This window comes from Coloeus monedula (genome assembly GCF_965178545.1).
Source record: "Coloeus monedula genome assembly, chromosome: 3".
Lineage (NCBI taxonomy): Eukaryota > Metazoa > Chordata > Aves > Passeriformes > Corvidae > Coloeus > Coloeus monedula.
The window spans coordinates 42,984,803-43,056,891 of record NC_138783.1 but is presented as its reverse complement, the minus strand read 5'-3'; the positions used below and the strand labels follow the sequence as shown (position 1 = coordinate 43,056,891).

Below are 72,089 nucleotides of genomic sequence, written 5' to 3'. Positions count from 1 at the left end.
GTGGTTGTTTCCGACAAGCTGCAGAGCAGGCTGAGGGCACAGCAGTCACCACCCACTCCTGGGCTCAGTAGCTACAAGGATGGTCCTCCCAGTAAGGAGCACTCTGGAATTCAAGTGCTGTTTCTGTCACCCACGTGGAGAGCAAGACATCAACTCCATGCCACCATTAGCTGTGGGGCTTCAACATGAACCCTGGTCACCATCAGTATTCCTTTTGCAACATGAAAAGATGTAAGTGGTGAGGTAAGAGGCAGGGATATCTCACCATTGCTTTGTGCTGAAATAAATGCTGGGCTTTAAACATGGGCCTTTTTTTTTGTATGGAAGCCTGCACAAGAAGCAGCTAGAGGCTGTGATTGAGGCTCTTCCACATGCCCTGTCCTCTGCCACTCAACCTCCCCCCTGGGTACCAGCACTGAAGCCATGGTGGGCAGGTCAGTGAAGGGAACTGAGCTAGCTGAAAACTGAGTCCTCAAAAGTCCACAGGCTTCTCTAGAGGACACCTACACAACACATGCTTTGTGTTTGACCTAATATTGTGTTGTCAAGCAATACCTTTTAGAGGTAGCATCTCACTGCACTTCTGTTCTTTGCATTGTGACAGATACAACCTTTTGCTTGATGAATTGCAGTAGTGAAAAGGGGACAGAAGCCTAAGCGTATGAATCACGAATAGGATGAAAGACATCTTTTACAGCAAAGAGAGGCAAACTGGATGAACACCTATTGATTTAGCTTTATTTATTATTTTGCAATATGCCAAGGTACAGGACCTGTTCTAAACACCTAATACAGAAAACATTTACTGAAAACTTCATCAGGTTTTTTAAACAAGGAATTTTAATATAAAAAACCTCCTCATCTGTTTCCTGCACCGATCGAAGTTTTATTTTAGATAGTTGTAGGTATTCTTTTCAGAAAGTTTATCAAAACTCTTTTCCTGACAAACAAAGTGAAACAAAATGACAAACATGGATATGAACAGCAATGTTCTTGTTTGCATTTAGATAAACATTATAAACACAGCTTAAGTAGTAGTGATTCTGAGAATACTTAAATGGCTTCTAGTTGTAAATGCTATGCTCCAGTTAGCTTAAATAGTTACTTTCTGTGCATCATTAGATTGCATTAGACACCCTGTACTTCTACACTCAAATCAAGGCCAGGCTTGAAAGCATCAGGCAAGGTGTGGATTTTGAATGGGATCATTATTTCCAGAATATTGGGCCAAACTATAATCTGGTGGAAACAGGCTGGAGAATTTTGAAACAATTGTACAAAAGATCCAACTTGAAAATAAATTTGAATCAAAAAGTTAAATACAGTACACACCTATCCAGAGGTCCCAAGAGTGAGTGGATACAGTTCCTACTCTTCCTAGGCACAGCTCCAGATCCTTTGGAAATTTGAAGCCAGTATTCCCACTGGGAGCCTCTGAGCCTGACGCACCTCAGTGGCAGAGAGGTCTGCCCATACATCTGCCTTTGCTGAGCCAGGCTAAATCCATCCTCATTTACATCCATCAAAATCTGCAAGCTGTCTGGCAATAGCACCACAAATGTGTTCTCCTGCAAGAATTTAAATAATAACTACATTATAGAAATAATTTAAGGGTAAATTTATATTGGCATTTAGGATCATTTTAAAGGCCATTCAGCCAAGGCTGATTTATTCGAACAGTTCTTATTCTTTTATCATGTGCTGTAAGTTGTTTCAAATTCAAGAATAAAACGTGATACTGAAGTAAGGAAAGTTAGAGAAGAGAACTGGTCTGTTCAAACTTAAAGGACACAATTTTTATAACCAAAAATCATGGATAAAAAATAAATTAAAAAGTAATCAGAAGCCTAGTATAGAATAGAGAAGAGAAACTGGGAAAGGATTTTCTCCAGAAAGCATTCTCAAACACTATCTGAATTTCTCTGTATTTTTATATCTGACATGAGGGAGAGGATAAGCTTGTGAGTCCAAACCAGAAACTAGAGCAGAAGCCTAAGTACAATTTTAAAATTGTTTCTTCTTTTTGCAACTGGTGAGACAAGTCATAGAGAGGGTAAAAAGAAATGTTTTAGATGATGAGTGAACTCTGCTTTTGGATTCTTTCTGGAGATTTCCTGTGCCTGGAATAAAAAAGGAGAAAGCCTCATTTGCTCCCATATAGCACCTCAGCTCACACACAAGGGTCTGACCCTCTCCTGGCCCATCTGTCAGTAAGTGCCTACAGGACAATTACCTGCAGCACCAGCTGCAAACACTCTTCTTGTTTCACATGGCTCTGCTGGCTCTAACTCTCTCCTTTGCTGCATCCAGGTAGGACTAACCATAGGCTAACCTGGATGCTGATCCTGTAAATATATGACAGCAAGGGACTTGCAGAAAAGCTCCAGCATCAACAGCCAACACAAGCTTTTGATCCCATGCGCATTTCAAGTTTTCCTGGCTGCAGTGCTGCTCAGCGATCACACAAACCCCAGCTGCCTTCAGGCATAGGCACTTAATTCAGCTTTCATTGCCAACAAAGGGGCAGGGGCAGGCACCACTTTTGTGTGACGCCATCTAATAACCTCCCCAGTGTCAGGGAAAGCTGGGCCACCCTGCTGCATATCCAGCTCAATCCTCGCCCAGTGACTGCCCACGTCCCACCCCTGAAACAGAGGGAGAAGGTCTGAATAGAGGAGTGTCTTTACATTAGACATATAGCAGAATAAATGGAGGGAAGCACAGGGTAACTGTATTCCTCACCTTCCTCTCACCTTCTCTGAAAGGCAATGATATATTTTCTGGCACAGCCACTGCATTCACATTATTTTGTTTCCATCCTCTTTGTTGCAAAATTCAGTTTTGCCTCCATTGCTGTACAGGGCTGTACCTTGCAAGGAGTCTGAGGTCTGTTTCTCATGAGCTACCACTGCATGGCACAGTCTGTGCATAACACACTGCCCAGCTCTTGCCAAGAGTTCAGCAAAGCAGAGCTTATTACATCTTCCTTCCCTAGTCAGGCATAACGTTAACAATTAAAAAATTAACATAATAATAAATTAACATAATACAGAATTTCAAACCCATTATCTTGTTAACTATAAGAGTTTATGAGATTCAGTGCGTGCCCAGCGGGACATGGGATGTTCTGTCTTGCCTCTACTGCTCTTATTTCTAAAATGATTGTGGGCATAAAAGGCCTGGGGTCTTCATCTCCTGGACCTTGTCACGTACAATGATGGAATTCCAGTTCATGCATTGCCCTGTTGTCCATCCTCCAGGAACAAGAAGATACTGCTTCTTCTTTCACAGTTTATGTCCCTCTGGGCCCAAAACCTCTTCTATTGAGAATGCTATTTAAAGGCTTCTGGGTTGTAGATTCCCTTCACAGGCTCATACATCCACCTTTTGGACATGGCTGCTCCTGAGATCTTTTTGAAGCTGCCCCAAGATGTTTAAAACCTATCAAAATGGCTGGTGCTTTAAAACCTCAAAGGTATTTTTTCTAGATTGCTTCATGCTATTCCCACAATGACAATCTTCTTCATTTCTTATGACTTCCATGCAGATCTTACACATCCAGTGGAAGAGAAGCAGCAAAATGGTAGTATGTAAAGTTTAAATGCTGCTTTGATTACAGCTTTGTTCACTGTCCAATACAAGTCAGCAGCCAGAAGGTAAATGTCCAGATACACAATTCTCTATCACAGATGACATAATGAGTCATTTGGACCTCATAATTCTGTTGGACAAAGATTGAAGAGAAGCAAAGGCTCAGTTTATATTTATTGGATAATATATTCAAATATACTGAAATATATTTTTCTCATGGGGAAATAGTAGAAAACTTATTATGTACTGCAGAAAATAATAAAATCATAAGCATTTTACTTTTTATGCATAATTAAGCTAGTCACTGTGTCTGTTCCTGTGGTGTGCAACATAAATCATTGATAAGCAATTAAAATATAAAAAAAGCTTTTGAAAGCATTAAGCTAACATAAAATTATTCACTTGTCACATTAAACGAACATTTATCCAATTCCTACAGCTTAGCAGAGTGGCCTCCAGCTATCTACTACATTTTGATACCTCTGAGAAACAATTTTATCCTTATAAAGTTCTAAATACCTTAAGACTTAAAATGAAACTTCTTATTTTCTTTATGCAAATGATCTCATCAAAAGTTCCAGTTGCACTCAGGCTGTTCACACAAACCTCAGGAAATCAGTGATCCTTTTTGCCTTGCTGCACTGTTGGGGTATCTGTTTTTTGAAGTCTTTTAGTGGGGTTATCTCCTTTTTGCAGTCTTCTGGCTAGTATCAACCACCTCAGTGAGGAGGAATAACTATCTTGTGTGTGATTTCATCATTTCCATTAAACTGATAATTTGAACATTTTTGTTTTAATTGACTCAATACCAGACTGGACCAGCCTGGAAGGTCCAAAGAAGCAGCAGAGGCTCAGTGCATCCCAGGGGGCTCACAGTGACTGTGTAATTGGCTTCTTGGGTCTACCTGCACTGCTAGAGGTAAAGAAAGTGGAGGCTGCCACCTAAATCCATTCAGGCATAGTCTATAGCTAAACTCCATTCTGCTGGTAGTGCGTGTGGACACGCACTCAGGAGCCTTCACAGTGGATTATGCTGATTTCTGCTTGAACACTACGCTACTAAAGCCTCTAAAATCCATTGATGTCTTTCCAAAACCCACAGACCCAACTGGAATAACAATTTTTCAGTGCATTTTCATCTCTTTAAAAGCTTGAATCCAAGAGCTCTGAGGCACTAAACAAATCCAACCACTGGATAATAGAAATGTGTCAGCCCTTTTCAAACGTGAGGAAGCAAATGCATTGGTAACTTGATGCAGGTCCCAAGTAAAAAGTAAAACAATGCCAGAGAGGCCCATGTGGCACAAAGCCATACACCTTCCTTGCCTCATTATAAATTCAGGTTCTGCCCCAAAAAAGATAAAGTAAAAAATGTTTATTAAATCAACATAACCCTAGTCTGACTGCTGCTCAAAAAGAGTGAACAGTCATTGCATCATCTGTGCCAGAACCTGGAATACTGTGCTCCTGCCTGAAAACAGTGTCACAGGGTAGCTGGAGCCACTCTAACTCAATGCACGTTCCCCACCTCTGTAGCCAGCACACAGCAGTGTGAGATCTTTGGGCTGTGAAGAAGAAAATAGGAAGAGGAAGCAAACTGGGAAGTAAAATGTGGATTTGTTTTATGAGAAAAAATAGAAGAGGCTTTAGATTGAAGAAGAGGAAAACACATCATAAGAAAAAAGGAACTGAGAAAGAAAAGAGGGAAATTATAAAAGTGGGAGGGAAAATATCCAGACTTACACTGCAGGCATTCAATTACACTAGTACAAAATGGGAGTCCTCTGCTCAGAGTGCCTTTGCAGACAATGGAAGGACAATCTCCTCTGCAAGAGGGACTCAGACTCACTCCCCCATAGAGGGAAATTAAACTGAAAGGGGTAAAAGAATGTGAACAGCAAGAAGAGAGCACTGGAAGTGTGGTGTGATTACAAAGTATTTGTGAACTGGCTTGGGACGTAATCAGCACCACAAAAAAGACCTTGACCTGCAGAAGATAAAAATACCCTGTCCATGAAGTTGTAGGTTAAGCAGGAAAGCCTGACAAGCAGAGGCCATATACCCTAAGCACAACTGAACTATCTTTTTGCTCATACATAGCTCACATTTAATTAAGTTATGATATTGCCAAGCCTTTGGCATACTGCCTGCTATATAAACATTACTGGCACAGATATTCTGTAATTCCATTACAGATTTACTAATGCAAATGGAGGAGCAGGCAGGCATGAGACCAGCTGGAAATTTCATCTGAAACCCACCTCTGGTTCAGACAGAGAAATGTAATGTGCCAAGATGGCAGCGGTGTCTTCACTCACAGGAGCCACCCAAGGTCTCTGCTTTACGGTATTAGAGACAAACATCCAAGTCATTCTTGTATCAGCACAGCAGCTCAGAATGATCCCCATGCACAACAACATCTGAGCTTGAAGGAGCTGCTGTTGGATTATTAGGTTTGCCATTGGTGGGATTCAATTATTCCTGCAGTATTTATGTTATACTAATGCAAAGGGGCTCCAGCTGGGACCAAACCTCCGTTTTACTGGGAGACAGTTTCTTTCTCAAAAGGGGCTTGCAGTTTCAGCTGATGATACACAGACAGAGCGGAAACACAGCATCAAGAAGAGATTTTATTATGGTTGCACAGAAATACAGCCAGCAGGCAGACACTAATTCTAAAATGACACTTTTATATTAGCAGACATCCAGTTAAAACATAACCACATGCCCTTCCATGGTTAAAACAGAAGAAAGGCAATTTTAGACCAATAAAATAAACAAAAAGTCATATATAATAATGACAAGAAAATGTATGTTAGACATGCAGAAATGTTACACTTTGGAAGCTAAAGGAATAGAGAAAAATACTTTACCACCAGAATTGGAAGACTCCTTAAAAAACATTTTATCACCACAATTGGAAGCTCATTAATTCTTACCTCCCTACTGTGCCGTTGTCCTGTACTATCTGTAATTGAAAGTACATGCTTTGACATACATAAACAAAAACCAGACAGACTGGGGCTCTTATCTTAGATTCTATAAATCCTAGAACAGTAGTTTTCACCACAAACAGCACAGTAGAGAACCTGGTTTTAGCTGCCCTTGTACTTACCTTAAGAATTAGAGCTTCTTCTTCCAAAGAGTAGCTGTCAGCTCAGGTGGGAGACTGGTTTGCAGTGCTTGGCCTGATTCACTTTTCTTACCAAATTTCCCTGACTTATGTGAGTTCTCAGAGAGCCTCCTGAAGGCCAGGAGGGAAGCCCTGCATGCTGTAATGGACAAACACCTGACTCAGTGTCCTATGGAAGAAATGGGATACCTTAGAGCTGGGGAATCATCATGCACAAAAGGTAACAGCTGTCCATTCTCAGGAGCTCAGGGTGGAAGAATTCACAAGAGCTGAGATTCAGACTTTCATTAACACTTGTGGTCTTGATTATTCTCTTACCAGTAATGTTATTTTACAGACACCAAGAACATGTTTGTCTAAGTCCTACAGGGCCTGTACTGCACAAAGAAGATGTAGGCGGCATTTCTGATACTCTGCCTTACACAAACACCATGAAATCACCTCTTCAAAGCAGGACACCACAGTTATTTGATTGTGATGTGCCGACCAGCTTTTCTAATGAATGGGTGTTTTTCCACCTGCCAACCCACAATGTCAAGAGCTTCTCTTTCTCAGAAGCATTTGTTTTCTGAAACAGTTGCATCTGGTCTCTTGTTTTCAAAGATATTTCAAGCCTATACAGTAAAGATACCATGGATTTTCCTGTGTCCCACTGAATGTTGAACTAGAAAAGCCCTTAAGACCAATGGGCTAAAGCAAAGTAAATTCAATGCAGTTTTGTTTGTTCAGTTTCAACTGACTTCCCTCAAAGTACCAATCATTAAATGACAAAGAAAATAGATATTTACCTATATTCACACCTTTTCACAGTATTTTAACTCACATACTTTAATAAAACCTCCCAACAGATAAAAAAATTATCTCTTAATCTGGTCCTTCTCCTATTTGTTCAAGGCACTGTTTTTTATTTGTCAGCTGCCAGGCCTGAAATTTTCTCTTGCATCAGCCCAAGGTATGTGTACCATTTATATTACCCAGTCTTGAAGTGCTTCTCTGACACTTTCTGGTTACAGAGTCAATAAAGATGGGGTTGGTTTCTAGTTCATTTAAGGCTGATTATGTGTATATAGATATGTAATGTACATATATAGGCATACGTATATGTGTGTATGCTACATATACAACATAGCATACAGATACTTGCAACAACACATTTAAATTCTAATGCAATTGAATTTTCATTTGCCTTTTAAAAGCCTGTTTCTACAAACTCAACAACTCAATCCAATCCATGCTGCACTCAAACTGCTGTCACTCAAAAAAAAAACCCCAATAAAACCAAAACCACAATCCTTTCATTAGAAGACTTCTGAAGTCCCCAAATTGACTTCTATAAATAAATCAAATGTGGTTTACAATTCCTAGCACATTCAAGGGGTCTTCACTCTTTCAGCAGTCCTTTAGGAGAAATTATTGCCTTCATCTGACATTACTTCCTTCCTTAACTGAACACTTGCCCCAGAGAATAAGCTTATTTTCTGATTTCTTAAAGGCATTTACACAACCAGTGCCACATATGGCCAGCATGTCTGACTTTACCCAATCCAACTGAAACCAACGTGCTTCCACTGCAATGAGCAATTCGCTATTTTCTGGCTTTATCCCAAAAGGTGACCAAGAGATAACAATGATTTCTGCAAAGCAGGAGTTGCCTGGCTGCTCCAGCTGAAATGCAAATAAATATCCTACTGCTCTCTAGGGAAAACATTCTAAATTAACAAAGCAAATAATCTAAAGATCCTAACAAGCAATTAGGCAGAAACAATGATATCAGAAAGATCAGTCTCTTTGTAATACACTGTTCTCACTCACATGAGAATAGTAATTGTGGTATGTGGAAGTACAAAACTGGAGTACAACCTCTACCCACACACAGTTTTACTATACAGAATTAATCTAATACATTTTCCTAATGTTGTACAGGCAGCTAATTAATTGCAGACCACGTAACCATCACAAAATTAACAAAATGCTTTTATGCAGGTAGTAAACACTGCTTGCTGAGAATATTATTCTATTCAGTAAACAGTGTTTGAACTTAACAACTGCAGGAAAATTCCATTTCTCTTACAAAGAGACCAGTGACCTTATTGAATAAGCAGTTCACTGTGCCTTTCACAACAGCTCTCAACTAGGATGAAGAGCACATTGTACAATCAGCATATACAAGGACTGAGAATCCACTCACCTGATGGCAGCTGTGATAAATTACTGAAAACTTTCCTGCTGAAGCTGAGAGAAAATAGGATATTCATTTTAAAGAAAAAATATTTTCAAGGCAGTATTTTCAGATTTTTGCCTGACTGCTGTTTTAAATGGAAACCCCAAGTAATTTTAATCGGGAGTCATTTAAATATATTAAACACCTCCCTCTGATGAAAAATAACGAATATTTTAACTATGTATAGGTAATTGTGTGCTTACTTAATTGCAGAGGAAAACACAGACCTATGCTTAATTGAAAGATAAGATACTGTAAAGCAATGTGTGCATATATATAGAAGTCCACATTTATAAATATATAATACATTTATTAAATTATTATACATTATTGTTAAAGTATTACATATACAGCTTACTAGATATAACATGCAATGATACCTATAAAATCTATAATCATGTTTATAAAGATTATTTCTGTTTTTGCTAGTCTTATTGCATTTCCATCTGCACTAGTTATTAAGACTGCTATCTATGATGCCTTAAAGCCAAAACCAGCAATATATTGATATAAAGGCAAAAACTGCAAACATTGGTGGAAACAGCTGGTAGCAAATTCACAGGGCAGAATGTTTAGCTCCAACACTGGGAAACAAAAAATCAACAGTCACACAATCAAGAGTTTAATATTCAGTGGCACCACGTAGTGATGTCACTCAGCTGAGCGAGGTAATTCCAGAAATCAGGAGGCAGCTTTAGAGCCACTTAAGCAAGACCATGTCCTCCCCTCCTCTGAGCAAACCAGGGTCACATGGAACAGCTGAGAAATCCCCGCCTGCTCAGGCAGCACCAGCCTGGGGGAAGCGGGGCACGCCAAGCTCCTGATTTCTGTCTCTGGTCAAAGATTCCCACAGATTACGTGGATGTGACTGGCTGCTTGGGTGAACTTCAGCCTATTTCATGATTAAAGGAAAGCTATTTTTTCAAACACTGAACCCTTTTCAAAGGCTGGAAACATTAAGGTACAGGGAGAAAAGAAACTCACAATTGGGAAATCTTAACTGGGACTTTGAAGTTGTAATACAGATGCTACTATTTAACCTTGAGGGGAAAAAAACCCAGAAACCCATATTATAGGATTGAACTAAGTTTTGATCTGCTTTGAGATCTTAGAACAAAGCAAAACTAAGGACTCTCTGTGAGTTAAAAGCTAGCATTAGTACATTTCTCTTTTACATTTACTTATCATTATTTGCATTACAGCATGAAAGTATTTATACGTAATTTCTCTACTTGTCTTTTCCATTAATTTACTTGAGTTTAGTAATGGTACCAAAACATTTTATTCTCAGCTCAAAGGCAACCTGCCAGCAGGAATTGTTGGCATGCTGGGACTGACCCCATTGAAAGCTGTTGCAGCAAAGTACCTCAGATGGATGTGTTAGAGGCCCTGTGGTACCAAAGGCACAGCACAAGGCACACCAACACATATAGAAACAGGATGGAAATGATGCACCAGCTTACTCAGGTGTAATAAAAAAGGGGTAAGTTTGCAATGAAAATATCAGTGCTCATGTGGAATAACTGACTAGACTTACATGCCTAAGTAAGTTTAGGAGATAATTACCAAATCCAAAGTGAGACATTTATACAACTTTCAAAGGATGAACGTCAAGAAAACTTTCACACAACCCCTTCAGAGCTTTGCCATTTGTAAGTAGAGCATCACCATTTACCAAAGCTCCATAAGCCCTTCCAAGTTCTGGCATTGCCTATAGGTCTGGCATAGCATCTTGGTTATGCCGGGAACCTTGGTGTTCCTGCCCCAAGCCTGCTCCAGATGTCAAAAGGCATCACTAAATCCCTAGGACAAACCTGACAAGCATCCTGGCAAACCCTGGAAGTACTCTAGGTGTTAGAAAACAGAAGATGCATTTCAATTGAAATACCCATTTTCTTACTGTTTAAATCACTTATAAATATAAAACAGGTTTTCAAATGTTTTAAAGAAAAGTCTTGTGCAAGTAAAAGAGCTTTTTTCTGTATGAAGAAGCTCCTGCTACAACCTAAAGAACCTTTGTGTTCTACATCCTAATAAAAAAACAAATCTTCAGAAATTTCCTTGCATGTGTAAGCAACACTGGGCATCACTGTAGTCTTGTATTTGAAAATGTGCATCTTCCTAAGAGCATTAAGCTTCACACTATGCCAGTTTGGACCACAACATGAGATACTCACTCCAGCACAGAATACACCAACATTATTTTGTATTTGTCAGAAACTAGGTTGCACATTATAAAATTAAAATTGTGGAAGAAACTAAGTACTGGAGAGCTGGTACTCCAGCTAAGTACTCCACACCTTTGTTTCATGATTCATTCAAAGGATGCCATTAAGAGTGCACAGTTTCATAGTCCCATATAGCAAAATAGCAAAGGAGTGCTAGACAAGTGTTTCAGTAATCTCACCTATGTCTGGATCTAAATAATAGCAAGATAAAATAATAACCACAAATAGAGAACACAAACACAAAATAGTCCATATTTTATTGCAGTAAAGAAGTTATACCTAATCTTAGAAGAAACAGGATTTATATATAGTGTCTGGCCATAAAAAACTGCATGTACAGCTCAAGAAAATAACGTATTACAAAAGGTGACTTTTTGAAAAAAACAAAACACTTTTAAAATGTTGTCTCTCTTGAAAATTCAGAATTTATTTTCATGCTTATGTTTTCTACAAAGAATGAAGTAATCCAAACTAACCATATTCTGGAGGATAATGAAGCACATATTAGAACATTCAAACACCTGCAGAATCAGGCAGCAGTTAAGGCTGACAGTCTCAATTGCTGTTTTAGATGTGGTTGTATCAATTCTGCCAAGAACTACTTATCTGCTTTGTAGAATGTTGCACTCTTGTAAAGCTCCAACAAAAGGCAGTCTATGCTGACTTGCATAACCATCTGTCCAACTTTTTTGCAAATCATCGCCTTATTGCAGTGTCTTGGGTAAAGACGGCTGTTTAAGTTGAGCTGTTTCCTGGATGTTTCCAAGAGCATATGTCTAACAACCATATATACACTACTTCTGTTGCTACATCTCTGATTTCTTGTCTAAGCTAAGCATACTTGATTAACATCAGCGGACTTGATCCCATAAGATAGTAACAATCTACATCTTATGTAAGTTTACAGACTCTGTAAAAGGCTGAGTGAACTCACATGATCCCTTTTTCAAAGTTACAGATTTTCATATTATATGGCACCTGCCTCTTGTCACACAGGTGCAAACTGCCTTAAACACAGTTTTATCCCCTGAAGTTCCTAATCCATTTAAGCATTTTTGATCTAAGACACAAAATGTTTTGAACAAGTCCAAACTAAAACATATCTACTCACTTCTGACGGTCTTTTTACTGAAAACCAAAACTTTTAAAATTTATTTTTTGGTCAGAGACTGTTAATAAATACTTTTTCAAAACGCTGTGTTGATATGTCACCTAGGACAGCAGATCTGATCTAAGACCTAAATCTGAGAATTTGAGAAACAGGGGGGCTGGTCAATCCTGTTCCATAGGGAAAAAGTCTACCCAGCTGCAGCCACTGCTGGGAAAGGCTCATGTGGAACAATACCCTCTCAGGTATGTGGTATAGTTATGTCAAAGACAGTATCTAGAAAACAAAACAGACGAAGGAATGGGGCCTGGAGAAGGAAATAAAGGCCCTGAGGCTTCTGGATGTAACTGGAATATTTCTTGCAGACAGAATGACGATGGGAGACAGCAAAGGTCAGCTCACCTGCCCTGGACTGGGCTGACCACTTGACCTGGTGAGGAAAGCTGGAGCTGTTCTAAAATGGCAGAGGGACTCTCTGGCCATTAGGACTGTGTTCCGTGGAAATGCAAGTAAGTCAGTGTTATAGCCATGTGTGGATACAGGGCTCAATTATCTTTTTATCAGCAAAAGGTGTGATGGTGAATTAAAAAATAAATTAGTCTTAGAACTGTGAAATTACATTAGTCTATTTGTACACACTAGCAGCACTTATTTCAGTATGTGCCTCCACAACACAGATACCCCGAAAAACTTTCTTCCGACTTTAAGAAGGATCATTCACATTCATAAGGAGTCAGAACGTCCTGCTGGCCTTTTAGCAGCATGCTTTTAGCTGAAAATTCCATAACCAATCCAGCTGCTCTTTCCCACTGAGGTAAAAGCAAGTGTAACATTCTGTCCATTTGCACTGACATGAAACAACCTGACTCAAGTGGCTCTTCACAAGGCATTACCATCACCTAACCTTAGTGCTATGAAGATTAAAAAGGAGATTAATCTTATTTTTCAAATAGTTCAGTATAAATTAAAAAGCGTGGAAAAAAATCACAGAGTGAGAAACTGCAGTCTTTTAGACAATTCTGTGTGAACCACTCTAAAGTATGATTTTATTTCATGGAAAACTAACCAAAATAAACTCTTACAGGTCTTTCTAATTAGACATAGTCTTGAAAACTATCATATTCCTAGCAAGAAAACCAAGCACCATTTTATAATTTAACAAAACTGGCTTGTCCTCTACTTACATGCAAGCACAATATTAGAAATAATTTCATTAATACTTTTAAAACTCTTTCCAATGAAAGAAAATTTCTGGTTTGAGACACTGCTTCCATGCAAAAATAAGTAATCTCTAATATGAAATCAATTCTCTCATCCCCCAAAATCTAGATCGGAAATTTCTTTATTCAGCTCACCCCATATTTGTAGCTCAGTTCATCGTCCTAGCAAAAGAGTTGGTAACTTCAAATTGACTGGCAAAGCTGCAATTAATGGGTCCAGTGACTGATTGGCATGTACTGGACCTCTGTGAATTGCAAATTATTTATTTCAAGTTGAATTTCATTTTTATAAAAGACAATCTTGAATGCATAACTTAGAATTTGTATATAAAATATTCTGTATTTCTTTTAACTTCAGATTTGAAGTTACCGAACATCTAATTTAACCCCTGTGGAGTCTGGAGGGAAAAGTCATTGCTTCACTGATTTGTAGTTTTGGAGAGGGGGAAAAAAAGCAAAATGCCAAAAATTACAATTAGCATGCAGGATGAGAGAGTCATGGAAATGGAAACAAAAATATTAATCAACACTGGAAGTAGGAGAGTTTAACAGCATGTTTGAATTCAGAATTATCTACAGCAGACTCCAAAAGCTTGTATAATAATTGTAAAACTCATCCTCTCTCTCAAACTTTTCTTCATCTTTGTAATAAGGCATGGATTCAGTGGTTACTCTACAAGTAGATTCTCCTCTACACGGTGTTCACCAGACTACAGGGTGCAGCCTAGTTGTACACAACCTCAAATTCAATGAAGATCTATATTTAACAGTAGGACAGAAATTAACTCTTTTTGTGAAAAATCATTCTGTTCAGTATGTTTTCTTAAATTTAGATGGACCACATTATGTCTATGATTTCTCAAAAGAAGAGTGAGAGGTAACGGCACAAAACAGGATTTGTTTTGAAAAAGAAGACAAAATATTCTAGATGTGCACTCAAGATCTACAGATCTCCGTAAACATTCCTTCACTGTCAGGACAGTAAAATATTCTGTCATCAGATGTTACAAGACTATTTGGAAAAAGAGTAAATAGCTTTCTTTTTTTCTTTGGGTTTCCCTCCATGACTGATGCAAATCCAAGCCTAGGAAAATTTAACTGCTGCTTGGCTTGTATCTGTTGCTGAGGGAAAAAATACAAAAAAGAACTGTTAAAAGAAGAATACTAAGTTGCAGGAAGCTTTAATTAACAAAGATAAGAAGTGAAAAGACTATAAATATTTGTAAGTTAATACCCTGTCTCAAACTATTTTTGCACAGATGTAGCTCCCAGACTGCTAAGACTCAGACCTTTTCAGCCTGGCATTACACAAACACCAACTGTTGTACAAACACTCGCACCACACAATAACAGCATAAGAATTTGTACCAATTTTCCTGGATTTATTCGTCCATCTGAGAATAAATGAATAATTTATAAATAGAAAAAGCAGTATCATAATTCAAGCTTCAGCATAAATAAGTATGGAAACACATTTTTATATACTAAACACTTGTTGACTAATAAACAACATTATTGTACAACTGCTTTCTGTTCCTAGCATGGATAATTACTGAAGTGTAAGAACCACAGGCAAGTAGATGCAACAAGGCATGTTGGTTTAGGCTTTTCGTTCAGAATTCTTTCAGTGTCTTCCTTATAATTCTGATGAAGCATCAATTTTGAAAATGTGAAAATCAGGTTGTCAGCTCAAATAAGGAAAAATATGTTTCATTTACATATGTGCACTTATTCCCATACTTCAAATTAAGCAGAAGAACAGTGTAAGAACTTTGACAAGTTTCTTTTTCTTATACACAGTCTTATCTTGAATGTGAACTCTGTTTCACTGGACTCTCCTGCTTTGAACAAAAATTGTCCCAATATGCAGAATCCTCAGGTGCGACTGGAATACCAGATGCAACTAAATCTTCAAAAGTCAATACTGTAAATTGTGGTTGGTTAGGCTCCATGGACTGTACCTAAAGAAAACACGTATTAGCATAACATGAATCGATAAATACCAATTTTCTTCCTGTAAAATTCTCTGTCCTGTTTAAACTGCGTATTTCTTACTGAAGAAGAAAGAAAACATTCTACATTTGAGACTAATGTCAATTCCCCTACTTTAGGCTATGCAGTAACTATTAGAAGCATGTAACAGGCCACACAGAAAAAGAGAGTTTTTCCTTGAAACACAGTTCACAAAACCGATGGAACAAGGGCTATACAATGCTCCAAGTGGGACAGAATGAGTGTTTAAGTCCATCAAAAAAGAAAAAGACCACCATCAAATGAACTGTACTTCATTCTCCAGCAGATATGATTATTTGAGACAATTGTGTGAGAACAGAGGTGTGCCTATTCATACTCTTTTCAATACCAGTAGTCACTGAGGTTTTGCATGCTTCTCTCAGACTTCAAATGCTACTTAAAAACTAGTGGTCACAATCAACCAGCAATTCCCCATGTTAAATCCACATTAAATGCAGACTGAGATATTAAGAAATGACAGTGTCATGGTCTCCATGTTAGTTTCATCACTCCAAGAAAAAAATTACATTTCAAAGAAAAAAAAGATTTGGTTTGTTTTTAGGGTGTTTTTTTGTTTGTTTGTTTGTTTTGAGGACACTACTGTGCAGCCTGCTGTATGCCATCTCCAAATGTAATTGTTTCCAGACAGGAGGGCATATAGTACAGCTTGCATGAATTAAACATAAATATAGCTGATTCTTCTAGATGCGCATTTGCTTGAGTGACATATTCTTAGTGTTTAGTATTTCATAAAATTCAGTAGGGCTCCTCTGCAGTGGTGTTCCTTGGTACATCAGACAAACTGAGTCATTTTCGATGAGCCTGTCTTTATGGCAATACAACCCTTTGGTGTATCAGCCACTCCTCCCAGTTCATTGTCACCAGCAAACCTGCTGAGGGTGCACTGCACCATCATCCAGTTCATTAATGAAGATGTTACACAGGACTGGACCCAGTATTGATCCCTGGGGTACATCACCAGTAACTGGCCTCCAACCAGACTCTGTACCACTATCACCACACCCTGGGCCCAAATGTTCTAGTTTCCAATACATCTCACTGTCTGCTTACCCACCACTCAGCATTTTTTCTAGGAGGATCTTATGAGAGACACTGCAAAATTTAGAAGGTACTAAAATATAGGTAGACAGTTACCCACTGCTCTAACCTCATCTACCAGGTGAGTCATTTCATTGCAGAAGTTTACCAAGTTGGTCAAGCATGACCTTCTCTTGGCGAAGCTATGTTGACTAGTCCTGATGATTTCTTTGTCCTTGCTGTGCCTGGAAATGATTTTCAGAATCAGCTGTTCTGCCACCTTTCCAGCAACCAAGGTGAAGCTGTGAGGCCTGTAATTCCCTGGGTCCTCCTTACTGACGATAAGGTGACATTTGTTTTCTTCCAGTCTTTGGGCACTTCTCCCAGTCCCCGTGATCAACCAAAGATTATTGAGAGAAGACTTGTGCTGCCACCTGTATGCCATAAATATTCATCAACTTACACCCATCCAGTTTGCTTAAGCATTCCCTGACCTAATCCTCTTCCTTCAAGTGCGCATCTTCATTGCTCCTTTCCTCTTTCATCCCTGCAACCTGGGATTGCTGACAGCCAGTCTTGCTAATAAAGACTGACGCAAAGGTGGCATTCAGCATCTCAGCTTCTTTCAACATTTGTCTTGTTGAGCAAAACCCTTCCCTTTGGCTTCTTTGCACTTACTGAAGTGCTTCTTGCTGCCTCAGAGATTGGTTGTCCATCTGATCACAGATTAAATTCTATTTGGGCTTTAGCTTTTCTAACTTCATCCCTGGATGCTCAGATAATATTTCTGTATTCTTCTCATGTTACCCATTCTTGCTCCCACCCTCTGTACGCTTCCCTTTCTCTGTCCAAGTTTGGCTAGGAGCTCCCTGTTCATCCATGTAGACCCTCCGGCTTTTTTGCCTGACTTCATATGTAGTGAGATGGAATTCTTTTGAGAGTGGAGGAGGTGATCCTTGAATGTTAAGCAGCTTTCTGAGGCTCAACTTTCCTGTGAGGCCATATCCCACAGGACCCCTCTTTGTCCTTTGAGGAGGAGAAAGTCTGCTCTCCTCATGTTAAGGGTTGTGAGCCGTTCTTGCTGCCCCAGCATCCTGAACTCCACCATCTTGTGCTCTTGGAGCCCTGCAGCCACACACAGATCTCTGATTCATCATGTTTACTCCTCATCCTGAGTGCAGTGGTGTACAGGCACTTCAGAGGCACTCCAGTATGTTGAGGTCCAGGAAAAGATTTGGGGAATTTATTCATAATTGTGCCTTGTAGACCCTACATCCAAGTAATGGAGGTGACTCAATCCAAAGTCAATTTTGAGGATTTTGTTATCCCTTCCTGTCACATCAATGAAGGTAGTTCAGTAAATAGGGAAAAAACAAAAATGTCTATTCTCCAGTATTTGAGCAGTAAGCTACTTCTAGGAATAAATACAGAGACAACAAAATGGTTTATGCTGCTTGTAGCAACACAGAAAAACTCTTTGTTGTCAATACAGACTGAAAGCAAAAGAGATTGAGCTGTCTCTCACTTTATGTCCTTACACAATGACATGGTGCTGAGACATTCCTGTTCATTGGACATTTTGGAGATGAGGTAAAGCTGCAGGAATGGTGCCTAGAGCCATGAAAGTGACATCACAGACACATACCAAATAAGCCTCTGAGCTAACAGATGTAGCTTGAACTTCAGCACGTGCTTGTCTGAAGGAAGTGTGTCCTGACTGAATTCACCACAACTCTTGTGAAATTTAGCAAGTGATAGACAGAACATAGTTTATATCCTACATAGGATTTATAAAGAATTTTAAACTCAGCCATCTTTTATTGAGACTTGCCTCAGACAAATGTCTAGATCTAGGTTAAGAGCACAGATAAATGTTCTGTTTCTTCAAGCATATAGCAGTCACTAGCATTTTTATAAGACTCTTGACACTAGAGATTTTTAATTACAGTAAACTGACAAAACAATTGGTCTTTCCTGGGAATTGCAGGTACATGCTATCATTTTGTGAAGAAAGCTGAAAATAGATGTTCTGCAAGCAGGCCATAATGAATTACTCCTGTGATTGCAGAGAGGGAACAGACACAAACAGTGACATCCTGAAACAACTGGGTAACATTTACACACATGTTAAGCTACAATGAACAACTTTTTCTTTCAACATATCCAGCAATAAATAGAATCCTTCTTATGGTTCTTTTACTAAGAGAGAAGGCAACATTCATTTCCTCCATGTTCCTGTTAGAAGGCAGCCTAAAAAGGCATGGTGCAATAGTACATAAATTTTCACTTAATTTCCTTACTGGGGAGTCTCAGAATGCTCTCTTGTCCTGCTTAAAATGACCTTTCTTCATTGAATTAAGATAATGAAATTTAGGTCATCATAAATTTAGTCAGTGGACAAGTAAGCCTTTGAGACTCCTCTTGATTCCAAGACTTTTCATCATAACCTTTGATATCACAGAAAGAACAGTCATGATAAGTTTAAGGTATGTGACCATGATGGTGAAGGTCAATACTTAAAAATCCTGGATTTCTGCCGAATACTTAGGTAATTGTCCTTTGAAATAATGTCCACCTTCTTTTCACCTCAGACTTACAGTTATCAGTATTCCTGTCAGAAGGATAATATGCAACCCCACCAGGAACTTAAGTATGTCCTGTCAAACAGAATGCATGTAATTTCTTTAAAAATATTTGTCCGCTGATTTATCACAGTAAATCCTCAAAGGCAGTTTAATAACTCTTTTCTCAGTCTAACCAATACTAGTTAAAAGGTCTGCCTCCCTTTTTTATCCATGAACATAGACTTTGTTGCCATGATAGACAAGTGTGCATTATCATTTTCCTGCTTTTATCCATTCCTATAACTAATTTTTTTTTTCTAGTTCCTGGTAAAATCTTTGTATCTAAATTACAGAAGACAACTAACCCATTTTCTCATGACCAACTACAACACCAGAGAAAGATCCGGCAATTTGTCACACTCTCCTTTGCTGACTGTCTGGCTGTTTTGGCTACAACTTGCCAGTCTGCCTCTCCCTTAAATTTGACTTCTATTGCTATTTTCACAACTGAGGTCTTTTTTAAATTACACAGAAAATCCTGAAAAGCTTTTAAGTAGCTTTGCTCTTTCTCTCAATAGAGACACCACATGGAACGAAGACTAACACTGCTGTTCTTCCCATCTGTTGGTTGTTGCTGCTTGTCTCAGGGGTTATCTTGTCGTAATGGTATTTGAGCGATGGATCTGCTCTGAGATACATACACTGACAGTCCCCCACTAAAATCAGCTTGGTGAGGTGTCATACAAGTTTAGCAGTCCAGATTGGTTCACTGTTTCCATTTCCCTCTGTGAAAACCATCTTTCCCACATGAGTACTAGCAGGCTGTGACAAAAATCACTTAATCTTCTCTTGAATGAACACACTGAATACATGCATTACAGACTTGACATTACCTGCTGCTGTCCTCTGACACTATTTCTCCTTCCCAGATTTTTCCTGAAATAGGCATAAGAGAACTAGGGGAAACAGTTCAGTAATACTGCTTGGTTCTGTTTAATACTGCGCCTAAGGTAAGTCTTCTTCTTGGCTCTATACATGAGATAACACACTTTCAGCTACAGCATAAGTTTACATTCAAGTGATAACCAAGACATGAAACTATTTCACAGTTTCTTACATCAGAATTATTCTGTACAAATCCCTTCTGTTTCCCAAGCGCCACTGCAACATGATGATGGTCATCCAAGCGGGTTTCCTAGTAAAGATGAAAAATGGCAATGTAAATGCGTTTTCTTTACTCTGTTTTCGGAGTACAGACTATATAAATACTTAGAATATGGTTCATAACAATAGCAGAACATAATTTAAAATACTTTAAAATAATGACATTCAAAAAGCAATAGTACTTTTTAGGAGTTTTGTTGGAGAGCTCAATGATGCAGATACATTAAAATGTTCACAGGGCTGAGGACTGGTTACTATGGGTTGCCATCACCTTACCCATTTGTAGATATTTACATTCAAGTTTGTCACCCGAGCTTTCTTTTACCAGTCCCTTTTAAGTCCCAAACTACATGACCCATCTTAGCTATCCTTTTCCAGTGAGATGAACTGTGAACTTCTGGAAGGTATTATGAAAAACAGCGTCAGTGTAAACTTAAACCAATGACTCTCTCTCCCTTCTTGGCTTCACACAGCATGTGAGACCCCAACTTTAAACTCCTGACACAGCAGTCTGAGAACTGTGATGTGTAAATATGAATCAATATTTTTAGACTTATAACTATATATTTAGTAATATAGTTTTTACCTATTTACTAGTTTTTTTTGAAAGTGTTTTCTTCTATAAAGGCTAAGAATTCATCCTAAACAATTTCAGGAAAAAGAACCCCAAAGACTTTTATATACTGTTTCAGAACAATGCTTATTCTATATCCAAGCCATAATTTCATTGACTTTAAAATATATATATATAAAGGGAGGAAATACATTTTTCCCTGCTTCTTTATCCAAAAGTTTTCACTTAATTTATGCACACTTTTTAAAGTAGAAATCAAGAATACCAAGAATGTTACCTAGGAAAGTGATCAATTTCAATATTGCCATTAATCTGAAAATCAGAAAATCATTGGGATATTATCCTTGGATGTAAGACTGAATCTCCAATTCTGGCTTCCTTGGGAAATATTCTAATGGCAGTATATCATAATATAAAGAAAGCACCATGATCTCCTCCTATTTCCCCTGACAGGTTGTTGGTTCCCTCGTTTTTCTCCCCTTTTAATCTACGCAAAACGATGTCTTTTAGAACAATGGTGTCAGTCCACATCAGGCGTCTCTATAGTCCATCTAATATATAGACTTTTCAAAGACTTCAGTTGCTAGGATACCATTTCAGTGATTCCCAAACAGCCCTGTATACACATAAAAAAAAAAAAAGTGCCAAGCTGCTCAGCTGAGATCTACTCAGCCCAGCTCAGCCAAGGCAGCAGCTGCTCCATTCATGTGTAGCACCAGTTCAACTGTAAAGCTGGGGGACTTTTCTGGCAAACGTGGGTGCCTTGGTGGAGAGGTGCTGGTGAGGAAATAGAACTGTGCTTTTACTTTGATCTCTTCAGCACCAAAACTGTGCCTATTTGACAGCTTTAGCAGTCAGAATTTTATAACCCTCACCTACTTCAAAAAAACCCTATCGAGCTCTTGTTGTCATATCTTTCTGCAAAGTGCTAGTAAGAAAATGAATATTTCAATTCTGTCTAGATTAAGAAAAATATTTAATATAAGAAACACTAACAAACCTACAGCATAAGCAATATTTTACATGACTGCAAGAGCTATAAATGTATTTCCTATTAAGTATTTTACTGGGTTTTCCACTCCTTTACTAGAGTACAAAACTGAAAATTAGTCAAGCATAAAGAATGCTACCTCAGAGATAAACACTTGTACTCAGTGTGCACATTTCTGTAACTTCCTCAAAAATAAGAAAGACTATGAATATTAGATGCTTGATCAGGTGTTGCTAAACCATTTCTATAGTTCTGGGGTGGTAGTGTTTTGTGTTTTTCTAGATGGAAAAATTACTACATCCCAATTTTAATTACTTCATTATCCACCCTTCTTTCCTTTTTTTTGCATTTTCCAAGAGGTCAAAGACATATCAGAACAGAGAGCGCAGTACAGCACATTCAGCAGCGGCTTACACCTGTAATCAGAAGTCTGCAAACAGCTTTAAGCACAGAATTTTCTTTTTGTGAAGTCAACGTATATTACTTCTTGTTTGTGCAACTAAAAACATATTATAGGTAGTATTTTACATACTGTTAGCAAAATATTTTTTGAGTTCAAAGTTGCATTTAATAGGCAGTCACTGTTTAAATAGACCTTCCCTGCAGAGACCCTGCCCAATGAGCGAAAAAGGTTCCATTTCATTTATTTCATGTATCCTCTGTGATCACAAAAGAGTTTTCAGCATCTTACAATAAAACATAACAAACTATGCCCTTCACCTATCTTTGCTGTTTCAGAGCAATGTAAATCCAAATGAAATACAGAAAGGAACGTCTTTCCTGGCCTTTACTAGTGGCCAGCAAAACTTTATGCTATGGAATTAATGAAACATAGTGAAAATATAAAAAACAGTGGATCAACTTGCTTCCCTGGAGATATTGCTATACCAGCTTATACAATTAATATTTTAAATGGCAATAGATGATTAAACAAAAAGAGGACAATCATACAGAATTCCTTCAAGGTAAAGAGTTTGTTTTGTTAAGATTCCTCTCTAAAAACCAGAAAACATGGAACGGACCAAAATTTGTTTTTACCTGCACAGAACAAAAGCCTTACTAGAGCACACAGAGATTTACAATGATTGCATTTCAAAGACTCGGCAGAATGATGTGTCTGGAATTCAAATCATTACGAATTCACTCAACAACAGACGGCTTATGAGGAAACTGTACCTTCCCAGCCAGCAGAAGTGATTGATGAGTGAATCCAGCTGGATTAGCTAGTCTTAGAAATATGTTTCTATTCTTATTTATTCCTAGCAATGCAACAGGATTAACTTCACTTACTGAGGGTGAAGGATGCCAACTACAGTTGCACACCAGCAATTACTAAATATGTTTCAAATTGACCCAGCTAATCTCTCTTTGAAATTCATGTTCTGCAAGTAATCTACTTGCATATAAACATATCAAGCAAATATTTGTTGTGAAAAAATGCAAAAAATTATTTGTGCAACAGTAGTCCTGCTAGGTGATTCTTAATCCCAGACTGAAGTTTAGGATAAATCATATGCTTCCTTTATAAAATAGTTATATCCAAAATTGAGGTAGATACCAAAACAGAAATATCATATGTCTCATTTAAGATATTTCTTTAATACTGATTGCAGTAAGTGCTATCCAGTTATTCTTCCTGATCAGCTGTACACAACTGGGACCAATAAAAAAGGGTCATGAATACATTTAACATTTTGCAAATCGGTAACTAGGAATTTTTTTCCATAGAGTCACAGAACAGCTTACATTGGAAGGGACCTCAAAAATCATCTCATTCCAACTCCCGTGCCTTGGACATGGACATTTTCCACTAGACCACCTAGCTCAAGGCTCCATCCAATCTGGCCCTCCAAGGATGGGCCATCCACAAGTTCTCTGGGAAACCTGTTCCTGTGTCAGTGTATGTTCCAGTGCCAATATATTTTTCCACATAAAAGATCTACTACAAATCTATCTTATAAACTTATGTTGATCTCTTTAAGTGACAGAACTTGTCATAACTGTCTTCAATCAACTTCTTTTTTTTTAACTAAAATTAATTACTACTTCACTCTCGTCGTAGTTGAACATAGTAGGCAGCTCATACCACACAGCCTCCTCACTGGCAGGGCACTATGAGACACTGGAGTCCTTGACTTTGTTTCAGTGTGTTATCAGCACTATTCTCATCCTAAATTCAAAACACAGCACTATGACAGCTACTAAGAAGAAAATTAACTGTACTGGAGATGAAACTAGGACAATTACCCAAGTTTATTTTCTTCAAAGGAAATAAATGGAGCATACAGAATTACCCATAATGATCATCATCATCAAGACTCCATCCTAAATCAACACCCTGACAAAATGCTGTTATCACTCTTCACTGGGCTAGCTGTCTTTTAGTTATTACTAAACAAAGCCACCTTTTTAAAATGAGGAAAGTGTGCACTATCTATATGAATAAAGCATATTCAACACATATAGCAGACATATCTTAAAATTAAACTGATGCTTTTAAATGAAGCCTTCTTTTCCTCCAACTCCTGAAACAGCTGAAGGGAATCTGTGTAGCAATCTCTAGAGTACTGTATGAAAACAAGACCCTAAAGCTAAATCCTTCCATCAAGATCAAACAAGAAGAGGCTGCTTCTGAGCAACTTCCTTCCATTCAAGCCAGAAAACAGGGGGAGTGAAGGAGGGCAAAGATGCTCCAAGCAAAACTGAACCCTTGGTGAAAGGACAACAAACAGCCAACTACATAACAAAGTAGTTAATTCAGTATTTACAATCAAATAAGAGAAATGTTTTTGCACTGTTCACAGAAAATTACGGTTAGAATTGGCTTTGCTCTGACTGTGAACAGTTACAGGGGGTCTGAATATTGTCAAGTTTGATTTGTTCTGACTCATTAGTATTCCTCTTGACCTTTTCGTCATGACAAGTATTAGGTGGATCTTTCACTGGTTTTTATGAATTTAAAGTTGTCTTTTTCATATTACAAGATACTTTCTGAAGGCGACTTCAGAATATTTTGTGTAATTTAAATGGATAAAATCTCCTTTAATTCTCCCTTCTAGTTTTATTAAATTAGGTTTTCTTTAAAACTGAAATGAGACAAAATATGTGATAATTGAATTTTACACAGTCTTGCTCTCTTTGATCATCTCCTTTCACTAAGATATAGGCAGTTCTGAAAAGTAAAAGTGAAGTCATTATATTTTTTTATTTGATAGAAAAAGCTCCCTCAAGCAAACTTAGCACAACAGGGAACCTAAGAGAAAGACTATCAGTAACATGCAGTCGTAGAGGTGACTTAATGTCTGCTCTTGGGTGACTCTTTCAGATCTCTCAAAATCAGTGTTTTCAACTAAAAAGTTATTTTAAAAATCTGATGAAACAAAAAAAGATTTTTTAAAGTAAGAAAACAAACGCAAAATTAGAAGAAACTTGGGAAGAGATAGAAAAGTAAAGCCATGCTTAATTTTAGGCTCTCCAGAGATTGGTAACTGAAAAACATTTTATTTATTTTATTTTAATGAATGTTAATATTTAAATGAAATTATATGCCAATTGAACTTGCATTTAAAGGAAACTTGATATTAAGTTCTTTCTTTGAAATACTAGAATCTGCCCCATTATAATGCTGCACTCCTAGGAAGCAGGAGGGCAAGCATGCAAGTGGAGACATTCCTCAGACAAGAATTGCATGAACCTGGCGGCAGCAATTACCAAGTAATAAGGAAAATTCAAAGAATTAGAAAGCATTTAAGTATTACAAGGAGCTATCTACATCATCATCTTCAGGCTGTTTCTGTCAATCAACCACAGGCACGTCAAAGACCAAAACTGGGAGTTCCAGAATTCATTTAAGAGAGGTAGATGTTCCCTTGGCCATGGTACACTGCAGTTATACAGAAAGCATTCTGGTACAAGATGTGCCACAGGCTTTCCCAATAACTTCTTTTGCCAGTGTAACTCCAACTAGTGAATTTCATGACATACTGATATTGCCATACTATACAGAAATTGAGTAAGAGGGCTGATTTAGTATGCATAGACTTGTAAAATAACACAAAACCAGAAGTGGATAGGTATGCTGAATGGAATGAACTGTGAAGGTACAAACTTGTACTCTAAAGTTAAATATTACTGGAACATTCATTCTTTCATACCACATGGACAGGGTACATGTGGCTTGTATACTAAAGAAAATAAGCATACAGCAGAAATCTGTCATTTAGACAGCTCTATTGGAACAGCTCTCTCCAACAATATAGGTATTTTCAAAATGAAAACACATATTTGAAACTGAATAATCTTATTGAAAAGCTTTGTTCCATTTTTTGCCCTGTTTAAAGTGGTTGAATGAACATACCTCTGGGGGGTAGAGAAATGGGATTATAATTTAATTTTTTTTAAAGCTTGGTTTTTTAGGTAATTAAACAATTTGAGATTATTGTGAATCAGAATCATTTAGGCTGGAAAACACCTTTAAGACCAGCAAGTCCAACTGTTAACCCAGCACTGCCAGGTCCACCAGTAAATCACGTCCCTGTCAGTTCTTTCCCTATGTATCCTTTAAACTACATGAAATGACACTGATAATTTTTTACCAAATCTGAAAGGATAGATGTTTTAGTGATAAGCCCCAATAACTTTGAAGAAGGAAAACAAAAGCCCAAACTCCAAGACTCAGTTAGACTATTGAGGTCAAACTAATCTTCCATTAAGCAATTTTTTTCATCTGTCCATTCCCAGAGACAGCAGCTAATTCACACTCACAAAAACACACATTTCTTGTGTGGACAAGAAGTTCCAAAGGAGCTGAAGACACCTCCTCCATTTCGGACATCTAACATAAACACTAACGGGGTTAGTTAATCACTAGTCCCACTCTAGACCAACTGATGAAGAACTTTAAAATCTTAGTCCTGTTCAAGAAATCAGGTCCGAATATATTTCTGTGAACTTCCTGCATACCTTAGGACGACTTTCTCAGAGTGCAGGAAATATATTCCAGAAACAGGAAAAATATAAATATACATTATAAAGAATGTATCTATGGGGTGTTCTTGCAATCATCAAAAATACTTTAAAATGCTGCAGATTTATATCCTAAATTTTGAATAATTTCGGTTCAGTGGGGTTATACAGAACAAAGGTATGAAACTGCACTTAAAAAAAAAATCAAATATGCAATGCAACCATAAGGAGTTGAGACAGCTTATCACTAGTGAAAACATATTCTTTACCTCAAATGTCCACTCCTCTTCTTTTTCTCCATCTAGAAGCATTTTTGTCTCCTTATACACCTTCCCTATTTCCAGTTGCAATGGAGACACATTAAATTCAATTCTTTGCAAGTTAAAGCCAATTCCAACTCCAATAGCCTTTAAGAAGCTTTCCTTTAAGGCCTAGAAGACACAATAAAGGTATTTTATTTATACTGGCTGTTTTCAAACAGTTCTATAAACATTACTTCTGAGTACACATTGTAGACAAAATAAATTTAAGACCCATACTACTGTAAATGTGAGAAAAAGTTATCAGCATTGTATTTACTCAGCCGAACTTGCTGCATTAAATGCAAATGAAATTACTCAATGGCACATACAGATATGAACCCTTTACCTTTTTCTGGCTATGTGTTTAAAAGTAGTAATAAATCCTACTCTACTATGGTTATCAAAATTATTCTGATATTGAAATAATCATTGAAATCTTAAGCCCAAGAATATCTTCACATGAAATGGTATCAGGTAGCACAAGGGAAGTTTAGATTGGATAATGGGAGAAACTTCTTCATCAAATGGCTTATTCCCAGGCTGCCTAGGGAAGTGGTTGAGTCACAAACCTGGAAATTCTTTAAAATACGGGTAGAGATGGTGCTTAGGGACATAGTTTAGTGGTGGGTTTGATGATCTTAGATGTCTTTTCCAATCTAAACCATTCTATGATTCTATGCAACTACAAAATGATTACATTTTTACTATAATGAAAATAATAAAATATATCAGAAAAGAATGTGCACATTTGCAGACTTTAAACAGGAAAAGAAGTATTACCCAGTGCCGATAAAACATATCCAGCTGCATCCATTCATTACTCATAGACTTGATTACATCCCACTCCGCTTCAGTAAACTGTCGCTTCATTATGTGAAAGAAATTTGGAATTGAGCTACTACCTATAAATCAGACAGAGATATTTACAGAAATTTTAACAGAGTAGTAATAATAAGCAAATGGATTACTTCACATTATTGCTCTAGAAAAATCTCGTAAGAACAAAAATTTATGAACCAACTCTGCTCCACAATTTGAATTTATACAGCCTCAAAGCAGTGAGCTCATGACTTCAGGACACAGTGTTTCCAGCATTCTCTAAAAGGCAAAGTACTTAACCAATGCTGATTTTATAAAAATATAAAAAAATTGTATTCTACTACTGAAGTAGCATATACAGTCTCTGGCATCTGACAGCTTGATCTAGTAACATTAACATTTTATAAAACAGCATGCTGTTTGTCAAAATTTATCAAGCTATTCTGCCTCCTGCCCTTGGATTCTGGGATACAAAAGAAACACTTTTTTTAAGCACTTGTAGAAGCATAGTCTTCCAAATTTATCACACACATATTAAGCTCTTTCGATTGGATTTACTCTGGAAGAAAAATGGAAGTAGAGAGGTGTCCATAATAACTGTAAGAAATATACCAAGGGGGAAAAAAACCCCCCCAAAACCCAGCCTCAAACTACCAAACCTTAAATTCCTTAGATTACATTTAAGCTTCCTCTAAAAATAAGCACAGCTGTGTGGCACTTCAGCAGCTCTTCAGTGGCTACACTACTTTTCCCCACTAGTCTGCATTTACCTTGTTGACAACCCTACAGAGTGTGTGGTTATATTGATCAATGGCACTTCTACAGTACACTGAAATCTATGGACCTTGTAACAAGCTTGGTTTCCCATAGCCTATATTAATCAGCATCCCATGCAAGCATCCAAGTCCAATTGGGCCTACAGGTGGCTAAAGAGACAATGGCAGAAAACAACTTATTTTCTTTACTAGGGATAGTAAAAATCTGGATAGAACATATTGAGACAATTTCTTTGATAGGTTATTCAATGTTCTCACTAAAAATAAAACATTACTCATATTTAAACCAAAACATTTTCCCCCTCCCAATACCACACTACTTTGAAGAACCCATTCACTAAATAATTGCTTAAGATGCAGATTCTAACTGTAGCTGTGCCAGTAATTCTTTGAGTTGACTGGGCAAGGAACTTTACTTCTCTATGCTCATGTTCCCCATTTTAAACAAGGGTAAAGCCATTAAGCCTTCTCTGTAAAGTGATTATCGTCTACAGATATCTAAGCACTAAATAAAAACAGGTATTAGCAGCAGTAATAGCTGATCTGAACAAACTAATGTTACACTAAAGCACACATTCAGGTTTTCTCACAATTTCCAAACTGTACTACAAAGTGTTATCTGACATACACATCCCACAAGACATGGCAGTGACATTTCAGAGATGCCCTCAATTGCATTTTTAAAGTGAAGAGAACATCTTTAGACAGAAATTTTGTAGACAGTTGCAGGACGAAGCTAATAGAATGATCCAGAACAATCTAAAGACAGGACTAACTTCCCTCTGGAGAAAATAACAGTAAAAGAAAAAAGCAACCACAATGTTAAGTATGCTTTGATGAATTATTGAGGCAAATGCCATATCCATCTACTTACACAATGCAAGTTCCCTGAAACAATGAAAAATAACAATGAAAAGCAACAATGAAAAATTGAACTTGGAGAAAGGTATTTTCTTTCCCCTGTGTTTATATAGCCCATTTTACAATAAAATAACTACATTAATACCTGCTCTAAACAAATCCACTTTTCTTTTCCCCCCCTTTCTCTCCTTTCTTGAATATTTAATATGACAGTATAGAGGCTCCAGTCTGTTCTTGTGACTCAAAACATTTTAGAATATCTTGGTGTACCCTTCCTCCTTCATTACTTCCAGAGAATTCTCCTCCTTTCAGTAGCCCAGGACAACCAGAAAAAAACACCCAAGACTATTCACACTATGCTACCTTCAGCACACAGAGGCATATAAAGGCTCCTGCACTGTCAGTCCTGCCATCCCAACTTAACCACATGTGGTGAATACACTCGATACTTAAACCATTTAGTACACCAAGTGCCTATCAATCCCATATGCTACTGCTTTTCCCCTCATTGTTCAACCCTTTTCTTGTCCTAGGTTTCTTCAACCATTCAGCTACCCTTCTCAACACTCATGCTCAAATTCACGCAGTACTTTCCCCTCCACTCCCACTGTCTGTCATATTCCTCCTCTGAAAAGCTCAGGCAACGCTTTGTCCTTAAGTGCACTTCCTCCCTGTTTCCTTAATGCAGTAAGTTGCTTTGCTCTGAGGAATGGATCAGAGGACTCAGGACTACTATTCTCCATAAATTACTTACAGTACCACAGCCTGCCTAGTCCATTTCCCCGTATTTGCTTCAGTTATCCGAGAAAGACAGATTCACAGAACCATGGGGAAAATGTAGGTTGAAAAAGACCTTTGGAGACCAGCTGGTGCAACCTTCTGTTGAAAAATAGAGCCTTATGTTGGGTTACCAAGGGCCCTGTCAAGAAGATTATTTCACTCCTTCTCTGGAGAACCTAGTCCAGTATTCTACTGTTCTCATGGTGGTGAAGACTAATTCTACAGAGACAGAATTCCCCCTGAAGCACCCTGAGCCTGCTGCCTTTTGCCCTGTTTCTGTGCATGCTCATGAAGACAACTATATACATCCTCTCTGCAGCTACATTTCAGGGAGGCTGTGACTAGATTCCTCTTCTCAGAACTTTTCCCCTCTTCAGGTTCACAAAATCCAGCTCTGTCAGCACTTCTATGTAAGTCAAGTTCCCCAACCTTCTAATCACCTTGGTGGCTCTTCACTAAACCCCCTTCAATTCTCCCTGTCTCTCATGACATAGAAGATATGATGAGGGCAAAGCTAGAAGTAGCAGAAAGTTTCTGTTTAAATGCTACATTGTTTTGCTTTTATTTTGATTAAAAAAAAAATTAAAACACCTCAAACATACTTGTCACAATTTATGAAAAACTTTCTTTGGAAGTACAGGAACAAGTCCCATATAGCAATTAATTATTTGATTTTAAATTTGCATTTCTAAAGTAGCTCCCACTTGTCAGTTTGTTTCAGAAATAAACTTATTTCTTAATTAAGTACTTCTTACTTGCCTATGCCAGGAAATAGAACTCTTCAAAAAAGCAAACTAACTCTTTTTAATGCTGAGCATTAATTATATTGCCTTCTCTGATTTTAAAATACATTCCCAGTTAATAAACTTTGAAGCACATTAGATGCTTAAGAATATAAGCTGAGTAATGTTTCAAAAATTGCTTTCTATTAATTTAAAAAAAAAAATTAACCCAAAAGTTAAGTTTCTTCATTAAATTAAAAGCACACAATACCCTAGAAATTTCAGGAAGAGTGAGAAGAGGGAATAGCGAATGATACTGGGAAAAAAAAAAGTCCAATATTAAGCTTGGAAAGTAAACATGCTACATACAGGCAAGCATGTGTGTTCATATGTGTGCAGATGTGTGTGCATTTTGGATTTTTTCATGAGCTATTTACATTAATACATAATGCCATGTTTTCCACTGCAATAACAACTGGATTTATGTTAATTTTTTTTAAAGACTAGCCAAAAAACTGCTTTGCATTTTCCCTGTAGAAAAGTAATGCCACAGACCAGACATAAAAGACAGATTTTAAAAAGAGGCAGGAGCAAAGGATAAGAAAACAGACTATATTCTCTAGTCCTGTTTGCAAATGCACTGTAGAAATAGTACATAAATACAGGGTAATTTCTCCCCATTTTTCTACCTGCTAAAGAATCCAAACAAGCTGCATTTGTAGGAAGATAAAAGGCAATCAGAGTTAAGATCCATGTAAATTAGGATGCTATTAATAGTGAAAATTACTATCTCTAAGGCTAATACAGAAATCTTCATACGGTTTTTTTACATTTTTACAAACATCAGGTTAATCGTAAGTCAGCTTTGGTAATACAGCGTACACTTCACAAAGGCAGGGTACAAACTTGTACCCAAAATTATTAAAACCATGACATGGCCTCTCAAAAATAGTGAGAAGAGTAGATAACCGACCATCTTCACTTCAAGTTTTATTGGTTTACAGTCTTCAACTTGTTTTGGTCAGATAGAAACTAGCTAGCTTATAAAGCTACTACTGCCAGCTCACTGAGCAACTAATCTCCTGAAAAAACACAATAAACAAACAAAACCAAACCCAAATCAACACTCAAAACAAAAATACAAAACAAACCCCAGAAAGTGAACAGCTATCTTGTGCTTCACATTATTAGGCAGACAGATCTGTTCATGCTTCAGTTGTTCATCTGTTTCAAGTCCTGGACTCTTGGGTTGACAATCCTTTTGGTGCAGGACAAGCCATATTTGATGACCTTTTACTGTCCCTAAAGGAAACCAAAGCAAACTGATACAGAGAAAACATTTCTTGTGCAACAGATGCCCAAGCCCTAATTGTTTATTAATACCAACTACCCCTTTTACAGATGTTTAAAAACAACAAGGCAAATAATGAGTGAGATAAATGACTAACTTACAAGAACCAGATAGAACATTAACAGTGTATGTTTTTTCAGTCTACTGGCTCACACAGCTTTAGTGTGAATTGGAAATAGGATTTACATTCTCTGACCTCTACACTTCGTGTCAGTAACCTGCAATTCTCCCAATTGTATGTATGTTAAACATCTATTCTCCTAATGTTACACTGATGTGTTTTATCTTGGCACACCTCAGAGAAGCACCAACTCTAAAATGCCTGAACATTTGATGTTGCCTCCTATGAGTTACTCAACATTTTCCAGATTGTAAAAATGGAAAAGTCATAAAGAGACTGAAATAATTTGATAATGTGTGATATTTTCTCTCCAGTTAGCATCACTAAGCCTTTGTAATTTTAGAGAAATTGCTAAGGTTTCAATTGCATTAGCATGGTTGGGTCTAACAGCAGTGATGAACATTTAAGCAAGCTGCCTTGACAGTAAAACAAAAGGAAGTAAAGATTGATAATGGCTTAGAAAGCTCTACCTCTAAAACTTGACTGGAAAAACAGCAGTTTTGACACAGCTATGGCTTGGTTAAAAAAACCTGAAATAAAATTAAAAGCTGCCAACTGGATACCTCCTATCTGATCGATTTTTAAAGACAAGTAGCACACTGTCTGCAACAGATTCATGCTTTTTGTCATTTATTCTGAAAATTTAAAAAAAATGCCAGATCCTCTCAAATTCTGTTCAGACTCCAGAATATTTTTACATGTTCTTTTACAGGCCAAACATTCAAATAGAATATATACTTGCTATTGAAGAGCTTGCAGGCAAACACACCTGAGTGCAAGCTCACAGTTTTAGCTTGCTTCTGCGTGGAGAAAATAAGAGCATTTAAAATACACAGGGTCTTAAGCACTAAGATGACACAGGAGCCTCAAATTCTTCGAGCAAAATGTACTTACAACTAAAGAGTGATAGCAAGTAAGAAAGTGAGCAGTAATAAAACAAGAAACCCTTTCTTAACTTGTGTTTGTCTACTCTTACACCTTTTACTTGCTTAAGCTCTTTCCAAGGAGCTCTAGGTAGCCATAGTATTTCAGCAAAACCAAAAATTACCCTAAAAAAAACGGCATTTTTATCAGTTTTTCATTACAGAACATATATCAAACAGTACAGCAATCATTCCATTGCCAGAACAGCAGGAACCCCCTTTCAACACTTAGGAAGTTATGCTGCATAAAACACTAAAACACAAGCCCCAAAATCTAAATAAACATAAAAACATACTTTCCTTTGCAAAGCAACTCATGAGGACACAACTACAGATGTAAAAAAAAAAAAGTCCAGATGGTGTCTGACCCTGTATAGCCTTACACTATATAATACTACCAAGCCAGCAGATCTCTGAAAAGTTTTATTACATTTTATGAAGTAATATACTAGAAGGTCTTTCTCTACATTCAGAGATATTATAGTGACTGAAATCTTTGGCAATTAATCCTTTGCTTTAAAATTAACATTTAAAAGAAAACCTATAACTATAGTCCAAGAAAACAAACCAGCAAAACCCCCCACTTATTAGTCCAAGAAAATACACAAGCAAAAAAAAAGAGATTTAATCACAGCATCAGAGCTTCCTTTCACAGTTTATCAAGCAGGAAAAGTTAAGTGTTTAGTGACAGTCTAATTATAGGGAAAGTAGGCCCATCTTTAAGAAGCTAGTAGCACTGCAGAACCTGGGGGGGCATTGGAATCCAGTTGGTATCTGGTATACGAAATGCTATATTGCATAAAGGGAGTGAGGAGCCAAGCCAATTCTCAGCACCTAAGTCATCTTCATCTTCCACATGAATTTCACTACGTGATTCACACTTTCTAACACCTCCTTGATCTGACTAATGCAGTTTTTGCCTGGGAAGTTCTGTGACTTTAGAAAGCACAAGCTGATTCAAATTGAGCTGGTTTCCCGGAAAGAGTCTGATGAAAGATCTCTCCTCTAAATTTGGTATGGAAATGGTCCTCAGTATTGAGACACACACTCTGGGAGTATGTCCTTCAACCTTACAATATCCTACTGCAGTAATGAATGCAATGAACAACAGAGCTGCTTTGTAATGGCAGAAGTCAGGACACTGCACAAAAGCCTCTCCCAGAACATGACTTGCACAGCCAAATGCAGTAAAAATCCCTTATTTTCACACTTAAAACTTTCCCACCTCTGTCTGTACACCATCCTTCCCTCTTTGCCCCCTTCATAATGAAGTCCAAAAAACCCCACATAATGACAGTAGTATCAGTGTTTTAAATTTGGGAATCAATCTCCCCCACATATGGACATTCTTTAAAAACAAATGAACAAAAATCAAAAAAACCCAAAACATTAGAAAGCCATTTCTTTGGCTTGCCACCAGCTGAAATACTGTTTGTCCCACTTGACGGCTAAAACTCAGCATGTTTTGCTTTGTTTGGTCTTCGCACAGGGAAGAGACAGCAGTCAGCTAGTCATTGGCATGTTGTACCTCCACATCCTTCCCCCTAACATCACCCAGATCAACTTCTGCCACTGCAGGACCTGTCTTCTATCCAGCCAAAATATACAAGGAAAGATGCAAAAGGAAGATAAATGTGCTGCAACATGGCAAAAGCAGATGGAAAAGCAGAGGCCCGCAGATGAAACACTAATGAGCTTCAATGGTCTATTCACCTGTATCTACTCTTGTAGATACCATCTCCAAGTGTTTGCTTTGCTTTTATTAAACTGGTTTTTACTAGGAAAGAAAAAAGGAAGATACACATGTTTAATACAGAACCCAACAAGTCCGATGAACAAACAGGAAAACTATACAGGACAAGTAATGATTTTTTTAATACACCACAAAATTGGATTTTCCATCAAAATGCAATACAGCATGTAATAGCTATGAATGCTTAGAATTCCCAGGACCAACCAAATAAATGGCAAGAAAACAGCTACCTATGGAAGCAGCAAATGTCTCCCGATTCCAAACTTTCCTGAACACCTGACAGAACAAGAACAACCTGTCATCTTTATTGAGGAAATATAAAAATATTTGCCATGTTGAAAATCAGAATTTCTTGTAGAAAGGAAATACACCAGGGAAATGCAGCTGAGGCTACTTTTTTTTACATTCACTGAGGAGAGTCGTGAAATATTTAAGATAAGTTTCTACCATTTCATTAGTTAGTCTAAAAAAAATCTGCAAGTCTGTCTCTAAAAGACTGTCTCAAAACCTTGAAACCAGTGAGAGCTCTGAACTGTAATACCTGCACAGTCAATATCCAAATAACCTTCTGACAACACAAAATAAAGTCAGCTTCTATGTTCCAGCTCTTGCAACAAATATATGTATCTGTAGAGCTGAAGCTATTGGAAATGGGCAGTGTTAGCAAGAAAGTCCTCAAAAGGCAATTCTTTAAGACCTACATAGTAATTACTTAACCTTAGTCCTTGGATCACATTTTTCTGCTACACTTTCTTAATCTGGAAAGCCAAAGCTAACTGTCAATAGTGCAGGCTGAGAAACACTTTTAGTTCTGTTAAAAAAAAAAAAAAAAAAAAAAAAATCAGTTCTATTTAGCAGCTCATTGTGAATGTATAACTTAATTTTCCAAAACACCAATTAAGTAACAAATTGTGACTATTGTAAATTCAGTGTGTGGAATGGAAAAAAACCTCACAAAACCAAAACAATCTGACAAGCATTCTTATAGTTACTCTTTGTTCCACCTCTGATTCTTACTAAAGGCTCCTTGTTAAGGATTCTTCTTTTCTTTATTGCTAGTTTATCCCTCATTTTAAACATATCTACTCTCCACAGCTTATATTTCTGCACTTTGCTATCAGTTTATACTTTAATCCAAATGGTTTTACATTTTTCTATTAAAGAAATAGTCATAAAGGAAAACACTGGAAAATAAAGAGATTTTCCCATAAAGAGGATATTTAATCACAATATCAACTTTCTTTCACAGTTTTCAAAGCATTGGTGCTTCATCAAATACAGAATCATCTAATTCCAGGTTAAAACTGTGTTAGGAATGTGAATAAAGCACAACAATGAAACTGCTATATAATATATATTCTTTAAGAATACGTTTAAGATGGCTGTTTCTTCCCAGTTGCAAATAGAACAAGAACAAAGAAATGCCTCCCTGTTTACTCAGTGTAAGTGCACAGAATCACTCTGATTCTTTAGTTCAACAAGGATATCAGCTGTTTTAACATCCCTCACATCTAAAAATTATGTGCTTACATACACATTTATAAATTATGACTCCTTTGATCTATTAGAAGTAACATTTAAATCAAACCCTTTGTTAATTTCTTCATTTCAAGCACTGCATCTACACACCTAAAGCTGTAACATTAGCTAGCAATTTGGTGATTATCTCTAGCAGTAAAAGATTGAATGCTGATTGCTGCTATGAGATTTACTGAAATACAACAATAAAAACAAAAACAGTTCAAATTTTGTTTAAGGTAAAGTTAAGTCACCTTAAGGACAAAAGCACAAAGAACAATCTGCTTTGGAATTTCTTTCTAGGTTAGGAAATTCTTGTTGAAAAGCTGAAAAACTAGCAACTAAAAAAGCATTGAAAGTGAAAAAAACTGAACATGGCTGCTAGCTAAAAAACATGCCAAATATCTTAACCATGATGTAGGTGTGCCTAACTCAATTAGGCTTATGGATACACCAAAATAAACAGCAGTTTAAAACTGTTTGGAGAGAGAGAGCTTTCTTGCATTAGCTAGACTGACATATGGTAATTAGCTTCTTTTGGAACTTAGATACTCTGATTCATGTGTGACCTGTCTCTGATTTGAAGATCTATCTGGTCTCATCTCTTACATTACCTCACCTCATTAATGTAATAATGAGAATAAAAAGAGAAAAATTAGTCAAGTTCTCTTTATATTTCTTTACCTCTGAGAAAACCAGTTTCAAATAATCTGGTGTTTGCACATAATAGCCCACTTTCTTAAAAAAGCATTTAATGGAGTATTTTTAGATCAAATTAATTTTTCTGTAAAATTCACAGGCAGAAAATTTACCCTTTTGTGTCTTTTAACAAGCAAGCCTAGCATAAAACCAAAATATTAATGAGAAAAGCTAATTTTACTGCATGTCAAATATTTAATTCTGGAATAAAACTGAGATTAGAGATGTCCAGATCAAAGTAAATATAATGTGATAGGTAAGAAAGATTGCAGGCTGATTTGCAAAGATATGGAATGAACTGTTAATTTACTTACCTTTGCAAATCCATCTAAGCTAAGAAATTGCATTAGTGAAAAGAAATTCACTTGCACAGCAGGAAAGCTCTTGAGCCTAAGATCTAAACTTTTTTCAAATGCTCAATGCAATCTTTATTAAGCCATAATCATTTCCTAAGTCTCTGAAAATATTCTACTTTACACTGTTTAAGTAACTGGTCAATCAACATCCCACACACCACTTAAATCAAGTTGACACTTGTTGCAGAAATTCTTGTTCATAAATTAAAAATAAAATAAAAGCTCAGTTTTTTCCACAGGAATTAATATTACTGTGAGAATCCTCATTTCTTTTGTGAAAGGCTTAAAATAATTTCATATGCATTACCTCTCTGGCCAAATAATGTCCACAGACACTTCTACTAACAAATTGACAGAATAGTGTGGATTTTTCCAAATGACTCAAGAGTTCATCTTAAACTGATCTAAGGAAAGAAAATAATCATTGATCTCAGTAATACTTCAAAAACAATTAAACTGAAAGACTAACTTAAATCTACAATTACTTGCCAGATAACCAATAGGCAGCATCACACAAAGCCTGAAGAGGGTATTTTCCTTTTCTACTATCACAATAGTATTTACTTTAATACCTGAATAGAGGAAAAAAGGTGATAAACTGTTGCATACCTGTGGAACTTTTGCAGAACTGTTGCTGTTGGCAGTGCTAAGAATAGCTGTTACTGTGGCCTGCCTTCACCTCTGAAGAAGAAGGCTATGTCTTGTAGTAGTTTCTTTTCTCAGATTTTACTAATGAAGCACAAGCAATATGGAAAGAGGTGGCTTCTTATGAACAATAAGTAAAACAAAAACACATAGCACGGATTAAGAATTGACATAAAACGTTTAGGTACACTAGGACTTCTTGTTACATAATAGCACAAAACAGCAGACTTCTCAAAACTTTCAGCTGCATGATACTCTTGTATATCTGCACTGCAGATTTTGCATGCTCACAGGTTGAACAATAAAGGAATGTAAGATCTACAATACTGGAGACCTCAATCAAGATGCTGTTGGATAACATCACAAGATGAAGTACTTTGTATTTAAAAAAGCGTTTGAAGAAAACAAACAAACCTCCTGAAATGTACTTTGTTCATAGGGAACTCTTTGTCCTTGTAGCTGTTCCAAGGAAAGAGATTTATAGTGGATCTACCTTCAGAAATATAACGTACTTAGCAACTGCAGAACACGAGCACCACTCAGTGGAACTACCAGAGAAAATATTACTGGTAAAGTCAGTGTTACCTATTCATAACCCAGCAACAAAATAAAATTTCAGGTGATTCTACTAAGACAAAAATCTTCCTCAGAAAAATTTTAGGTGAAAGGATGGCCACCTTTCAATTATAGTCTCTGTAATATGAACTAAAGTTCTATCCTTACTATCACTTATTTGCTGGCTCTCTTTCCCACATACAATTATCATATTTTCATTAGTATCTTATTTCTTTTTCAAAAATACAAATTGTAATTACAAAAAGGAAGACATATGAGCTATCTTTTACCATTCAGTTTTTGGAATCACCAGCATCTCCAGAATAACCACCATTTTTCTCTCTCTGGGTAAAACCACTGAAGCCTGTCTGTCTCAGACCTCAAAGTATTACTTAGTCTTCAGACTTTAGAAATAAAGTTTAACAAGTTGCATAAAACTGGTCAGTTGGGCATTGACAACATACCTTTAAAATGTCAGCTACATTTACAGCTGCATAAAATACCAGCAGAGGATGTAAGATATCCCTACTCCCACATACAAATTTTTCGATTTTTCTGTATACATTTGAATTTTGCACTTCCCAAGAAAAGCTTCAAATACAAATGCTTGAATATTTTGATTTTCACTATTTACACACTGAAGCTAGCAAGTTTTTTGGAATGAGGAATTAAAACCACCCAGTCTTGTGGTAAGGCCAGTGGCAGCCCAACCAGAGTGTTTCCAAGGGCACTGCGTCCAGGTGTTACCCTTCTTCATGGCTGTAGAGCGCTGTGTTTCAGGTCTATGCCTAACCCAGTGCTGATACCACACCAATAACAGCAGTGTTTGCACAGCATCAAGGCCTGCTCTGTAACTCTGCTCCCCCAGCAAACAGGTGAGGGTGTGCAAGACAATGTGAGGACACAGTCTTGCTTGCTTTGCCTGAGAGGGCTATGATAAAAGCACCAGCTTCAAGCTTAATCTGGTTATTTGGGCCCTGTGTTACTGTAGTCCTGTCAGGTGTGCCCCTGTACCAAAGCAGCCTTACCCACTGGACACAATTCCTGTTACAAAACATGCAACAGCTCTGGTGGGGGATCCTCCAAAGGCTACCCTGTGGCCTCATATGCTGACTACCATCTTCAGAATGAGGGTCAACAGCAGATGGGAGTCACAGGAAAGAACTTCAGATTGCTGCAAAGTTTCTGTGCATCCTAGCTAAACATGACAATCCAAAAATGTACACTTGTAGTTATCATTAAAAAGGTGTAAAGTGATCAGACAGAAAGTTATCCAGTTGGGGTTTATCTGAATCTCTACCTTACAACACAACGTACTTCACAGCATAAAATGCTGGGAAACTCCAAAAATTGTGAAGAAAGATTCTCTAAGAACACAACTACTACTGTCATATCTGGTTAAATGCTTAAGGAAGATTCTAGAAAACTAGAATTCCAGTGAATCATAAATCCCAGTATGTTTCTCCTTTAACCCAGTCATGCACTGATGAACATCTGCAAACTATCTCCATAAACTACTTAAAAGTACACTTTGCTACAATCCTAATTTTGGTCCTGAAGTTCACTAATCTATACAGTCACTTCATACATATAAATAGGCCAATAACTAAATTTTGTAAGTTTAGTCTTTTCCCAGGAGCACCTCACATGTTCCTTCAAGATCCCCTCTCACTAAGCATTACTGTACATTCACAGAGAATCCATGTTACCAGCTGGCTGACACATAAAATGTCCATACTTATGGGACAAGTGAGTAACACAGTCTATGAAGTTCTCATGGAGATGGATCCCATTGTCCCTAGCTTGAAAGATGTCCCTGCTTCTACCTCACAGACACCAAATCCATAATTAAAGTACCTACAGATGCTGGTACTGCCCATATCATACCAGGATTCATGACCTTATTTTCCCAGGGTTCTGCTTCTCTAAATGGGAAATATATCCGTATCTGTCCTACGAGGCACCCCAAAATAAATGAGGAGTGCATTTAACAGTTAGAAATCCCAAATACATAATACATCCATACACTCTCTTCTAATTACACTAAATTTCTAGGACACAGATTGGTTCTTTGGGAAATGTGAAAAAGTTCAGTACTCAACCACTGCAGTATCTGCTTTGGTCACCGTGATGCATTACCTGGTAAATTAGTCTTCATAATATCAATGCCAACTTGAAGCTCAGGCTCAGCTGCAAGGACTGCATAATCACCTTGATGAGAGATATTGAAGTTGTAATTTGAATTGATCCTGAGTAAGTTATTGGCCAGGAAAGGTTTTCCTTTTGATGTCCTTTGCAACTGTACTTCATTCCAAGGTATGCACAGCTCTTCTGCAATTAATTTCCGCATCAGCAGGCGACCAGCCTATGAAATAAAATGGAAGTGATTCATACAGAACTGTCGTGCTATGTGGTTGCTAGAAAACCATCTGCCTAAAAAATGTGGGTTTATTACTGTTGATAACAAGTTGTGTATTTTAGCCAAATAATGTAAATTTCTCCCTTTTATAAAAGCTGAGTCAAGTCAGTTTAAGCAAAAGAGTTCACCAGAATATCAAATACATTATCACTATTAGCACAGTCAACACAAGACGAAAAGCAGTCCCAGCCTAAACAAATCACAGTAGTTCCTTTCTCTACTTTATTTATGATACTTTATGGCACAAATAAATACTTTTTACACCACCCCGGACAGTAAAATTATCTTGACAGCCTTCTTTTCAGTACATTCATTCACTGCTTAGGTGCACAATGAAATACTCAACAGCTAGAAGTGATAACTCCTTCCAGACTAATTAACACGTGTGTATTAAATTACTATGTTATTAGGCCAGATTTAAAACCTGAATCATATAAAACAGCTTTATTCTCCTACACATTACACTGATGTCTTATGTATAGTCTGCCAGGGTATGCTGATTTTGTCTCCTGACGAAATTTGGTATCACAATTTAGAAGATGTGAACTCTTTCAGAGTTACTACTGACGGGAGGCTGCAAACACCGCTCTTCGCTCCTCCGTGAAGCAGAGCTTCATACTTTTATATATATCCTATATATATACATATATATATATATATATATACTTTTATATATATCCTTTAGCTTTACATCCCTGAAATGCCCTTGCAGGGCATGTTTTCCTACGAAAAGTCAGGAATTTGGGCAACGCTGACTCTGCAGAGAGACAACCGCGTCCCCGCTCCCCATGTACCAAGGCGGCTTTGGCATCGCGGGCAAAGACAAACTGGCCGATGCGGTCCTTCTCCTCGGGCTGCACCAGCTGCGCGGCCAGCAGCCACTCCCGGCGGCGGGGTCGCCAGGCGCCGCAGGGGAAGGCCCAGCGCACGCTGCCCATAGCCCCGGCACCGCAGCCCCGGCACGGCCGCGCTCCCGGCGCCCTCCCGCGGCTCCGCCCCCCGCCGCCACGTCCCGGCCCCCGGTCCCGGCGGGAGCCCTATCGCAGTGCGGAAAGCACGGGGGCACCCGCCCCCGAGGGCATCGGCCAATTCTGTGTAAGAGCGTGCTGTGAGCGACAGCGGAATGCGCCAGGTACCGACCGATCAGGGGAAAGGCGGTGCCTGCGGCTGAGCTGCACCCGTGGTGTCGTCAGAGAGGAACCCGCTGAGGGAGATGGGCGGGCTCCCACCTGGAGTGACGGCCGGCGGAACCATTCCGAGTGCCAGTGGTAGTAGAATGACGCCGGAAGGAGCCAATCTGCTCGGGTCGCTGCTGCGGAGGGTGGGCCAGAGCGGTCGGTGAGCTGCGGGTGTTGGCTGCAGGTGGGTGCGCGCTGCTCGGAGGGAGCGCTCAGGGGGGACTAGCGCTTCGCCGGCTGCGGAGAGGCGGCAGTGCCGGAGACCGCCGCATGCCGCGGCCGGGCCGCGCTGTGAGAGAAGGGGATCCCTTTGCCCCATCCCGCCCGTCCTGTCAGAATTATTCCTCCCTTAGAATGAACGGAGCCGCCGCGGGACGCAGGCGCGGGCCTCCTGAGCATGCGCAGTAGGGGCGCTGACGCCGCTGCCCTCCCCTGGCGGGCGGGGCGGGGGCGATGGCGGCCGGCGCCGCAGGGCTGGGACTAGTGAGGCTGGAGACGGCCGATAACCCTGGCCGGGGTACAGAGAAAGTAGTTGCCCGCTAAGTTCTGCCTCCCTCGGCCCTGTGAGACACAAAGAGGTGGTTATGCCCTCGAGGGGGAGGTGGTCCTTGGTGGCAGCGCGACCCCTTGAGGACAGGTGATACCCGGCGCATCTCTGCCATTAGCGCATCTTGCTGAGGTGTTGCCGTCAGCGCATCCATTCGGCTGGAGAGCCGTCCGGGCCCCTGGCAGAGCTGTCGCGGCGGGGTGGGCTCTGTTTGCCTTTTATTGACTGTAAAGAGAAGCTGATTGTCCCGAGAGCAGATGCAACGCGCTGCATCACCCTGGCTGGGTTCTGGCTCCTAAGGATCTGTCTGAACAAGCGCCTTTTGTGTCTCGTGCTCATTGCTCTGTTAAGAACTCTAATGGTTGTCAGAACTGGATTCCCATGTGCCCTCAATTATAGGCCATCTGTAAATCCTCAAAAGGTAATAAATTTGCTTGCGCTTTGGTTCTGGAGTTGAACCATAGCTAAAAAATTAGGGCCTATTTGAAAATTTACAGCCTGTCTTTCTGTTGCTTGCCTTTAGAAATACTTGCGCTTCATCCATCCTGTATTGACCATGTACAAATGAGGCAAAAATACTGAAAATTCTGTTCTTGCGGGTATTTCTTACAGTCCTCCTTTTTTGTTGTTGTTTAGCATTCCCAGCTCACTGTTAATATGGAAAACTGCTGTTTCTACACAGGCCAGAAGGGCTTTGTGTCTAAAATAAGTCTCAGTTATAACTGAGTATAGATTGGTCTTTGCAAAATATTTTAAACACAGAAGTAACATTTGGATAAAAAAAAATCATCAAGGAATCAGTAGGGTATTTGGCTAATTTCAAAATATTATTCCTATTTTTCCTCATGATTTAGCAAAGCAAGGAATGGCATAATCTTATGTATTATCCAAACCCATAGACAAAGTTAACTGGCAGCAGAGGAGGATTTAACACAGTCAAGAAAAAATCCCAGGAAAATACTCTTTGCCAATATCAAACTCTAGCTGAGGCTTACGTTTCAAACTTTGTAGTCTGCACACTCTGAAGAGGAAATAGTGGCCTTATCTATATTAAGTTACTGATAGATGATAATACTAATGAATTGTGGATCTTACCTAGTTCCAAAAAACCCCTCAGGTTTGATTGATAGGTTTTGCTTGTCCTGCTTTCTACTTAAAAAGATTTGAACATGTAGCAAGTTTTTTCACTAGTGGATTAATGCTTTTTTTTAAAAAATAAGCTTCATGTGTAAGTGCAAACTGAAGCTCAAGATGCATTGTATAATATGTACTATAAGTATGGACATATTCAATATAAACCCAGATCTTTATTTTAAGTAAAACATGCTATGATAATAAATCATGCTAAATTATTCTCTAAAGATGCTCAATACTGCATGCATGTTTTGGAAAAAAACACATATTTTAATCACATGCAAAAGTGACAGACTATAGAAGCCATTAAAAGCTGTGATTTTCTTTTACAGAATTTGCAGTTATTACTTTTGCCAGGATTAGAAGTACAGTATGTAGTTTTAATTCAATTTTTTTCTGATAATTAAAACTACAGTTCTTGATCTTTTTTGGCTAAGAAAATCATTTGCAAAGGAACTTGATGAGTTCAAGAAATTTAATTTTAAGATAAAATCCAACCAGTTCTACTTCTTCTAAGTGCTTTTACTGCTTTATCTTAACGGGTTCATGTGTTTGTCCAGGAACATGCATTTAATGATCACTGCTTGCAGAATGGGAATCTTCCACTCTTGGAATGCTTCCAGGAATTAGTGCAATTTCCTTACTTCCTACTGGTACCATGCTGGGTTTTTTTCCGTGTTGATTTTTTTTTTTATCACTTCTAAAGAACACAAAGCTTTAAAGTCTCTGTGTCACCTTTCAATCTGAGAATACTATCTCAACATTTATTATTGATAAATGTCACTTTTGTGGATTAAATGCCTCAAAATGTCCTGTGCCTTTTTTTTGCTTGTCCTAAAATGATTGACTGAATATTATTTTTATTTGAAGTTCAGTTATTTATGAAAAACCTGTGAGTCTCAGTTGCATTGAAATTTCCAGGCAGGAAGTTGGAATTTTCTTAATGTTTTCAGTCTTAGGTGGTCAGTGACAATCAACACATTAATGGAATATAAAAGTACAGAACTTGTACTCAGTATTTATAGTTGAATTACATTTTAAACCACTCTTGTCTTTTTAGTCTTTTTAGCAATTAGAAGTGTCACCAAATCCTACAGATATCTGTTCTACTCATACTCATCTTAATAAATGTTAAATTAGATGTGTAGTGCAGGGTGGTGTCTTTAAAACTTGTTAACAAGTCATTTATTTCTCTCCTTTTGAATGGACAAGGAATGAAAATAGCAAATCGTTTTGATGGATATACAGTAGACTCAATAAAATATTTAATATTAGAGCTTCGAATGCTGATAATGACCTTTTCAGAACGTATATTAATGTACAGTTAAATTTTGTATGAAAAAACATAACTGAAAGTTTTATAAAGAAATCTATACAATGTCTTAATCTTCACTGTGCTTAATTCTTTTGTCGTAGGTACATAAAGTGTGCTGTAAAATACCAGCTCTTAGATGCACCTTTATTAAAATCCTGTTCCCTAGTAAGACATACAATCCAGGCTGGTAGAAGGCCATGTGATAAACGTAATGTTCCATTGAAGAACAATTTATTTCCCATAAGATACCTGCTAGGAAGTACTAAGATTTAATTTTTTTTTTTGATTATTGAGTGCTGTAGCACAGCTGTATTGTGCTTTCAGACAAAAGCAGATAGATTGTTTTAAAATTGTTTGTAAGTAATAAAAGTACAAAATCAGGGTTGAGTTTAGACTGGTTTTGCCAGCTGTCTTGGAAGAGGAGAGAGCATCTACCCACACAGTGTTATTTATAATTTCTGAATGGCCACACCCTTGTGCTGGGAACAGCTTCAGTCCTGTTAAAAGGCTTTGTTCCTTTCTATTGTCAGGCAGGCACAGCCCCAACGGGCTTTTTCTGGCAAAGTATGAACTGAGCTCTGTGTGATACTTACGTGTGCTCAGTACTTTCACAAAACAGCATTCCCTAGGCTATTTCAAAGTCATACATATTTGTATGTATATTTTTATCTTACTGTTATAAAGTGATCAAACAGTTTGATGTAAGTCTTTGCCACTGTCTTTCTGGACCTTCATCTGGGTGTTCATGCTTCTTTCTTATTACACATCCTCTGCCTAGTTTGCTATCTTTTCCTTGGTTACTCACTAAGAAATAATTGCACATCTTCCACCGTGCTCAACTTCATTAGCATATTTAAACTTCTGTAATCATTTTATTTATCAGTTGTAGCAGCTAAGACTATTTGGACTGTTGGTTTAGCAAAATCTTTTCAGCAAAAGTGTTTATTAATATACATACATTATCTGAGTATGATCAGTGCTTTGGTGGGAACTACAACAGACTCTGCACGAACAAAAGTTCATCTCTGCTCAAAGGTCACTTCACAGTTCTGTTTGCTCTTTCAAATTTAGTGGAATGGATGTGAAAACCATTTCTAGGAGGTGTATTGCACTGGTTATGATTTTAGTGTATGCCTGTATGTTCTGAAAATGTCTGTTTTGGATGTTTTTCATCTCCTTTATGAGTTTAACAGTATGCTGTGTTCACAGTCTCCTAGTATAATATCTAGGATTCAGCATATATACAGGTTATTAAATTGATAACCTAAAGGTCATTTGGACTTTACAGAGGAAAAGTAGAGGAAAATAAATTAAACATTTCAGTATCTTCTAGGTACAGAATTATAAGAATACTTAAGAAGGATTGTTGATGGTTCTAACTAAAAGACAATCATAAATATGTTATGTCCTCTATATATCCTTGGAAAAGGAGCATTAGCTTTGGTGAAATAAAACAATTCTGCTAGAAATTCAGTGAGGTTTTGGCAGCTGTTTGCATGCAATTAAGGTCATTTAAACACTTGTAGCTTTTTACCAATAGCTTAGATACTAAGAGGAATATGTGTATATCTCATATTTTGACTATGGTCTTATCAGAGTTCTCAGTGTGGTTACCTGTTACCTGAGTCAGTGAGCTCGTTACGTTCCAGACTGCTCCGTCCCTTACTGTCTTGGGAAAAGGACAGTGTTAAAACTGGCAAAGGGTTGTAACTAGGTGATCCCTAATGGCCCTCCCAACCCAAACCACTCTATGATTCTACAACAGAGGGGTCTTTTAAACAGCACAACTCATGAGGCAGCCCTTATTACTGGGTTTTGTGACAGATCATAAGAATGCTCTTACCCTGAGAGCTCCCTGGTGGTCCCTTATTTCATCCACCGTAATGACCAAAATAAGCTTACTATCACCAGCCTTCTGGTCAGCTGCTGGCTGCTCTGTGGCCATACACAGACTGGCCATTGCTTGCCACTCCATTGTCAGGCATGCAGAATGCCTGGCGCCTCAGCTGGAGACCTGAACAGATAGTTTTGAGAGGTACATATTTGTCCCCCACACATCTATTGTATGGGGTTGACCTTTACAACTGTGAAATTTGCATCAATTTCCACTGTAGCGGCCAATTGGCCTCTTGTTTGAGGTGGCTTACAAGGAAAATAAGCCAGGGCAAATGTTTAACTTTTTAGGTTTGTTGTTTTATTGGGTTTTTTTAGAAAAGCAGACTAATAGCTAAGAGGGCATTTGTCAGTGTAAGATTGTAAATGTCCAGTACAGGGAGGTTTTGTCAAGTGATGAGAGACTGGATCGCATACAGCAGTACTTGTGTCATGTTCTAGGAGATGCTGCAAGGCCGGTTGCTGAACAGCACACAGACATGTCTTAAAAAGCAAAAGTAAGAGATCACAACTCTAATGAACCATTTACTGGAGCTTGGTTCTTGGTAATCCACATAAAGACAGGCTTTGTCATTGGAATCCGGTGGGAGTTTATGGAGCAAATAAAAGGAGGGGTGTTCCCCAAGCATTCCTGAGCTGCAGACCTCTTCAACATATGTCTGCACCCCCTATGTTTCTTACCCCATTGTCAAAGTTGATCAAATATTTATAAAAAAAACTATTGATTAATTCATATGGCTTTGTAGAAGACTGCATGAAATAATTATAAATGCTAGTTGGCCTTGTTTAGCATACCAAGTTTTAGCTGAATTGTTAAGATAGTTTGGAGGGCTCTTAAAATCATCAACAGATTCAGTGAAGTGGTACATCAATAGCAAAATTATGAAATAAGTCAGGAATTGGCTACAAGAGATCTGGAAATTAAATCTTTTTAATACAGATTTTTTTAAATGGAGAGGAGGATGAATTAGGCTAAGTCATTGCACAGCATTCATTACTACATTCCTTAATCATGGACAAAACATTAAAGATACACTTCTGAATTTTGCTTTTAAGAAAATAATGAGATACTGCTATTAGAGATTAGGATTAGGATGCACTAGATGATTTGCAAATTGGACTAGTGACACAGTAATGAGATCTGAACCATAATGTTGTACAACAAATCTTGTATCAGTGAAAGAAATTTAGGATCAAACCAGAGTAAAGAGAAAATTGCAAGAAATAATAATGAAAAACAGAAATTCAGTCTTACAAGTGGACCTTTGAAAGTTTGACAATTATTCATTCTAATGAAAGTTGAGAGAGGATATCAACACTCTTGATAATTGTAAGAGTGAATAAGTATACAAAGGAAAATTAAGTCAAATAACAATTTTAACAGAAGAATAAATATATATAAGCATTAATAAATTGATTGTGTAATTAAGAGGTTTACAGTCTCTACACCAATGTACTGGAATAGAGTTCTTGTGGTAATAGGTTGGTAAAAGAAAACTTTCTGAAACATGGATTGCGTGTATGAAAGTGATCATATGATGTCTTGCCTAAAATAGCATAGTTGGACTTGATTACAGTAGATGTTTCCATGTTCTTTATAAAAATACAAATATTACTGAAATTTTACCTCCAGAAAGCACGTTGTAGGTTGGAGCTTGCTGTAGAAATTACATGTAAGAGGAGAAAGACATCTAGTATCTATTGTCAGTTCCAGAATTTTGCAGAAAGGTTTACGTTTCTTTTAGAAGAAGTGTTATTTTACCTGATGCCAAATTTAACTTTGAAATTCACTTACTTTTTTAACAAAGGTTTCATTCAAATGTGGGAAATTAATGTTATTGAAGCAACTCTGCTTTTGAAGATTCAGTCTTTTGAGGAGCAGGCTTTTAAATTCATAAGAAAAGGGTATTCTAGAAAATTCTGACATATGAAAAAGTTTTATGATTTATGGAAGTTGGGGTTTATGAGGCCATACATTATCAGAATAAATGGTGGTCTTGTTCTTCTGTATTTTCCTAGTTCCTCAGGCTTAGAATGGAAAGAGTGAATACGTTGAGATTGTCTGGCCATGGGAAGGAGAAGATGCCTGCTCCAAGGGTGCCAGTGCTGGCAGCAAGATCACTGGATCTCTTCTATTCCAGGAGACATGGAGGTCTATTTGTGGTTGGAGCTACCTGACTAGATAAAGTATAGATCAGTCTGCTGTGAAAGTACCTCACATGAAGAAGACTGCCTGATGGTTTAGTTTGCTCTGAATGTATCATGTCATCAGATAAGCCTTTCCATGAAATTAAAAACCAAAACCAGTATTTTCTTGTTTCTGGGTTTTGTTAGGAATTTTTTGTCCCCTGTCAATTCAGGTGGGCCCTTACCTGTTGCTGATTCTAATTGGAATTGTGGAAGCAAAATCCTGGAATAAAAAAAATCGGAATGTTTCTTTAAGCTTTAAAATAGGCAGTCTTGACTCAGAGTTGCAGTAAGGGCAGTTTATGCATCTGGAATATATAAATAGCTCTTTAAATAGGTGTAAATAAAATATACTTATGTTGAAAGTTTCTTTATGTTGACAAAGTGGAGTAAAATATTTTCATTGTAAAACCCAGTTAAAGCCAATTTACCATAGAAAAAACCACACTTCAGTGTAGGGATTTTCATCACAAAAAAAGACTTGGCTGCGGAAAGGGAGATGGTCTTAAATTTAAATGTGTTCTAAAGCCAGTTAATTTACGCCACTGTAAATGAAACTCAGAGTGGGCAAACATAAAGCTTCCTAACAAGAATAGAGGTACATGACAAAATCAGTTTCAACTGAGTAAACACTCAAAGGTGTTCTGTCACCAAATTGTCTCTAAATGACCCTATTTGGTAAGCCCCAGCAATCCTGTGATTCAGCCAGGCTGTTGGTGTTTGTATTCCGTTATTGCAGTCCAGAGTGCCTCATGGGAATCCACTTAGGAAGCAGTCTAGTAGCTTGTGTCTCCCTTCCACTACAAGCTGTAGAGTGATGAGCCTTTTGGAATGTAAAATATGTAACAAAGTTTTCTTTTTCCATCTTAATTTTACATAAAATTGTAAGAATTTGGGGGTTTTTGAGGGTAAGCCTAGGACTAGTCTTTCTCTTAAATGACAATTAAACACACTCCTTGATGTGCTTCCTTTGGATTTTACTGAAAAAATTCCTACAGGTGGGTATTATCTGTAGAATTGTTCTCTGATATATGGCAGATAATTTACTTTTAAAAATATGCCATGTGTATATATTTTACAAAATAGTAGTATTATCAAATTCAGTGTAAAAATCACTTATAACACAAATTTCTAACTGTGCATAGGATTTACAAACTAAATTAAATGCTGGGAACTTCTTTGTTTGTTTTACAGTGTATTGATTTTGCTTGTTTTTTTTTTTTTTTTTAATAATAAGACTGTAGAATCAATTACTTATTTTTCCATTTCAGGAATAGATTGAAGAAAACATGGCCAATCAACGGGATTACATTAGCAGACCTATTTGCAATGGAATTTCTGTTCCTGAAAATAAAATCAATTCCTTAGTGGCTGAAGGTCATGGACAACAAATTCTAAAAGTACTACAAAAGTTCAGAGAACAAAATATATTTTTTGATTTTAAAATTCTTGTGAAAGATGAAATAATTCCCTGTCATCGTTGTGTACTGGCAGCATGCAGTGATTTTTTCAGGTAAACCTATTTTTGGCATGAATATGCAGGAAATAGATTCTAAGTTCTCTGGGAGGGAGGGAAGGAATAGAATTAAAAAAAAAAAAGTGAAAAAAAATCACAACAATTTACATATATCTGCAGAGTTTTGAGCAAAGCATTCAAACATCATTTTAAGGGTATGCCAGTTCTTTGTATTTTCAAAAAATCACAAGGACTCTGTGAATCAGATTCTGACAGCAATCCAAACTCTGAAATACAAGTTTCAAATCATGTGTGGTTGTGCTGTTAGGTAGAACTGGCACAAGTTAAATATATTTAGGAGTTACCTGTTGCCCATATCAGTTCTTGAAGGTCTGCAAGGATATTGTTTGACTTTTGACACATTTATATTGCGAAACTTAACAGATTGACTACAAATACATCTTGTACTGAGCAATTGTGGATAAATTGTACATAACTTTTGAATGGAACTGGTTTTTGTTTGTCCAAGATGAGTGCTCAGTGTGGTAGAGATTGTCTTCAGAGGTATTTAAACAGATATGCATACTTTTCCTAAACTACAGATTTCAGCCTTTCAGCATGAAATGGATCTTCCTTCTGGTGCATAAAGCTATGTATTCTTAAAGGACAGCCAGATCATTCACATACAGAATATTAATTTATAAAGAAACCTTGCTAACCCTTTTATTAGAAAGGTTCACACTTGCAGTTCCACACTGAAAGTGTTTCTGAACACAGTTAACGAAAAACAGAGCTAAGACTCTAACAGAAAAAATGGACTCCTGGGAATGAGTTAATGGCCTCAATTCGGTTGCCCGTACATAGGTGAGTGTTATTTTCAAATGTCCTGGAACGTACCATGGTCTAAGTGAGTCTGCCATATATGACAGAAGACAGTTAGATGTGTTCTAAGAATTACTGAAAAAAGAAGAAATGCAGATGAAATGAGTACTTTCTCCACTGTAGCAGCAGATTTGTTTTTTTCTCTGACACACAGAACTACTTCATTTGTTTTTAACTTCTTGACAGCACCGAGATGATCTGGTAGAACGAAATATTAGGATGAAATAGCTTCCAGTGGTAATTTTTAGAACTGAAGTTAAGCACATATGGAAATGCATGTGTCCTTTTCATTACTTACAGACTCTGCAGATTAAAATCTGCCAGGAGAGATCTCTCCCTGCTCCTAATGGTTAATACAGCGGATAATAGCAGCCATCAGATTCATAAGTTGTCCTGGAATGCAAGGCCCATTTTTTACCTTCAAGGAACAAAAATTATCTAAATCCACTAGATACATTTTAAAATGGAACACATTTTGTCTTTCCTGTCCTTTGGACTTCTCTTAGTTTTGGCTTCATTGTGTAAACCCAAGATTCAGCAATATTTTGATCCTTACTTGTTAGCTTCCAGAGTCAAAGCCTTTGTCTACATTGCTTTCCTTCTACTGGTATTGTTCAGTTGCTATTTTACTCCCTGATTAGAGATTTCATAGCTCTTGGGTTAATGAGGAAAGGATTATAAGGGTCATCACTTAGTATGCAAAGAGGTCTTTGGGACACAGGTGTCTTACTGTAATTTTATGTTCTTGTTCAGGAAGTCAGGCAAGTTCCTGCTTTACCAGATGTTCATGTCCCAAAGAGTATGTGCTATACACAGTGATGTTTTTTTCTCTTTGGCTTCAGAAAAGGATGGGATTGTAAAAATCCCATACAACAGAGATACTAAGTGTATAACTGAACTGTGATATAACACTTTTTTTAATATGAATTAACTATGATGTTTTAATGATCCAGATTCTGTCCTTTGCATTTGATGATTTATCCAACTCTTCCTCCACTATTACATTGCGTCATATTCAGAAGCCACTGCTTCCCAGCCTGATGCTTAGGCTCTGAGAGGGGAGGGCAAGGGATATTGCAGCACTGTTCTGCTACCAGCACTTACCAGCTTGTAAAACTTTAGATATTTTATCTTGCCTTGTTATATTGTGTGAAATAGTTAAATGTTATTACATACTTAGAATAAGGCAGTTAAAGTTGTAATAAAATTTCCTCAAATCTACTGATCAATAGTTCATTCCACAATTTCAACTATCATCTTTGTATTCAGTCACAATCTACTTTCTGCACAGTTCATTGTGTCATGCAATCATATGTCAAAACCTCATTTTTTCTCTGACATTGGCCTGTACTCATACATCACTGTCAACTCTAAAGCAAGAATTAAGTTTCCTTGTGGTTTTTTTTCCTCATTAACCCCTCACCTACTTTTATTTCTGAGGACTACACCCATCATCTCTCTGGCCATTTGCTCAGCCTGCATTTTGGAAGGCTTTTTTTTTCACTTAATTTTATATATTCATCCACAGTGCATGACCTAACTCATGGGGCTTTTATACTATGTATTTTTTAAATCAGCCTTTCTTTCCTAAGCTGTTGAAACTGGTGCTGTCCTGAACAATTTCACATTTTCTCTCACATTGAGAGCTGCAGACTTCATCACTGTTTGTGAAAATCCATAGAAAACACAGGTGCATTTTGTTAAGCCATCACTTTGAATATGTTCTTATTCTTGGTATGTTTTTCTTCAAAAACACCAAATAAATTCATTGTTCATATAAGAACTTCCATATTTTAGACCTATTTTAGACCAGCCCACAGTATTACGTGCCCCTGATTGTCTCCTTCCACATTAGTGTTCTCTTCTGTTTGCTAAATCTTTGTGTGTATCTTTTCTGTATTTTATTCACAGAGCCATGTTTGAAGTTAATATGAAAGAACGAGATGATGGCAATGTTACTATTAGTAACCTATCACCCAAGGCAGTGAAAGCTTTTCTTGATTATGCTTACACAGGAAAAACAGAGATAACCAATGATAATGTGGAAATGCTCTTCCAACTGTCATCATTTCTTCAAGTTTCACTCCTTTCCAAAGCTTGCAGTGACTTCCTAATAAAAAGTATTGATCTTGTGAATTGCTTACAGTTGCTTTCTCTATCAGAAAGTTATGGGTCCGTCCGCTTGTTTGATCATGCACTAGATTTTGTACAACACCACTTTTCATTGCTGCTCAGATCAAGTGATTTTTTGGAGATGAATTTTGAGATATTACAAAAATGTCTTGAGGCTGATGAACTAAATGTCCCTGAGGAAGAATCAGTGTTGAAAGCTGTCCTCCAGTGGACCAAACACAACTTAGAAACACGGCAGAAATACCTGCCTAATTTGATTAAAAAAGTGAGATTACACCAGTTACCTGAAAAAACTTTGCAGGACTTTCTGCATTCTGAAGAACACTTACTTAAGAGTGCTAATTGCTCAGTAATAATCAATGATGCAGTTAAAAGTGTGCAGAACTTTAGTGGATTGTTTCCAGATGCACGTCCTTCAACAACAGAAAAATACATATTTGTTCATAAAACTGATGAAGATGGAGAAAACAGACATACATTCTGCTACAACATCAAAACAGATAAATGGAAAGAACTACCACATACGCACATGATTGATCTGCCAGGGTCAAGTTTATCTAGCTATGGAGAAAAAATATTTATAACTGGAGGATGCAAGGGGAATTGTTATAGGACTGTCAGGCTTCATATTGCTGAACCGTTTCATGATGCCACTGACCAAACTTGGTGCTACTGTCCAGTCAGCAATGAATTCTCCATAGTGTCAGCTATGAAGAAACCACGGACAATGCACACGTCTGTTGTAACCTTAAACCAGCTCTTTGTAATAGGTGGAAAGACCAGAGGAGCTCAAGAAACTCGGAGTCTTTTGGATGTAGAATCCTATAATCCTCTTTCCAAAGACTGGAAATCTGTAAGCCAATTACCAAGAGGTATCTACTATCCAGAAGCAAGTGCATGCCAGAATATAATTTACGTCCTTGGCTCAGAAGTAGAGATTACTGATGCCTTTAATCCATCTCTTGACTGTTTCTTCAAGTATAATGCTATGACTGATCAGTGGTCTGAGCTTGTAGCAGAATTTGGGCAGTTTTTCCATGCAACTCTAATCAAAGCTGTTCCAGTGAACTGTACATTGTACATATGTGATCTCTCCACCTACAAGGTCTACAGTTTTTGCCCAGAAACCTGTGTTTGGAAAGGGGAAGGATCTTTTGAATGTGCTGGCTTTAATGCAGGGGCAGTTGGGACAGAAGACAAAATTTATATACTAGGTGGTGATTATGCTCCAGAAGAAATCACAGATGAAGTTCAAGTCTACCACAGTAGTAGGTCTGAGTGGGAAGAAGTTTCACCAATGCCAAGAGCCTTAACTGAGTTTTACTGTCAGGTCATTCAGTTTAATAAGTATAGGGACCCCTGGTCACCTGTACTGACAATTTGCTCTGGAGAATTTTGAAACTCCTGAGTCAAAAGAGTCTACGTAAATGCATACGTTTTAGAACACTTTTTAAGTATTAGTTTACAGATGGAGAAATACGTACCCATTTGTTTAAATTTTCAGTTTAAATTATATGCTGTAGGATTGCTTTTGGAAGAGTCCATTAAAATGTCATTCATGCTAGTCATTATACAGACAGTATTACTTAATTTTATATACTACTTTTCTCTGTAATGATCAGAATAATTTTCAAAATACTACTTCTCAAAAAAGAATATTCATGAGGAATTTGTTGTGTAACGTGCCATTATTTCTGTAATATTCACAGTTGTCCCAATAGACAAATTGCTAAATGAGAAAACTGACTGTGATACTGTTTTCCCTATGTAACTGAAGTTTAAAAGAAATTTTCATTAGTGTTATTTAGATTTTCTATGTTCATAAACCTGTAAGAGGAATTCATTGTCAGCTTTATCTTATCAGAATGACCTTAGCAAGGACAAGAGCCAAAGTGACCTTCACAGTATTAAAACCAGGTATCTAACTTGAAGAGACTGATAATTCCTGTCATCTTACTTTAGCTCTTCAGGTTTACCAGTTTTTCTCCATCCTTGTGCCTTAGTAGTAGCTTTATTTTCCGTTTCCATCCCGTTAACTGTGGCAAGGTAAACTTCAATAACATACTGCAGGGTAGGTAAGATTTCTACAGGATGGATGGTTCATGTGATATCTTTGCTTCAGTCATGTTGTTGACTAAAGAAAAAACACTTCAGGATGTTTTCTAACAGAAGTCTTCCATCTCTGAAGTCTTCAGTGCTACCTACTAAGCAGTCACTAGGCTGCTGATAGCAGCAAGCTGTAGAACCAGTTGTAGCTGTTGCTTCGGTTAACTATGGGAAAAGTTTGTATCTTGTCATTCATCAAATACAAAGTTACAAAACTGCACCCCCATATTAAAAGTCAATAGTAAATAGTATTTCTGAGGTGAGAAATCATCTCTTGTGGTTTAAATTAATTAAAACACTTTATCTTAAACTTCATGGTAATTTTAAATGTTAAAATAGTACACGGTAAACACTACACTATATATTGCTTGATAAACTTTAAGTAGTCAGCTGTTATAATGTTAAAATTGTAATGGACTTTTAGTGCTAATATTAATCTAGCCATACATTGTGAAGTAAATTTAATCTCATGCTTACAAAGTCAGTCCTCTTTCTGACAGGAGGACATGAAGTTAGCTAGGTCTCATCAGTTAATTTGTAATCTTCCACAGCCTGAGAATTTACTTTTTTACCAGGTATCCAGATAAGACACTGAGAGCCCTTATGTTCCATGTAAGTATTGTGAAAGCAGTAAGGTTGTCTTCTGCCAGACAGAATAATGGTTCTAAACATCTAAGCACACCTTTTCAAGCAGTTTAAAACATGAATAAAGTTTAGTGAGGCATCAGAGACATCTTTCATATGTCTCAAGACAACTGTGGTAAGTTCATTGTCACATCACTACTGCATGTACTTTTTGCAAAACCTAAGCTGAATATTAATGCTTAAAGCTTAATATTGCCTAGAATGTTCTTCTGTTTTAAACAGTCAGCAATGGAAAGTTCCAGTTCTGTGATTGACTCTGTAATTTGTTATCAGATACCTTTATAAATTTAGATAACATTGATCATAACAATTTTCCTAAGTATGTAAATGAAAATTATGCGCATTTGGAGAACATGTTAATCGAGCAGAACCCTTCCACTCAATCATTTCTGTGTATTAACATGTGTGTCAGTTCTGTAGAAGTAAGTAGCTTGTTACAGTATTTCAGGCAACTTCCACATTTATTTTGGTTTTTTTTCATTATAAGTCTCCAAATCATATTTTAAATAAATGTAGCTAGGTAACCTTTACAATCATGTTACAGAAATGCAAGTATTTTTATATTGGGACACAACTGCTTTTTGTTAGTGCAAAGCAAGTGTATTGAGTAGAGAGAGGAAGAATACTATTCCTGCTTACTGAAACAATAGGAAAAAACCAGACACATAGGAAAACAGTAGTTTTAGTTTTAATAAAGCTACTCAGGGTAGCATAGAGACTTCATTAACCATAATTATTGCAACTTGTCACATCATTGGAATACGAGGTGCAATTCACCTTTGCTTGTGTATTTGTGTTGTTTTTATACCTGAGTAATATGAGTATGCAATTTATGCATTGAGAAAAGTAACATATTATGCCCATAGTACATGGGTATAAATAGCTATGCAAATTGGAAGAGATTAGAGAATTGCAAGGTTTTTTAATTGCCACTGTCATGACCAGACTTCTGGATCACATAAACAGCAAGCGACTCATTCAGGTGATGCTCTTTCCCCTAAGTTTTTCCCCACAGCAGATCTTTTTGGCACTCTTCCACCCAGCTACTTGCTATAAGATTGGCATCTGACATTAGACAGAGCAGTGACATATGTGAGATATTCCTCAGTATAGACAGTGAAAACTGACTGAAGCTGAATTGGGAAAATAGTCATGCTTTAATATTCTACACTACGCTTGTGTAGGAACTAATGTCAGTTCCCAGTTTGACAAACCATTCATGGATTTCACAGGGAGTTGAGCTGTCTTACTCAGTGATCAGGAAATAATGTAGTAATGTCAGTTGCTTTCTAACGTTGCTTACAGAAGAGTTACTGTGAAATGGTACTGATTTTCTGCAGTTAGGCAGGTAAGCCTGTACTACAGCTCTCGCAGAAGGAAAAAGGTAATTTGCCACATTTCCACATACAAAGTGTTAAATCTGGTAGCAGAATTGAATGCAGAAGCAGCAGAAGTGTTAGAAAGTCATGGTTAAAAATAAGGCTTCATGATAGAAGTAAGGACCTATGTTCCAAACCCTGTGATTAATTGCTAAAGATGTAAGAAATCTCAGTGAACTACACAAAAGAATATGAATTACTTGCATGAATAACTGCTGTAGGTCTGGATCAAACAGATTTTTCAGTCTACACAGCAGTTATGCAATTTAAAAAAAAGGTCACAAAACTAATGCAAAGTGAGCTTTTTAATATCTTTTCTGACTTTTCAAAGCTCTTTGAATCAAAGCTTTATGAAAAAGTACCTTCGTCTAAAAATAGTCAGTAACTAGATTAACGATTACCTATGTTCTCACTGAAATAGTGATGTTTAAACATACAAAATGCATGTAAAATTATAATCTACTATTTGCACTTAAATGATGTAACCAAAACATTTCCAATAGTATTCTATTTTATGTCACAGAATACATTATAAGCATGACCAGTATAGTATACACGAAGATAATATATATTGTATGTGGGATTTTAATATCCAGTGATGATTATATTGGGTAATCTCAATTTTTAAAGAATGCTGTCAAAACATTATGGCACTTTGGTAATGTCATCATACTGGTTTAGTTGTTATAATAAATATCAATTATTCAGGTGTTTTATTGATTATGTTTGCACAGACCTGATTATTATTTAAGGACTAATTAATTTGTCTTCTATATTCTAAATATATTTGTAATAATTCAGTTTACTGCTGTTAAAAATTCATTATATTCACAAAATGGAGTAGATTTTTTGGGTCAGATTTATTTATGGTATTACTCTGTGAAGAAAATTGTTTACCTCCTCTGGTTAGTACTGGGTAGTAGGTAAGGTATAGGCTATAGAATGTGCTGACTGCAGTTCCTAATGTGGAGATTAATTTTAGATGTTTCTGTTTGTAGACCAACAGGAGGCAGCATAAGATCTATTTTAATTAAAACAGACTGAAAACAGGGATGTATTTGAGAATATTTATAGTTGAACATTATGCTCAATTTACTTTTTCCCTTCTAACACCCAATAAAGCATAGAGAACAGTAACATTTTGCTGCTGCCTGGGCTCTGCTGATATGTGGAAAGTACGATATTACACGTTTGCCGAGATGTTCATTCTTTTGTGAAATAAAGCACTAAGCAACTGAAACCTTGTTGGGTCTCTTTTTTTTTTTTTTTTTTTCCAGTGAGGTTCAAACTGCAGAGAATCTACAGTGTTTCTAATGCAGGTAATCTCTTTTTGGTTTTTGTTTTTTTTCTAATTGGAGAACATTTTGAATGCTATAACCAAGAAAGCAACTAGCATGGATGAAAACTGCAGTGAGGGGGGTTTAGACTTACCCTTGGACCTTGTATTTGTATATCCTTTGCCTACTGAGTTACTGTTCCCATGCTAATTTTGTCTGCTGAGAAGTTCCTAAGTTTACCATTGTAAGGTACTCATTTAAATTGGTATCTTTTTTAGTTAGATGAGATAGATATACAGGTTTTTTAACAGTTTAAGTATTGCAAATGATTTGGTGTTCATTTTTATTGAAATGGACCTTCCATACTAGTAGAAGTAGCTTTAAATAAAAGGAGATAAAAGCTACTTAGTCTAAAATTAGCATGCCAAGGCATGAAGAAATGACATCAATATGAAGTGACGGAGCCCAGTGTTGTCTTGTATTCTTCCAAAACTTAAAATTCTGTAACTCCAAGAGTCCTCTGTAGATAAATTAGAGTTAAAGCAATACAGATTAACCTTCCAGCACTCCAAGGCCTTTGCCCCAAAAGCCTTTCAGCTAGCAAAATCCTTTTGGAGACATGTACAAAGCATTCTAACAGCATTCACAATATTAAAAGCTTATATGGAACAATGAAGGGATTCACAGACCAAATCTGAGAGCCCAAGTTGCATAACCCTGTGCACAATCAGAAGGAAATTGTATATGTATGTTCTACAGATCCAAGGAATTCTCCATGGACTTGGAACAGTTTGCATCTGAAGTAGAGCATATGGTAGGGATTTTCTTACTGTCATCAAAAGCAAGGAAGAAAGAATCTGATTTAACGATTAAAATACACAGAAATTACACATAAATTCAAGACAGCTCACATAAATGAAGGAGATCCACGGATTTTTGTTGGAGGAAGCTGGTATACACCAGGATTTTTCACCAGTGATCAGTAGCCTCCATAAAAGTGGAGTAACTATTTTGGGAGAAAGTAGAGCTATTTAGGTTTATGTGCATGGCTACTCTAGGAAACCATATGCTTCCTAGTTGAAGTTATTCTAATGGATACTAATCATATTTGGTCTGTTTCTCCTTCACAATAAAATAAGGATATTCAATGAGGTATAATTAGGACTAATTATTTTTGCAGACTGGAAGAGGTTCAGACTGTTAATGACTTCCACTTTCCATCATTTGTCCACCTACTTGCACCTGAATCTAATTTGAGCTAGCTCACAAGACCTTTAGGGTGCACTTGAGCACTGTTAAAATACTGGTAATAATGTAAAAGGAAGTCAAGTTCGTGCATGGGTCTCAGTAAGAAATATCCCTGTATTATATATGCCATCAGAGTGGCATGGTGTTGCCACGCTACTCCTTACCATTTTTTTTTAACATGATTTTCAGTACACAATGAGCAAGTATGGCAGCAGAACTCTCACTACCTGTAAGCAAACTGGTAAATTAATAGTTGGCTGCAATTGGAAAATACCATTTTAGGGAGATTTGTAGTTTCATCACCGTTACGCTTATTGAAAGCTGTATCAATCAAGTACCTACCTGTCCAGTGAAAGAACTTGGAATGAAAGGACTGAGCAAGTAATTGTTAACGAATATGCAAAGTAACGAATGCACAGATCAGGTTAGGCAGAATAGAAGTACGTAACTTCGGAAAAGTAGGGTTACACCATCAAGGCAGCAGGAGATAACACAGAGGGCAAGGACCAGACACAGCTTGTGTCGTAGGGGGGACGAGGAGCCCCAAACCCGAAAGCTCCAGGAAAGGGTTTTGTGTGTGTATTCACCCACATCAACAGCGTGGTGGCTCACACATGCAGTATTTCCCGAAAAATGCCTTCATTTCTTAATTACAGTGTCTGATAAACGTCATTTCTCCATTTTAATGACAAACCGCGCCAGTTCGGGAGGAACACCCGGTTGCCGCGCGCTCGCTCTGGGCAGCAGCATCATAAACCCGCCGGCCACACCGGTGCCTTACGCACGGTTATCCCGCACGGTTATCCCGCACGGTTATCCCGCACGCTCCAGCTGACCCAACTTCTCCCGCCCTCCCAGGCCGCCGCCAAGAAGCGCCGAGCCCCTCCCCGTGCCGCGCCCTTCGGCGGAGCGGCAGCAGCAAACGCACCCCACCCCACCCACCCGACCCCGCGGAGGGTCCCTCGGTGAGGGGGGCGGGCCACGGCAGCGCGCAGCCAGTCACCGGCAGGCCTGGGGCAGACAGGCGGCGGCTGCAGCCAATGGCTGCCCGGCATCTGCGCGGCGCGGCCCCGCCGGCGGAGGAGCGATGGGGATTCCGCCCGCCTGGCGCGGCAGGGCGGGGCGGGGGAAGCGGCGGACACGGACCACCAATAGGCGTGCGGAGAAGAATGATAGGCAGGCGGCTCGCCCAATGGGAGGACGGTAGCCGTTAAAGGACCGGCGGCCCGGAGGGGAGCGCTGGGCGCAGGTGAGTCGCGCGCGCGGCCCCCGGGGACCGGGTGGGGCGGGCAGCGAGAGCGGCCCGGGGATGGGGCGGGCGCTCCCCCCGCGGCGTGTGGGCAGCCCCCGGTACCCTTGCGGGGGTAGGGCGGTTGGGCTCCGCCGCCCTCGGCCCTTGGGGGTGATGAGGCGATTGCCCACCGTCTTTTCTCCCCACGGGCAAGGTCCCGTTCCTCCTTTTCCCGGGAGAGTCGCAGAGCCCCGCCGGCCGGAGAGGCCCTGGCTTGCGGTAGGGCCCATGGGCCCATCCGCTCCCCGGGACTCGGGGGCTGTGCTGGCCGGGGCAGCCGGCCGTGCCCTCGCCTCCCTTTGTTGCCGCCTTGCTTTCCTGCAGCGCTCCGGGTGGGACCGAGCTGGCCCCGGACCCGCGGCTGTGCCCGCCCTCACGCCTCCGAAGCGCGCTTCCCGCGCAGGGATGAGGTTTTCTCTTCCCCTTCGTGGCCGTGGCTGGTTCAGGGGAAGGGGAACTTAGGCCTGAGAAGTCTGTGCTTTCAATAGCCTGAATCCCCAACTGCTTCCCATCTTCTGTGCTTTCTCCCTGCTTCGCTGAATTATCCTTTTAGGTGTTGTTGGTTCCCTTCTGTGCCTGCTTTTTCGTTTGAGTAAACCGCGGGCTTCTTGCACGGCTGCGTTGGGTGATGTGTTGTGCAGCACCCAGATTCTCTTATACTAAAGCCTTTGTAGAAGAGCGTAAGTAGCTCCAAGCTAATGTAGCCATCTGTTAGGAATCACACGCAAAGTTTTCTAGAAAGCCTTAGGCAAAGATACTCAGACTCTCTGATTTTCTTTTAAAAAAAACTTAAGAGACAACAGGTCCTCGTAATTTGAATGTTTTTTTAATTCAAGCATAAGCCCTGTAAGCTTATTTTAAAAAATCATCAAGACTTCATCTTTTTTAAAAAGTCTTTTTTGTGAAGGATTATTCTAGTGTGATGCTAGCAACAGTCGTCCAGTCCTGGTGAATGTATGGATCTTTTTGTTTGCTTCATTGCTTGTTTGGTGGATTTGTTAATTTTTCTGTTTTTTTGGTCCAACACGTGGTCAGACAATAAGGTATGAACAAAGGAGACAGAAAAGACAGAGGCAGAATGAAGATGCTTCCGTCTTTAACTGTGCCTAAGGTATTCAGTGTATGTATATTCTATCTGTTGATGGAGTTTCCAGCTTTGTTTTACAGTACTTGTTTCTTTTCAACCCGAACAGTTTGTGTTTCTTTGGTACAGTGATGAGAGCCTTCTTGATCACAGTTTGCTTTTGGCCTGACAGGCCCAGACTCAAAGCTCTATGTAGCCATCTTTTCTGGAAGACCCTTGAAGTCTTTATGATGTCATCAGAGTTGGGGTTTTTTTTTAGCCAGCACTTCACATTTCTACCCAAACCGTTAAAGTACGCATTTTGCATTGCGGTTCACCCTCAGCTTCTTGTGCACCTCCTCACTGGCTGAGCATGAGAAACTGAAAAGTCCTGGGCTTAAAATGAGCACAGCTTAACCAGAACCAACACATTGGTGTGTTGCCAACATTATTGTCACACTAATCCAAAACACAGTGTTGTCCCAGCTACTAGGACGTGCTTTAACGCTCTCCCAGCTGCTGAGATTTGGGATGTTATTTTTTTTTTCCTGTGGCTATCTAGAATGTGTACAAATCCTAGCTTATTTACATTCCTGTCTCTTAGGTACCTTGAGTATGTAACAGCTCATTTTTCCTCATTGAAGAGTAATATCCTGAGACCCATCTGGCGATGGCAAAGAACTGAATATCCCAAATCTCAGCTTTTATTAGATAATAATGTTTTTTAGTTAATATATCAGAAAGGTACACAGAGCTATCTCTGGGAGTAAATATACTGTTAAGACAATTCACTAACCCCATTTATAATAATTAGGAAGGAATTGTCCTTAACCAGGCAGTGTGCTTTCAAAAAGGAAAGAGTTAAAGCGGCAGGATGTCCTTACCAATTGGAAGTTAGTAGTCATGAGTTCTAAAATATATAGGTCTTGCTGATGTTTCACTGGGAAATCCAGGGGCTTGTATCAGATGTGTTCTAGAGAATGCCTCTAATGAATGACAGTTGTTTGAACTAGTAGTTGTTTTATGACACTCAACGGGATTGCTCCAGTTCTTTTATTTATGATTATGATAAGTTAGAAGAGCCTTGAAAATGTCCACCTTTCATATTAATTTACCTTTTTTTTTAATGGAAATGGTGTCTTATTTAGAATGTGTCTCAGAAATTTCAGTCCCCTAAACATTTCATGTTTTTGAGGTAATGATATAACAATTTCAGCTCTTTTGGAAGTAATTTAGGATTCAAACTGAAATGTGTGTGTCAAATTTCAGTCTTAAGGAAGTCCCAACTGGCAAAACTCTGAAGAGCTGAAGGAAAATAACTGTACTTTTGTAATGGAAGTACAAAATCAACCTTAGCAGTTCATGACATGGATAATTAATGGTTTTATAATTCATAGGAGATTAGAGGAACTATCTGTGACTACTTTATATTCAAAGTTTAACAAAATGGTTTTCCTTTATCAAATAAACAGTTCAAAATACACATTCCTTAAATGATGACTTAGGAGTCAAGTTGTTACATGAAAATATATGGTGTATACCTTGGAGATTTATCTTGTTTGCTCTTTTTCTCTTAGGAAGCCTGACAAATAGAAAAATACTACAAAGTGAAGAGAAAATTTACTTCACAAGAACTGAGCTCTGCTTTCATTTGCTTTTAAATTTATTTCTATTAGTAGCTGATTAGTGTCAGATCATCTCAGTGATCTGGTGTGGTGAAATTATTAGGTTAAGCCTGGAAAAAATGAAACAGTTAAAAAGAAAAAGAAAAAGCAATTTTAGTGTTCAGGAAACTCAAACTCTCCTTAAGGAAATCAGAAAAAGGAGAGAAGTACTCTTTTCGAAGCAACTTAATACAACAATTAATGAGATGAAACGGAAAGCTTGGGAGGAAATAGCAGAGTGTGTCAATGCTGTAGGTGAAGGAGAGCAAAGAACAGGGACAGAAGTGAAAAGGCGATACCTTGACTGGAGAGCACTCATGAAGAGAAAACGTCTGAATGCAAACATCAAAGTGGTAGGTGCTGGGTTTCACCTTCCTTCATCCAATTTAGATGACTCTCTCAATGAAGACATGGATGAGAAAATGGGATTTGCAATTGAATCTAGTTTTGAATGGCAGAATATCACTGACTTCAGAGAAGCCGGTGGATCTTTAACAGAAATCAAAGTAGAAGAGGAAGAGGAGGATCCGCAGAATTTCGAAGTGAGTGACTGACATGCATGAGCTATGTGCAATATGGCCTTTGCTTCATTTCAGCATAAGGCTTTTTACTGTGTTTCTTCATAGCATCTGTTTCTTCTTTTTTGTGAATGTGTGAATTAAACTGTAGAAGTAAATATTATTCAGAGACATGGTATTCAAATCTAGCAACTTGCAGTTGTATGCAAGGTCTTGGATGTCGATTATTGATTTGATATCCCTAAACTTTGAGTATGTCTTTGCATATGTATTTTCCATTTGAATGTGCCACACATAAGAATTAGTTGAGTCAATGCAATGAAAATACCCTGTTGAAGGAAACTGTTCATTTTAATATTCAGGCTGCCTCAATGGATGAATGGAGAAGGGCTCATCTTTAACAAATGAAAGTATATGTTACCTGCAGGTACAGAGAGAAATGAAATACAGAAAGAACTATGATACTGTTTCCATTTCTTAAAATGAACCTACAGGAGATGGAAACATTGCTTGAATTAGTCAGTCAGCCATTCCTCTCTGTCAGAATTTTAGTGAGTTTGACAAGCGGTAGTGGATTCTGTAGACAGGTTGATACTCCTAGTAGTACAGTGGCTGTCCTGGGAAAGGCAACCAGCTGGAGTGCAGTGAAATGTTGGAATACTTTTGCTGTTCCTCTTCAAATACATAGGTCCCCTTTCAAAAAGGGGTACCCAAACAATTTTGCTTGGGGTATTTTTATTGCTTTGGGTTTTTGCGGGAGAGGTTTTTTGTTGGGTTTTTTTTTGAGTGGGAGGAGTAGGGAAGCAACTCCTGTCTTAACTCTGTTGATATGTGTGCTGGGAAAAAATCTGTAAGCTGTTAAATGGTAGTGAGAACTACTGTCAGTGCTGAGGAACAGTGTGTGTCTTCTCTAATGCTAGAGGACTGGCACTGTTTCTCCTAGTCCAAAGGTTTTTCTGAGCACTCACTTTCCTCAGTTTGCCTTTCTCTTGCAGCATACATACTGGGAGACCATTTATCTCTTGTGTACTATGGATTTGTAGCACATAAGGGCTATGATTCTACACAAAATGTTACAGTCTGCTGAGAGCAGTGGTCCTAACCACCTCATCATCTGTGTCACAAATAGCTTTACAGCAAATGTGATAATACAAAATGGTTAAACCAGTCCTGCTTATTGATCCACTTAATAGAGTTGGAAGGGTTAGGAGCTTGTGAAAAATGTCAGTATTAAATGTTTTTTAGGAATGGAATACCCCAAGTTAGTGAAGGTTAGGTTAGCTTACATAACACATAGCCGATGGATCCATCTGCTCTGATAAATAATTAGTCACAACAAATGCCTAGTGGCTTACATAAATGTCACTCAGCTCTATGAAAGGTAGGAACAACATATGGTCTTCTAGATGCAATTTTCTATCAGTTGTTCTGAATGATCTGTAATAACAACTGTTCAGTATTTTCTGTATGTTCTTGCATGTTCGCTGACAAGATTTTCCGTTTTTCGTTACCAGATATTAACTTGCAGATAAAGCCTGTTTCTCTTCCTGTGTAATGATAGAAAAATCTTCTCACCTAGCATGGTTATTTCACAACATACAAGCTAAACACTTCTGAATAGTTCTAAAGATGAAAAAATGCAGTATGTTCTTTCCAGTCAAGTTGTGTGTAACAAATTTATTCTGACATAAAGACTGGAATGTAATTCTTGTCTGTCACATTCCTCTCTCCAGTTTCCTATTGAGGAAGAAGAAGAAATACTGTCATCAGTTCTGCCAGATTCGAAAAAGGAAAATGACCTACCAGACTTCCCCCACATTGAAGAGTTTGGAAATTTGAGCTCTGCTCAAGCTAGGCTAGCGTATGAAGATTCTCACTTACTTATAAATCTGGAGAAGCAAAAGGTGGAGCTGGAGAAACAGCGACTGGACATCGAAGCCGAAAGGCTGCAAGTGGAGAAGGAGCGCCTGCAGATTGAGAAGGAGCGGTTGCGGCACGTTGACTTGGAGCGTGAGAGGCTTCAGATTGAGAAGGAGCGACTTCAGATTGAGTGGGAGAAACTCAGGCTAGAGACTCTGCATGCTGAAAAACCTGCCCTGGAAAATGACCTCCCCCAAACAGAAAAACCCATCATGCAGCCTCTGGATCTAGAAACTGAAAAGTTAAAACTTGAAAAGGAACGTTTGCAGCTAGAGAAAGAGAGGCTGCAGTTCCTCAAGTTTGAGTCAGAGAAGCTGCAGATTGAGAAGGAACGCTTGCAAGTGGAGAAGGAGCGCCTTCGAATTCAGAGAGAGGGTCACTTGCAGTGAACGTCTCAGCTAAGGTGTCAACATTAGTGTTTTGATGTTTCTAAATTAGAAGTAGTTTGTTTCTTAATACTGAAACTCTCCTAGAGGCTTAACATTCTTCTGTTCAGAGTTGAATGTTGATGTTAAACTGCAAAAAAAATGGTGCTCAATATGTCAGTGTGCCTACATAAATGAGCTTATGTGTGAAATTGCTTTTCAGTGTATCAGAACTTAAGTGTTATGTTCTCTTGTCTTCAGTATTGTGCTGTATTAGTTCGGTGTCCTCCTCATAGAGGCCTTGAGAAGGATCAAGGCTGAACCTTGTATTTTTTTTTGTCACTGTACTAACAGTAAGGAAGGATCAAGATAAATCAGCATTTGTTGTGAGGACATGGTGCTGATGATAGCCTGTATGATAAAGAAGTATAATTTAGGCAGAACATGGGAATACAGAGTCATTATGAGATTGATTCATTACATTTTATTTCCCCCATTTTTTTCCTCCACCCCCACAATTGGGAAAAAGAGTTGAAGAGTTATCTAGAAGTTAAAGTACAAGTTAAATTTGTTGCAGTTGTGTTTACTGTTGTTCCATGGCTTGAACTGAATGGGAGTGCAGAAAATAGGTTTGTTTTTTCTGTTGTTTATTTTTTTTTTTTTTGCATGATGTATTCATATTAGGTGAAGTTGCACATCAGCCATACCTACTATAAAGCTGGACTTGGTTTCACCAGGTTGTTAAAAATGCTGTATGGAGTAGAGCACCTGGGTTAGTGTAGCACAGGGATTTACTGATTGATCAGGCATGCTGTCTAATGAGTCTGTGATGATCCCCTGAAGGAAATTGCTAGACTTTCTTTGTTCCTTGAAAGGCAGTAGCTGGTGATGGGAGTCTCAGGAATGGAGACATGGAGACTGAGCACAGCCTAAGGAGAGCTGAGCTTGAACACTTACACACTCATTGGTGGTTCTGCCTGGCCAGCACCAAGGCCATGTCTGCAAGGCAGCCAGAAGATGCTTCTGTGGCTCTCTATGTAATATATTTTAATTAGATGAACAGAAATGGTCAGTGCTGAAGGCTGTAAGTATTTTTCATAAGCAATGTATTCATATAACAAAAAAAAAACAACCAAGGAAGGAAACTTTCTACTATTTCATGTGTTTAAATCCCAACTGAGCCAGACTTCACCTTTCTCATCTTTCTGCAAGTAACTATCTTGTTAACTCCATTGGAAGTTTAGGACTGTGAGAATACTAAGTCTAAACGTAGGTTGAGTGACTTAGGCGAATTCTTGTGCAAGTAAATATATTTATACCACTACAGGTTTACTTTTATTCTGCAAAGATTATTTTTTTATTACTGAAACAAGTGTGCTTCTACAGTGGAAATAAATTTGACTACTACACTCCAAATGGCTCTTGAGGCTTTCTTCACAGAGAAACAAGGCTACATCTGAAGAGAAACCTGGGTACTGAACACTGCAGCACCCCAAAGTTGCTGAAGCCTGTATTCCTTGTGTAGTTAGTCAGAAAGATGGGGCACTTCAGAGTCTGACTTCAGTCAGCTGGGACTTACTTGAGAGAGGAAAAAGGAGGGAGACACCAACCAGTTAGATAGAAATGCCCTGGGGAAAATTTCGGAGTTTTTTCTTCCTGAATGTGGTGGGTTGACCTCAATAGGATGCCAGGTGCCCACCAAAATTACTCTATCACTCCTCAGCTGGACAGGGGAAAGAAAATACAACTAAAGGCTCATGAGTGAAGATTAGAGCAGGGAGAAATCACTCAGCAATTACAGTCATGGGCGAAACTGGCTCCGCTTGGGGATATTAGTTTACTACCGATCAGTTAAGAGTAAAAGAGTGAAATAAAACCAAATCTTTAACCACCTTTCCCACAGCATTCCCTTCTTCCCAGCCTTAACTTCACTCCTGATTTTCTCTACCTCTCTCTGCAAGTGATATAGGAGGGAATGGGGACTGCCATCACTTCATCACACACTGTCTCTTCTTCCTGAAGGGAAGGACTCCTTGCACTCTTCCCCTGCTCCTGCATGGGGCCTTTCCCACGGGAGACAGTCCTCCATGAATTTTTGTAATAGGAATCCTTCCCATAGACAGCAGTTATTCATGAAGTGCTCCAGTGTGGCTCCCACAGGGTGCATTCCTTCTGGAACAGGCTGCTCCAATGTGGCTCCCCTGTGGGGTCTCAAGTCCTGCCAGAAAACCTGCTCCAGTGTGAGCGCCTCTCTGCACAGCTCCTGCAGGAGCCTGCTCCAGTGCAGGCTTCCCCTGGGGTCACAGCCTCCTTCAGATGCTTCCACATGCTCCAGTGTGGGCTCCTCCACGGGCTGCAGGTGGATCTGCTCCCCCATGGGCTTGAGGGGCACATCTGCATTGCCATGATCTGCACCATGGGCTGCAGGGGAGCTTCAGCTCTGGCACCTGGAGCACCTCCTGCCCCTCCTTCTGCACTGACCTTGGTGCCTGGGGCTTTTTTTTCTTGGATGTTGTCATTCCACTCTGGCTGCATTTGCTTCTGTGTGTTTTTCCCTTGTTAAATACATTATCCCAGTGTTGCTAGCACCATCACTGATAGACTTGGCCTTGGCCAGGGGCGGGTCCATCTTGGAGCTCCCAGGGGTTGGTTGTGTCCGACATGAGGGGCATCTTCTGGCAGCTTCTCTTGGAAACCACTCCTGTAACCCCTCCTGCTACCAAGACATTACCTCACAAATCCAATATGCCAAAATAAAGGGACAAATGATATGTATCAAGCAAATTGATATTAATAGTAACTTACTATAATTTGGAGAAAATACTTACCTTTTCCTTTTAAAACATGGAAGAGGCAAAATTCATGGAATTAGTCAGGACTGTCTAGTGTGCAGAACATTGACTGAGATAGTGGGATAGCATGGATTTTATGATTGCTGTACCCTGAGGTGACCAAGTTTCTAGATGACTATTCTGACTGCCAAACAGGGTCAGAGTAGGAACAAGGGGCAACACAGCCAGCTCTGCAAGAGGTAGTGACCAAAAGGACCAAACCAGGACAGAGAAAAATTTCCTACAGTCTTATCTGGAAGATGTGGCTGGCCAGGAAGGAGCAGATGTGGACTCTGGCTCCTGTTTCAACGGGTGGTTGAGCTGCTGCTTGATACCAGCACCTCTGTCTTCATGTTCTACTCCATTTATCCGTTAGGATAATGATTTGTATTTTGCATTGAACATCTTTGGAATTGTACCCCAAAAGCATTAAAGGTTTTAGGGAAAAATGAATAGATAAATCTGAACCATTTCTGAATTCTCAGTTGTTTCAGAAATTTGAACACTTCTTCAAATGTTAATAGAGCTGTATGTAAGCAATTATGTTTTCTAAAAACTATTCAGCCTCCTAGGGAAATGATGCCTCTTTTGGTTATAGAAAACGTCTTGGAAAATACTGAATGATGAAATTAAGTATTGTGATAAATCACTGAAAATACAGTTTCAACATAAAATTTAGAGAAAATTACAGAGTTTAATACATCAATTTTATAGCTTGCTTTTTTCATAATGAAAATGCAGTCATTTTGTGGTAATTTGAATTTAAATGTCATATATTTAAATACTAACCTGCACTCTTTTAAGCTTTAATTGCTTGATTTACCAACCTGGGATCCTGATAGTGAAGCCTAAGGGCAAGATTTTGACCTCCGTAAATGTCACCCATATTAGAACATACACACAAACTCGGTGTTCTACCACCATCAGTCATGGTGTAAAGGTAAATGCAGCCCCAAGAAACAACCCAGGATGAACAGCAGCCACAGTCCCAACAGGACACAGCTGACAAAGCACAGTAGGATTCAAAGACAACTTTCTCTCCTTGAGTCAGTGGTCTTGTGTTATTTCTAGGACATTTTGAGCAACTTTCGCTGTGCATAAAGAGATGCTGCAAACAATGTGTACGCAAGGTATAAAATATTAATTTATTAAGACAAACAAGAGATGGTTAGGATTTCCTAAGCATTTGTATCCTCATCACCTCAAGGTGTGTTTACTAGCCAGGGAATTGTCAGCCAGGAGAGGAAGACTTTCTAAAATCCCCCTTGCAAGTGGGAGCAGAAGTCTGTAGTTGATATTTCTTCACCTTTTCACAGAACTGTTCATGCAGTTGCCACAAAAGAGCATCAGTGATGAGTATCCTCTCAGGCTCATTCACCCCCAAAAGCTCCCTGCAGGAAGGCACAGAGTGCTCCAAGGAGATGGAGTCAGACCTAGGGCTGATATTTTACAAACACAAAAATACCCTCAAAAATCCTACTCTCTGTCAGTCAGTAGCCTTGACAGAAGTGATAGGTGGGAGAAGAGGGAGGAGGAAAGACTAATTTTTCTCTGTTGTTGCTGAAATTAATTGGTGAATTTGAGTCAGATGGTGTCAGAAAATGTCACCACATGCAGTAGTATTTACCTTTTTTCTTTTTCCTTTTT

The 72,089-nt window shown here is 38.3% G+C and overlaps 3 protein-coding genes across 3 annotated transcripts; 2 read left to right on the top strand and 1 right to left on the bottom strand.

The window, feature by feature from the left end:
- Positions 1 to 14,282: 14,282 nt before the first annotated feature.
- AASDHPPT (aminoadipate-semialdehyde dehydrogenase-phosphopantetheinyl transferase) lies at positions 14,283 to 42,381 on the bottom strand. Its single transcript, XM_082277686.1, has 6 exons — positions 42,205 to 42,381; positions 41,131 to 41,356; positions 27,893 to 28,014; positions 27,080 to 27,241; positions 20,234 to 20,311; positions 14,283 to 15,462 (listed from the first exon to the last, which is right to left on the bottom strand). Exons 1-6 carry the CDS (start codon positions 42,346 to 42,348, stop codon positions 15,304 to 15,306), a joined length of 891 nt encoding a protein of 296 aa, XP_082133812.1. The 5' UTR covers positions 42,349 to 42,381; the 3' UTR covers positions 14,283 to 15,303.
- An 11,532-nt stretch (positions 42,382 to 53,913) lies between these two features.
- KBTBD3 (kelch repeat and BTB domain containing 3) lies at positions 53,914 to 55,534 on the top strand (the record flags this gene model as incomplete). The annotated part of the gene is made up of 1 exon (XM_082279228.1): positions 53,914 to 55,534. Exon 1 carries the CDS (start codon positions 53,918 to 53,920, stop codon positions 55,532 to 55,534), a length of 1,617 nt encoding a protein of 538 aa, XP_082135354.1. The 5' UTR covers positions 53,914 to 53,917.
- A 9,354-nt stretch (positions 55,535 to 64,888) lies between these two features.
- MSANTD4 (Myb/SANT DNA binding domain containing 4 with coiled-coils) lies at positions 64,889 to 68,093 on the top strand (the record flags this gene model as incomplete). The annotated part of the gene is made up of 2 exons (XM_082278547.1): positions 64,889 to 65,350; positions 67,060 to 68,093. 2 exons carry the CDS (start codon positions 64,889 to 64,891, stop codon positions 67,633 to 67,635), a joined length of 1,038 nt encoding a protein of 345 aa, XP_082134673.1. The 3' UTR covers positions 67,636 to 68,093.
- Between the last annotated feature and the right edge of the window lie 3,996 nt (positions 68,094 to 72,089).

Excerpts from the sequence above, each read along its gene's own strand:
- AASDHPPT (XM_082277686.1), bottom strand. The coding sequence starts at position 42,348 with ATGGGCAGCGTGCGCTGGGCCTTCCCCTGCGGCGCCTGGCGACCCCGC. Across the intron at positions 41,357-42,204 it reads GCGATGCCAAAGCCGCCTTG|GCTGGTCGCCTGCTGATGCG; the intron begins GTACATGGGGAG and ends TTTATTTCATAG. Across the intron at positions 15,463-20,233 it reads TTGTACAGAATAATTCTGAT|GTACAGTCCATGGAGCCTAA; the intron begins GTAAGAAACTGT and ends TGTTTTCTTTAG.